General features: G+C 53.3%; 4 protein-coding genes and 1 pseudogene across 7 annotated transcripts; 2 read left to right on the plus strand and 3 right to left on the minus strand.

Moving 5' to 3' along the window:
- The first annotated feature begins 9,113 nt into the window (after window positions 1-9,113).
- On the plus strand, window positions 9,114-14,071 carry CTSF (cathepsin F). 2 transcript variants are annotated; one of them, XM_079708880.1, is made up of 14 exons: window positions 9,114-9,338; window positions 9,594-9,692; window positions 10,010-10,094; window positions 10,186-10,247; window positions 10,374-10,449; window positions 11,006-11,119; window positions 11,230-11,375; window positions 11,464-11,560; window positions 11,641-11,721; window positions 12,529-12,648; window positions 12,735-12,799; window positions 12,893-12,983; window positions 13,394-13,452; window positions 13,532-14,071. In XM_079708880.1, exons 1-14 carry the CDS (start codon window positions 9,126-9,128, stop codon window positions 13,604-13,606), a joined length of 1,383 nt encoding a protein of 460 aa, XP_079565006.1. In that variant the 5' UTR covers window positions 9,114-9,125; the 3' UTR covers window positions 13,607-14,071. The 2 variants fall into 2 exon arrangements, with proteins under 2 accessions (XP_079565006.1, XP_079565007.1); XM_079708881.1 differs by lacking the exon at window positions 11,641-11,721.
- Window positions 14,072-14,513: 442 nt separating this feature from the next.
- On the minus strand, window positions 14,514-27,338 carry ACTN3 (actinin alpha 3; the record flags this gene model as incomplete). Of its 2 annotated transcripts, XM_079707696.1 has the most annotated exons (21): window positions 14,514-14,699; window positions 14,782-14,940; window positions 15,418-15,483; window positions 15,579-15,725; window positions 16,150-16,329; window positions 16,425-16,559; window positions 17,239-17,421; window positions 17,680-17,820; window positions 17,917-18,025; window positions 18,559-18,709; window positions 19,748-19,895; window positions 20,021-20,251; window positions 20,693-20,785; window positions 21,092-21,177; window positions 21,923-22,004; window positions 22,102-22,180; window positions 22,658-22,745; window positions 22,824-22,910; window positions 23,214-23,333; window positions 23,512-23,626; window positions 27,189-27,338. In XM_079707696.1, 21 exons carry the CDS (start codon window positions 27,336-27,338, stop codon window positions 14,541-14,543), a joined length of 2,709 nt encoding a protein of 902 aa, XP_079563822.1. In that variant the 3' UTR covers window positions 14,514-14,540. The 2 variants fall into 2 exon arrangements, with proteins under 2 accessions (XP_079563822.1, XP_079563823.1); XM_079707697.1 differs by lacking the exon at window positions 15,418-15,483 and having other exon boundaries at window positions 27,189-27,281.
- A 934-nt stretch (window positions 27,339-28,272) lies between these two features.
- Window positions 28,273-33,865, plus strand: ZDHHC24 (zDHHC palmitoyltransferase 24; the record flags this gene model as incomplete). Its single annotated transcript, XM_079709159.1, has 3 exons — window positions 28,273-28,553; window positions 29,729-30,006; window positions 33,258-33,865. 3 exons carry the CDS (start codon window positions 28,273-28,275, stop codon window positions 33,551-33,553), a joined length of 855 nt encoding a protein of 284 aa, XP_079565285.1. The 3' UTR covers window positions 33,554-33,865.
- A 3,079-nt stretch (window positions 33,866-36,944) lies between these two features.
- LOC307056387 (cyclin-dependent kinase 4-like) lies at window positions 36,945-37,987 on the minus strand (annotated as a pseudogene). Its single transcript has one exon. The product of its transcript is annotated as a cyclin-dependent kinase 4-like (transcript).
- A 4,157-nt stretch (window positions 37,988-42,144) lies between these two features.
- Window positions 42,145-58,434, minus strand: BBS1 (Bardet-Biedl syndrome 1; the record flags this gene model as incomplete). Its single annotated transcript, XM_079709158.1, has 17 exons — window positions 58,352-58,434; window positions 57,929-58,002; window positions 57,779-57,813; window positions 54,857-55,129; window positions 54,696-54,742; window positions 54,516-54,554; window positions 54,321-54,393; window positions 52,001-52,132; window positions 51,049-51,155; window positions 49,377-49,497; window positions 49,044-49,202; window positions 47,879-47,948; window positions 47,121-47,279; window positions 44,518-44,651; window positions 43,357-43,491; window positions 42,465-42,551; window positions 42,145-42,231 (listed from the first exon to the last, which is right to left on the minus strand). Exons 1-17 carry the CDS (start codon window positions 58,396-58,398, stop codon window positions 42,145-42,147), a joined length of 1,779 nt encoding a protein of 592 aa, XP_079565284.1. The 5' UTR covers window positions 58,399-58,434.
- Window positions 58,435-59,210: the final 776 nt, after the last annotated feature.

The raw sequence follows: 59,210 nt of genomic DNA on the forward strand, positions 1-59,210 counted from the left end.
GCAAAGTAAGGACAGGGTATGATGGATGTTGAAAGATACAGTGTTCTGAGAGAGAGGGAGGGGGCTCCTTTAGACGAGGTGGTCCTTATTCTTTTTTTTTTTTTTTTTTTTTTTTGCTGTACGCGGGCCTCTCACTGCTGTGGCCTCTCCCGTTGCGGAGCACAGGCTCCGGACACACAGGCTCCGCGGCCATGGCTCGCGGGCCCAGCCGCTCCGCGGCATGTGGGATCTTCCGGGATCGGGGCACGAACCCGTGTCCCCTGCATCGGCAGGCGGACTCTCAACCACTGCGCCACCAGGGAAGCCCGGTCCTTATTCTTAAGAATAGCATTTAGGGCCTTCCCCTGTGGCGCAGTGGTTGAGGGTCCGCCTGCCGATGCAGGGGACATGGGTTCGTGCCCCGGTCCGGGAAGATCCCACATACCGCGGAGCGGCTGGGCCCGTGAGCCATGGCCGCTGAGCCTGCACGTCCGGAGCCTGTGCTCCGCAACGGGAGAGGCCGCCAACAGTGAGAGGCCAGCATATCGCAAAAAAAAAAAAAAAAAGAATAGCATTTAGGCTGAGACAGGACAGCTGGGAAGGAGTCTGCCCCCTACAGAGCAGGGGGAGTCTCTCCAGGCAGAGGGAACAGCCAGTGCAAAGGCCCTGAACCTGGAAAGCACTTAGCTTGTGGACAGGAAGAGGGTCATTGTGGCAGGGGCTGAGTGAGGGGCAGTGAGAGAGCACGAGATTAGTTCAGACAGGAGGGCAGGGGCCAGGTGATGCCCAGCCGTACAGGCCATGGTACGGAGTTGAGATTTTGTTCTAAGTGGAGAGTGCCATTTAGGTTTGGCTCCCTGGGGAGCAGATTCAGAGAGGGTGATTGGCGGGCAGGAGGTCCACTGAGGAGTGCTCTCAGGATCAGCACGGGGGGAAGAGAGGGGAGGGAGGCAAGACTGAGCAGAGGGAGAATTTGAGCTGCCGTGCAGTCTCAATGGACACCTCCCCTGATGCAGCAGGGAGTTCTGAAGCTGGGATGACCCTTCAGATTTGTCATTAGATGCAGCTGCCTGGGGGATTGGGCATGACTCTTCAGCCGAGGCCCCGAGGGGCTGACAGTGGAGGGCAGTGAGCCAGTAGCTGGACACTAAGTCCATCCCTGAAGGAGAATCTGGTCTGTGCGTCACAGCCCACAACCTGATCCAGTTTATGTTTAAGGAGGCCCCTCTAGCTGCTGCGTGGAGAGAATTATTGGAGGGAAGAGTGGGTCCAGCCAGGCCGGCAGTGATGGTGGTTTGGCCATGAGTGATGGCTGTGGGAATACAGATAAGTGGATGATTCTTGGAGACACTGGGAGGTGGAACCAGAGCACTTGAAGATGGATTAGATGTGAGGCATGCAGGGAAGGGAAGAATCAAGGACGCTTCAGGTCTGTGGACTGAACAACCGAGGGAACAGTGATGTCATATGCTGAGATGTGTGATTCCTGAGGGAAGTGGCTGGGTGGGAGGTGAGAGAGCAGAGAGAGAGGGCCCCTCAACTTCTTTACAGGCTCGAGACCCTGGGAGTGTCCAGGACCAAGCCTCAACGGCGCCATCGTGTGGTGGTAATAAGTCATAACAGCAGTGGACTCCAGACCTCAGTTGCCTGCAAGGTGGGGAAAGAGGTCAGACCACAGGAAATACCCTCAGAAACCAGCCCCACGGCGCCTCTTTCGGCCTAAGTAAATCACTGAAGATTTTGGACAACTCACAGAGTAGGAGGGAGATGAGGAGCCTCAAAAGAAAGAGATAGGGCTTCCCTGGTGGCGCAGTGGTTGAGTCTGCCTGCCGATGCAGGGGATGCGGGTTCGTGCCCCGGTCTGGGAAGATCCCACATGCCACGGAGCGGCTGGGCCCGTAAGCCATGGCCGCTGAGCCTGCGCGTCCGGAGCCTGTGCTCCGCAACGGGAGAGGCCACAACAGTGAGAGGCCCATGTACCGCCAAAAAAAAAAAAAAAAAGAAAGAGGTAGCTAGGCAACGGAGTTTGAGGAATTATTTGAGAAAGATAAAATGGTGTTATTGTACCCGTGCCATAAAGGAATCAATCAACATAATAATAATGTTGACAGCTACCATTCAGTGAGCAGATAGGAGGAGCTGCATGATCCCTTGTAATCTACACGCATCAATACAAGGAGGCTCAGAGAGGTGAAAAGATGTGTCCCAGGTTATATAATAGTAGATGGTGGTGGAGTTAGGATTAAAACCCAGGTCAGCCTACCAACGGATCTCAACTCTGTCAGATCCAACATGCCATTTTAACAGGAAATATTTTACAATGCCCTCTTTACATCCCAACATCTGGATTGTGCCTGATGCATTATTGTGCACTCGGTCAATATTTGTTAAATGAATGAAATAAAATTCATGGATAGTATCCTACCTAATGACATACTTTTTAAAATCAAGTAAAAAGAACATGAAAGCAATTTATGCTAAAGAAATCTGCATTTCCACATGCTCAGTCAGGATCGCATCGGAAGACGTAGCAAGGTGATTATTGTGAACTGGGATCACCCCAAATACTGATCTAGGCATGATCTTTTTCTTTTCTTTTTCTAAATTAATTAATTAATTAATTAATTAATTTTTAGCTGCGTTGGGTCTTCGTTGCTGCACGTGGGCTTTCTCTACTTGTGCTGAGCGGGGGCTACTCTTCCTTGCGGTGCGTGGGCTTCTTACTGCTGTGGCTTCTCTTGTTGCGGAGCACGGGCTCTAGGCGCGCGGGCTTCAGTAGTTGTGGCACGTGGGCTTAGTTGCTCCGCGGCACGTGAGATCTTCCCAGACCAGGGCTTAAACCCGTGTCCCCTGCCTTGGCAGGTGGATTCTTAACCACTGCGCCACCAGGGAAGTCTGAGACATGATCTTCTGAAATGGTGAATGCCCTTTGTAAAGATCTGAACTCATACAAGGAAAATTCTTCCCTGGATTTTCATTTTAGTAGACTTCCTGGAAAATTCAGTGTGTGCTATAACTGTGCACATAATATTACATGTTTACATATATAACAGAGTTAGGGTTCTTGGCGCAGATAATTATAAACAGGTTTTTCCTCGTACATAAATGACCAGTGGGACATTAGAAAGTTGTGCAGGACACGGAACAATTCTGCTATGTGGGACTGTCCTGAACACTGAAGGATGTGTAGCATCTCTGGCCCCTCTCTGTCTACTAAGGACCAGAAGAGCCCCTATCAATGTGAAAACAAAAATGCCCCTACATATTTCCACATTCAAATTTCCAGGGACAGTAGAGCTCCCTTGAAACCTCTGGTGTATGTGAAAGCCTAGCCACCTAAGCTTTGCTTACCTGGCCTTCTCCTCTTTCCGAGCCCACCCCTCCCCCCCACCCAACAAAGACCTGGGCTTTCACACTCTCACTTCTCATCCCACCCTTTAAGACTCTCTCTGCAAGTGTTTGTTTGTTTGTTGCTAGAAGACTAGAACTGAGGTAATGAATGAGGTACATTTCTATCTTATTTCTGCAAATGGGCTCAGAGAAGTAAAGTAACTTGCTCATAGCCACACAGCCAATTTGAAGTGGCTAAACCAGAATTAAAAGCTAGTCAGTCAGTCTGACTCTAAAGCCTGTGATTTTGCCCTCTTTTCTAATCCCTCCTCACTGTCTCCGACCTCTCAGTCTTGGGGAAACAAGTCTTAGGAAACTGAAGTATTTCACTTACTGGGTAAAATTTTTAGAAGTTGTCCACCATTTCCAAAGGTCAGGAGGTGAGCTGGAAGGATCTGGAATGGATTCAGACCATACAGCTGTTAACTACCATTTTCATAAATCAGGTGAAATTCCTGGAAGGAAACCCTGCTGTTTGCCCTACCTTGTCCTAGAAAGGGAAGTTCCATTTGGCCAGGTCCAGGGTGTTGGGCCATCCCCCAGACATTTTCATTTCTGGGTAGCGATTGCTTCAGTGTAAATGCAGACCTTCTCAAACCCTAGTGGCAGAAGAGGGCGAAATCAACCCCTTATCCTGGAACCTAGGGATGAGCTGCAAGTAACTACCATTTCATTGAAAAATCAGGTCTTTAAAGAAGTGCTGCTGGAATTCCCTGGCAGTCCGATGATCAGGATTCATTTGGCGCTTTCACTGCCATAGCCTGGGTTCAATCCCTGGTCAGGGAAATGAGATCCCTTAAGCCACTTGGCACAGCCGAAAAAAAACCCAAAAAACTAAATTTTGCACACCATCCCTAATATTTGGGGGACATTCCAATAGAAAATAAATTTAAAATAAACTTCATCTTCGTGTAGAAATTGACATATAAGGGCATACTTTTCAAACATAAACGTTTCTAAGATTCACCCACATATTCCAAGTTCCTTACCTAGACCTACTGAATCAGAAGCCAGGACCATGCGTTGTCAACTACTCCCCCATTCCTCACTCCACATCCCGTGGCCACTGGGTGACTGATCTATTTTTTTTTTCTTTTTTTTGACCGCGCGCGCGGCTTACAGGATCTTAGTTTCCAGACCAAGGATCGAACCCGTGCCCCCTGCTGTGGAAGCGCAGAGTCCTAACCACCGGAAGGCCAGGGAATTCCGGTGGCTGATCTATTTAGTTCATTGAGCTTACTTGGGAGAACAATGCTCTGTTTATCCTCTGGCTTTAAATGGCACCCCTCCTGTACCCCGGGGTCTGCCGAGGCCAGTTTGAGAAGCAGAATCTCTATCTGTATTAGAACTGGATTTAAACCCTGCTTCCATCTTCACCCTTTCTACAACTTGGGCAAGTAACTGAATCTCTTGTTGCCTTAGTTTCCTTATCTGCATCATAGCTGTTTTGTGGGGTTGTTGTGGGGTTCAGTGGGCTAATACATATGCATGTACTGAGAATGCTGAGTGCCTAGCATGTAGTTAGTGCTCATTAAGTGTTAGACATTATTTTTACTGTTGTTAATATTTTTGTGTACCGGGCTCTCTTCTGGGGAACACGCGTGCAGACAGACCTCTAAGGTGGGCCCCATGATCCCCACCTCCTGGTGTTCACATCTTTGTGTAATCCTCCCCCTTCCCCTTCAGTATGGCAGAGACCTGTGACTTGCTTCTAGCCAACAGAAAACAGCAGAAGTGTGAGACTTCCCTGGTGGTCCAGTGGTTAAGAATCTGCCTGCCAATGCAGGGGACATGGGTTCAATCCCTGGTCAAGGTACTAAGATCCCACATGCCATGGGGCAACTAAGCCTGTGCATCACTACTACTGAGCCCACATGGTCTGGTGCCTGAGCACTACAACTAGAGAGCCTGTGTGCCACAACTAGAGAGAAGCCCACACTCCACAACAAGAGATCCCGGGTGCCGCAACTAAGACCCAATGCAGCCAAAAATAAATAAATAAATAAATAGTAAAAAAAAAAAAGGAAAGGAAAACAGCAGAGGTGATTGATACAAGTGATTACATGTGTGATTATATTAGACAAGACTTTAATATCCTCGCTTTCCCTTACCTGCTTTGAGGAAGCAAGCAGCCGTGTTGGGAAGGTCCACATGGCAAGGAGGGTGGCAGACAGCCATCAGCCAGCAAACAACTGAGGCCCCAGTCTGAGGTCCCACAAGGAGCTGAGTGCTGCCAACAGCCCCGTGAGCTTGGAAGCAGATCCTTCCTCAGTCCAGCCTCCAATGAGACTGCAGCCCTAGCCATTTGTTTTGTGACAGTGTTCCACACAGTGATAGAGAACTGATGCACCACCCCTCTCTTTTCAAACTCTTGGTTCCTACAATTCTCCCCTCCCTCTCCTGAATCATCAATATCTCCCTTTCCATTCCATCAACTCATAAGCATACACTAGTGTCTCCCATCTTAAAAACATGCTTTTTGGCTGTGCCCCAAGGCATGCAGGACCTTGGTTCCCCCACCAGGGATCGAACCCCGGGCTCCTGGCAGTGGAAGCATGGAGTCCCAACCACTGGACCACGAGGGAATTCCCAACTCACCACTCTTAATGAGGTCCCCCATGACCTACATGTTGCCCAATCCCAAGGTCGCTTCTGTCTCCTCATCTTACTCGCCCTCTCTGTGGCATTTGACACAGCCAGCCACTTCCTCTTTCTTGAAATCCACTCTCTTCTTCTACTTTCTTGACCTCATCCTCTCAGACTTCCTTCTCTCTCAATGTCCATTTCTTCCCAGTCTCCTCTGCTGCCTCCCTCTTTTCAGCTCAGCGCCTGAATGTTGCCATGTCCCTGGCTCCACTTTCCTCATGTGTAATTGTACAATTTCTCTCTTGAAGGTCGTTGTGAGAATTGCCTGAGATAACATATGTGTGACTTAAAAAAAATTCCTCCCGTTCGTTTGTGAATTGCAAGTATGCGCTCTTCCCTCACTCTGATGAGAAAATGAGGCACCCTTTCCCCCCAGACACTTGTCAGGTGGCTCCAGTGTCCAAGGAACAGACTTTGGGGAAGATGACTGTTTCCCACGAAGGTGAAATATGACAACAATGTGGATCTCTGGAAACCCAGATCTAAGAAAAGTCTCACTGCTTCTGCTGGGCCTTAGAAACTGCTAGACCTTTCAGGAGGAGGAAGTTCACGGGGCTGAGTCTAGGAGTACAGAGGCAATAGCATTGAGCTCAGCCAGGGGCAGTGGGGGTGAAACCGTGCACCTCAGATTGGGATTTGAACCTACACAGCCAGGACTCGAACCCGACCAAAAGCCTTGGTCTTCCAACTGAGAGCACACACCTGCTTTCAGAACTTAATGCAGCTCAGGTTCTTGATGTCTCATTGCAGAAAGAATTCAGTGAGAGACAAAGTAATAGGTAAGAAGTGGATTTATTTAGAGAGAAACACACTCCACAGACAGAGTGTGGGCCACCTCAGAACGTGAGAAAAGGCACCAGGGTATGGGGTTGTCAGTTTTTATAAGGGTGGGTAATTTCTTAGGCTAATGAGTGGGTGGAGTATTCCAGCTATTTCGGGAAGGGGCGGGGATTTCCAGGAATTGGGTCACCGCCCACTTTTTGATCCCTGCGGGCTTGGAACTGTCATGGCGCCTGTAGGTATGTCATTTAGCTTGCTGACGTGTTACAGTGAGGTATGCTGAGGCTCAAGGTCTAGTGGAAGTCGACTTGTCCGCCATCTTGGACCCATTTGGTTCTAATCAGTTTATGTCATGTCCTCGGGCTGTGTCATTCTTTCAAAGTTGTGCCCTGCCCCCTTCCCTCCTGTTTCAGGGGTGGGTCAGGGACACCTTCCTGAGGAATCATCCTCTAAACCGAGAGCTGAAAGGTGTCTGGGAGTTTGGCCAAGGGAAGAGCAATGTGAAGCTTCCAGGGTGCGCAAGAGCTCGAACTTCTGCAAATAGAGTGAGACTGGAGTGTCAAGTGCACAGCACAAGGTGACGGCCAAGGTGCTTCTGGACCTGGAGGGGGCCTTAGGAGCCAGATTCAGGACCCGGGACTGTCTCCTGTAAGAGAGACAAAGGGAGCCCCGAAGAGCTGCAGCTGGGGAGGGCGCAAGCAGGGGGAGATCAGCCACTGCTGGGCTGCCTCAGGCCCTCCCCTCTCAGACATCAGCTGGGAGCGTGGAGCTGGCTCTGGTTTGGCTCCAGCGCTAAGTTTTGAGTAGCTGAAAGTCACTTCGCCTCGATAGCCCTCTGCTACCAAAAGAAGTCAGGTGTGGACCGGATGATCTTTAGGACCTGCTCTCCCCATTCTCCATGCCCAAACTAACCCTCTACCCACTTCTGGGGCTTCCCCAACTCCCTTAAAAACTCTCTTCCCTGTTTCCTGTCCCACAGCTGGTAACATCTTGGAGGAAAATTGCTTTTTCTCATCTCTCTCCACTAGACTGGGAGCTCCGAATAGGCAGCACTATGCCTAGTGTATCTGTTCATGCTTCCTCTTGCTAGGCCTTGAACACAGTGGTGAATGCTTGGTGGAACAAAAGAACGGTCCCAGCCCTGTGCGCTGTTCGCATGTTTGTGTTTGATCCCCATGACTGCCTGAGGCAGTATCAGTGCAGGGAATTTTAGCTGCCATTTTGCTGATGAGAAGAGGGGCTTCGAAGAGCTCGTGGAGCTGTGAACTCAAGCTCTGAAGCCAACTCTCTGGGTTCAAGTCCAGCTCTTTCACTTAGCAGCTGTTTGGCAAGCCACTTAATCTCCCTAAACCTGTATTTTCTCAATTATAAGTCGGGGATAATAACATCTACTTCACAGGATTGCTACAAAGATTAAAGGGAGATGGCATATAACATGTATAATAAGCATGCAATAAATGCTAGTTATTTTTATTCTCAGGCCAGCATCCTTTCTCCTCCCCAAATGTTACCGAGTCCAAGCTCGCCCTGCTCGCCGCACGACAGGCCAATAAATCAGGAGACAAGGTGTTGAGGCAAGGAATACTTTATTCAGAAAGCCGGCAGACTGAGAAGATGGTGGACTAGGGTCCCCCAAAAAACATCTTATCGGGGTCTGGATGCCAGTTTCTTTTATAGAACAGAGACGGGGAGGAGGTGAGGAAGTAAAGTAAAAATTCCATTTATCTTGCAAAATAGGAGCGGATGTGTTAATCTCTTCTTTTGTGCAGCCACTCACAGATGGACAGGGTCAGAATGTCTCTCTGTGAGATGAACAAAGGCACTTTAATTTAACAGGCAGAGGGGCAGGGTTCCCTGTGGCAGGATGCTCACAGCTAGAGACACTGATTATAATAACAAATACAACGATAAGCAAAGGTTAAAGTAAAAGAAACAGATCCAACAGGGAGTCAGAACTGGCTCTTCACTGCTACACAAACAGCAGCTCCAAGACGTAAGAAGATTACTTCAAGGCTGCGGCTGGGGCCACCCCTCCCCAGACCCGGCTGGTGCAAGGATGCGTTGGTCAGCACGGGACTGACGCCAGGATGCCTGCACAGCCAGCGCGCCCCATGAGCTTCACGTGAATAAGCGAGCGCGCAGGCGCCCCCAACCGGCGCCCATTGGCCAGCACCCCGCCGCCCTGGATCTGAGGGAGGGACGGAGGGAGGGCCCCCCAGGACTCCCCCCCACCCCCACCCCCACGCCCCTGGCCGCGGGCTGCTTAGCCCGGTCGGGTGGCCCGGGCGCCTGTCAGAGCGTGAGGACGGGACGCGGGCTTCGCTCTCGCCATGGCGCCTTGGCTGCAGCTGCTGTTGCTTTTGGGGCTGCTCCCGGGCGCCGCTCCGGCCCCCACCGAGCCCCGAGCGGCCGGCGCGCAGGCCTGGGAGCTGGCGTCCCCGGAGCTGCTGGAGCCCGCCCGCTTCGCCCTAGAGATGTACAACCGCGGCCGGGCTGCCAGGACGCGGGCCGCGCTGAGGGTCGTGCGCGGTCGCGTCCGCCGGGTGAGGACGCGCTGGGGGCGGCGGCGGCGGCGGGTGGGGGGCCGGTGCGAGGTGAGCGGGGCTCTCGTCCGAGGGCTGGGAGCTTTGGGGTAGACTTGGGGCGGGGGCGTTGGACGCCTGACTTGGGATGGGGGCGTTGGACCTCTACAGATTGGGAAGGGGAACGGCACAGTGGGGCTGTGAGCCCCACGAAGGCCGGACTGAGGAGGGAGTGGCTGTGCCCGCCTCACGGCGCCCCCCTCCACCCCTATCCAGGCGGGCCGGGGGTCGCTGTACTCCCTGAAGGCGACCCTGGTGGAGCCGCCCTGCAACGACCCCACGGTGTGCCAGCTCCCTGTGTCCAAGAAAACCCTGGTGAGTGATGGGGCTCCTGCGATACCCTGCCCCCAGACTGAGTCTGGCAGTAGTTGGGGTGATCCGTCAAGTCTACAGGGAGGGATCTGAGGCCGCAGTTACCCCACCGTGAGTCACTCCCCAGGCCTGGAAAGGCCAGAGACCAAGATGCTGTAAAAGGGAGGGTGTCTGGGTGCTCACTCCCGTACAGTGCCTCGCTCTCCCCTATGGGGTTGGTTGCCTTGGAGGTGGTCCTCACTGGGGGACCCTCCGGCTCCATCTTGCCAAGGCCATGCTCCTATCCCAGCCCCCCGACGGGCTTCCTCCTCTTCCTCCAGCTTTGCAGCTTTGAAGTGCTGGATGAGCTGGGGAAACGCATGCTGCTGAGGCGGGACTGTGGCCCAGTGGATACCAAGATGACAGGTGCTGGGATAGCCCAGGGATGCTGGGATAGCTCAGGTCAGACTTCTCTCAGGGGTCAGTCCTGATTCTTCTCTGTTCCAACCCTCTCCAGATGACAAAAATGAGACTTTCAGTTCATTCCTTCCACTGTTGAACAAGGATCCCCTGCCCCAGGTGAGGAGCCTGTTTGTCCGGGGAACTGGCTGCTGCCTTATATTTCCTCTCTTCCCCTGACCCTGACCTGGGGCTCCCGGGTCATTCTGAGAAGGACGCCTTGTAAAGACCCCTCTGCCTTTCCAGGACTTTTCTGTGAAGATGGCTTCAGTCTTCAAGGACTTTGTCACCACCTATAACCGGACGTATGATACGACAGAGGGTGAGGACCTAGCCTTGGCTGTACCTGTCCCGATCAGATCAGGACCTTCGCCCCAACTTGGCACCTTGGTGTGGGAGAGGGGGAGGGCACAAGGGGCAGTGCATCCCTTCAAGGGCCCCTAAATCCCCAGCTTCTTGCTCAGCCTCCCAGGACTTGGCAGCCCCTTCTCCCATCTGATTTTCCTAGCCAGAAACCACAGGTCTCCATCATCCTGGGTAGAGTGGGATGGGGCAAAGGCCAGATTTTCTCTGCTGGAGGACCCCGGGCATGGTGGCCTTTTCCCACAACCTCCTATCTCAGGATGTCCTCTGGAGCCCATTTTGGTTCTGCCTTCATACCTGGGAAGTCATCGGCCCGGTTTGGCCCCATTATTATCACTTGCAGGTCTGGCCCCCTACCCTCACCCACCCCAGGGTTCTGCCCTTCTTGAAATAAGCTTCAGGCCTGATCCAGAGCTTACCATTCCCCAGGGAAACCTCTGCCTCTTATCCCCAAGCACCTCTCCTTTTATGATCTGCCTGGGGCCCAAGCCTCTCTTCCACTCCTTGTTCCTCAGAAGCCAGGTGGCGCATGTCCGTCTTTGCCAATAACATGGTGCGAGCGCAGAAGATCCAGGCCCTGGACCGTGGCACAGCTCGGTATGGGGTCACCAAGTTCAGTGACCTTACAGGTAGGGGTGGTGGCCAGAGCTGTCATGGTACCTGGAAGAGACAGGGCCTGCTCCCAAGGCCCCTGGTCAGGACTGGCTTAGAATACTTTTTTCCCATCCCCTGCCCACAGAGGAGGAGTTCCGTACCATCTACCTGAATCCCCTCCTAAAAGAGGAGCCTGGCAAGAAGATGCGCCCAGCCCAGTCCATCCCTGACCTTCCTCCACCTGAGTGGGACTGGAGGAGTAAGGGGGCTGTCACCAAAGTCAAGGACCAGGTTGGACCCCCAAGAAGTGAGGGTGGGACATGAGGACTGCACTGGCGTTTGGAAGGGACCCAGCCCTGACTCTCCCTGTCTCTTGCAGGGCATGTGCGGTTCCTGCTGGGCCTTCTCAGTCACAGGCAACGTGGAGGGCCAGTGGTTCCTAAAACGGGGGGCCCTGCTCTCCCTCTCTGAGCAGGGTGAGCATCCCGCTCTGCCCACCCTGTCCCCAGCCCAGCCCCTCCGGAGGGCTCCTCGGGACCAGCCTTGTGTCTCCTAGAGCTCTTGGACTGTGACAAGGTGGACAAGGCCTGCCTGGGCGGCTTGCCCTCCAACGCCTACTCAGCCATAAGGACTCTGGGTATGCGTTCATGGGCTTCAGGGGGGCAGCGAGAGCCCCAGCTCCCTCCACAGGAAGGCACTTTGGGAGGGGCGAGACATGAGCGTGGCAGTCACGTGAAGTGGGTTCAAGTCTTAATGCTGACCCTTACCGGCTGAAGACCTTGGGCAGGTCAGCTCTTTCAGAGCCTCAGTTGTCTCACCTGGGAAATGGGGCTCCTCATGCCCACTTTGTAGGATCGTCTTAAGTGTCAAGTGAGGAAATATATGTAAAGTTCCTGGTGCACAGCAGGGGGTCTCGGTCTTTTCACTGCTTGGCGGTCTGTATTTCTATAATGCTGCTAAACCAGGGAGCAGCACACCTCACCCCTGAGAGGAGGCACTGTCCTAAACTGGCGATTCAGTTGAGCAGTGGGTCGCAGTGGCAGGAAAATGAGGACTGAGGGATTGAGGTGGCTGTACCAAGATTGGTGAGGGAGTCTGGCAGGGGTCTGGGCCAGATTGGGAGCAAACTGTCAGGGCCGGACAAGCAAGCCAAGGTCAGGAGTCCCAGGAATGCTGGGATGAGTGAGGAGTCAGAAGCTGGGAGCTGGATTCCATCTCTGCCACATTTCTCACTGGTGGCTCCCCCATCCCTCTGGGCCTCAGTTGTGTCACCTCTAGGATGAGGCCTCCCTCAGAGAGGATGGCCTGTAGCTGGGGGTGGATAGAGAACGTGAGGCCTTGTGTAGGAGGGGCTTAGCACAGCCCCTGGCTGGGAGCGGATGAGTATTATGAACTGGGGCCCATGTTTTCTCTAACCCCCGATCTGCCCCCCGCCATTCCCCAGGAGGGCTGGAGACAGAGGACGACTACAGCTACCGCGGCCACTTGCAGGCCTGCAGCTTCTCTGCAGAGAAGGCCAAGGTCTACATCAACGACTCAGTGGAGCTGAGCCGGAATGAGCAGAGTGAGTGTGGGAGGGGGGAGTGGGGGGGACAGGCCAGGTGGGGCTGGGGCCTGGGTGCCCCTGACACTGCCCCTCCTCTGTCTTAGAGCTGGCGGCCTGGCTGGCCCAGAAGGGCCCCATCTCCGTCGCCATCAACGCCTTTGGCATGCAGGTAGGACCCCAGCCTCGCTGCTGCCCCGGTTCTTGCTGACTCCCCTCCCCCCACTTCTCAGAGCTGGCCCCCTACTCGTCTTCTCCCCCTCAGTTCTACCGCCATGGGATCTCCCACCCACTGCGGCCCCTCTGCAGCCCCTGGCTCATCGACCACGCTGTGCTGCTCGTGGGCTACGGCAACCGTGAGTTCCGCCGACCCTGCTCTGCCATCCATCCACCCCAGGTCACAGGCAGAGGCTGGACCACAGCATCTCAGGACCTCTGGAGGGGGCATCAGGGGAACGCCAGGGAACCTTGTCCTTACCTCTGCCTCGGGCTATGGGCCAGGCAGGATCATCCATCCTCTCTATGAATGGGAAAGCCAAGGCGCTGGGAGGTTGAGGTGTTATGAATGGATACCCTGCTAGAGGCGGGTGGGGGGTGTCCTCCCCAAACCCCAGAGCCGCACCAGGTCTCCAGGAGCCTGGTAGGTGGGCCTGTCTTGCTTTCTGCTCTTTCCCTAGTACCGGTCACACAGTAGGCCCACAGCAGATGTTTGAAGAGTGTGAAGTGCTTGGAGCCCTGACTCCCTGCTCTCCGCACTGTTCCCCAGGCTCTGCCACTCCCTTCTGGGCCATCAAGAACAGCTGGGGCACTGACTGGGGCGAGGAGGTGAGTCTCGCCTGCTTGGCCTCAGCCCTCCAGCCCCCATCCTGCCCCACTGCCCTCACCAACGCCCCCTGTCTCCCAGGGTTACTACTACTTGCACCGTGGCTCCGGGGCCTGTGGTGTGAACATCATGGCCAGCTCAGCAGTGGTGGACTGAGGCGCACCAGCTCAGGGCCTGGTGCTGACCAGAGCAGCCCCTTCCCTTGCCTGACCTGCATGACCAGGCCCCTCCCCAGGAGGCAAAGCTGGCTGAGGGACGGGCACCAGGTACCTCAGGGTGAGCAAAGGCCACTGGGCTAGGGGCACAGCCCCTACTCCCACCCTGAAGTTCCCCAATTGCACCTTTGTTGAATTGTAGCTAGGAGGATCTTGGGGTGAAGGATGATGTCTTGGCAGCCAAAGCTGGGGCAAGAACCCTGGGCTCGGGTAAGGAGCAGGAGGAAGAAAATATTCTGGTCTTAAAGCCAGCTTTGTCCTCTGTAGGCTCAGGCTTCCTGCCCCGGCTTTCCTCTGATGCTATAAATTTTCTGGTCCCCCCTGGATCTGGGGACAGTATTGCCTTCCATGTCTAGAGAAACTGTTGTAACCAACCTTTTCTAACACAATAAAGAGGTGTCCTCGACCCCAGTGTGGTGTGAATGTTGGACCCTGAGGGCAAGGAGGGGTGGTGGGGACCCCTGGAGGAGGGTCAAGGTCAGGCAACTGGTCCTGCCCAGGAGATGGAGAGGGGCCCACTATGGCTTTTTTTTTTTTTTTTTTTTTTTTTTTTTGCGGTACGCAGGCCTCTCACTGTTGTGGCCTCTCCCATCGCGGAGCACAGGCTCCGGACGCGCAGGCTCAGCGGCCATGGCTCACGGGCCCAGCCTCTCCACGGCATGAGGGATCTTCCTGGACCGGGGCACGAACCCGTGTACCCTGCATCAGCAGGTGGACTCTCAACCACTGCGCCACCAGGGAAACCCCACTATGGCTTTTTATTGAGAAACACTTGGCCGGTCATTCTCAAGGGCCCTTGCTCCGAGGGATAGATGGGATCAGCCAGAGGAAGCACCCTCTCTTCGGACTTGCATAGAGAAGCTCAGGGGTCAAGGTCAGAGGTCGCTTTCCCCGTAGAGGGCACTGGAGAAGGCCACATAGTCCAGGGCTCCAGCTGGAGCCCCGGCCCCCTTGTAGAGCGCCATGCGGCGGATGCAGTACTCGGCCTGCTCCACTGGGAGTTCCTGCCGCAGCTCCTCAGGCGTGATGTAGTTCTGGGGAAGAAGAAGGATTGAGGGCCCACAGGTCCTGTTCCCTGCCCCTGCCCGCCAGCCCCCTGCACCGCCAGGGACTCACCTTGTCTCCCGCCAGGATCTTGAACGAGGCCACAACCTGCTCAGCCGTGTCGGTCTCGGCTGTCTCTCGGGTCATGAAGTCGATGAAGGCCTGGAAGGTCACGACCCCGGCTGCGTTGGGGTCCACCATGGTCATGATTCGAGCAAACTCCGCTTCCCCCTGCAGGGTTAGAGGCCGGGCACCGTGCCCGGGGGTGCTTAAGTCAGGAGGGCTCCTGGTGTCCCCCTGGCCTGGCAGCTCCAGCGACAAGGTGCCCCCTTTCTCCATAGACCATCCGCTGCAGCCTTAGCTCTAGGTCTGGGAAATCCTTTCTGCTAGGCTGTGCTCTGCTTCCTGCCCACGGCAGTGCCCCCTGCTGCCCGTCGGTCCTGACCTTTTCCTGGGCCTCTCTGTAGTGCTGTTGCTGTGATGTAGAAACGTTGCAAGCTCAGGCTTTGGAGTCACACAGAACAAGGTCCAAATCTAGTGTCTTTGGGCAAGTTAATTTACCTCTCTGAGCCTTTGGTAGCCCCTGTGTGAAATGGGGTAATTCTCCCCAGCCCCAGCGGGTGGGTGAGGAGGAAATGAGGTCGTGTGTGAGGTGGGAGGGACACAGGCACAGGTGGGACGGCTGGGACGCGGCTGGGGGACACTCACCAGGTCGTAGCCCATGGAGATGAGGCAGGCCCGGAAGTCGTCGGGCTCCATCATGCCATTCCGCTTCTGTAGTGAGGGAGCAGACGTCAGGCTCAGTCCCCAGCACCCGCCCCCACGCTGCCCCTAAGGCCACCACCGCACAGGGCTAAGCCCCTGCTGACCCGGTCAAAGTGGTTGAAGGATGCCCGGAACTCGTTGAGCTGCTCCTGGCTCAGGCCCTTGGCGTCTCGGGTCAGTATCTGGTTCTCCACCTCGTTGATGGTGCGGGCAATGGAGGTGAGCAGCTGCTCCCAGCCCACACGGATGTGCTGGGAAAGCAGAAGACAGGCTGGGTCAGTAGGTGGCCAGTGCCTGGCCACTAGGTCTGGCTCCACCCCCAATTCACTGTATTGACCCTGGGCAAGTCCTCCCCCTTGCTGGGCCTCTGTCCCCATCTGGAGGTTCCACAGAGTGACGTCCAGTGGCCCTTCCTGCCTTAAAGTTTGATGATTTATTACGTATTACGTATTGATCAACCGGCCATGGCCAATCCAGGCCTGGGTTTAGACTGCTCTGTGACTGGCCAGGTCACTTTCACTCGCTGGGTCTCAGTATCCCCACAAGTACATTGGGGGACCTGGCCACGCTGAACTGGGGAACCCCTGGGGCAGATGTGCTGTGTCCAGCTGTGGCCGCCCCAGGCTTCCCCAGCCAGTGCCGCCTCCCCTCTGTCCTGAGCGGGTGTGATCCCACCTCCATGCTGTAGACGGTGTGCTTATTGTCGAACACCAGGTTCTCCTGCAGCAGCTGATGGTCACCCTCCAGCTGGTCGATGTTGCTCTTGTAGTTGATGATGTTCTGCTCCTGCTGCCGCAGCCCTGCCATGTGCTCCTCCAGAGAGCCGGCCATTCCCGCTGCCAGGCGCCCCACTTCCTGCAGGGGGAGCCGGGCAGAATGAGGGCTCCCAGCTCCCGGTGGCCCAGCCCTGGCCCTGCTCTCCCGGGCTGGCTCCATGATCCCAGCCTTACCTCCACCTTCCCCTGGATCCAGGGCCCGACGGCATTGGCCTGGGCTGCAAACTGCCGCCGGAGCCTCTCGTTCACCTGTTGCCTTGTCAGCTCCTCCTGCAGCGTCTGGTCACGGCTGGGTACCAGCTTTCGGACCTGGGAGGGAGGCTGGTTGTGCCAGGGGCAGCTCTGGGAGTGGGAGATGGGCTCCAGCCCCTCACACTGCTCCCGCCACTCTGAGCCAAGGCCTCAGGGCTGTGGGGGGCAAGCTCTGAGCACTCAGCCTCTCTAGGCTCGTTTCCTCATCTGCAAAATGGGGCCCATGACATCATTCTTCATGAACTTAGATTGTCTTATAAAGGATGTCCACACACCAGATCTAATTCTGCTTCAATCAGGCCTGACAAGGGCTTCCCTGGTGGCGCAGTGGTTAAGAATCTGCCTGCCGATGCAAGGGACACAGGTTCGAGCCCTGGTCTGGGAAGATCACACATGCCACGGAGCAACTAAGCCCATGTGCACCACAGCTACTGAGTCTGCGCTCTAGAGCCCGCGAGCCACAACTACTAAAGCCCGCCTGCCTAGAGCCCGCGCTCCACAACAAGAGAAGCCACCTCAATGAGAAGCCTGTGCACCACAACGAAGAGCAGCCCCCGCTCGCTGCAACTAGAGAAAGCCTGTGTGCAGCAACGAAGACCCAACACAGCCAAAAAAAAAAGAAAGAAAAAATCACGCCTCACAGGAAAATGCTGCTGTTACGGCCATTTTACAGATCAGGGTGGTTAGAATGCATCTGAGCAGGGGGAGGCAGGGAAAGGCCACAGGCGGCACTGACCATTTCCCACTTGGTGTTGATGTCCTGTGGGCTGAGGGCGATGTAGGGGTTGGCGGAGCTGGGCCGCAGCCCGTATGTTTGGCAGATCTTCTGGATCTCACCCTGGATGCCCAGGATGGCTCCCCTCTCTCGGTCGGCCTCGGGCAATGTTGCCTTGAACTGTTCGTGTGCTGTCACCAGGCTCTGGGAGGGCAGGCAGGAAGCATCAACCAGCGCCCCTACTTCCCGCAGCAACAAAGGGCAGCAGCGTGCTCCGGGCCATCCAGTGGGGCCAGGGCAGCACTGGCAGGAGAACCCAGGCCTTCCGTCTCCCAGCACTCGGGAACTGGTGTTCTTCTCTGGTCCCCCATTCCCCAGGAGCCCCAAGGGGTGGCTGACAGAAACAGGCCGCTTCCCTGTCATCCCATCCAACCGCCCCACACCTGGAACCCCTGTGCCCACCTGGGTCTCCTCCACTGAGTGCACCAGCCACACGTCCTGCAGGTCCTCCACGGCGCCGTCCAGCCAGTTGTTGAAGGGTGCTACCCGCCGAGCAAACTCCAGCTGCAGCTGGTCGATGGTCTCTAGGAGCTTCTCCATCCGCTAGGGGCCACAGGGACGGCCAGTCAGCCGCCTGCCCAGCAGGCCCTCTCACCTCCTCCAGTGTCCAGCCTCCACCTCCCTGGCCCCCAGCCTCACCTCTAGCGCATCCCGCCTCTTCTGGGTCAACGTGCCCAGGTTGTCCCACTGGTCGCAGATGGCCTGGCAGCGGCTGTTCACCGAGGCCGCCTCGTGGTAGTCTAGCTCACTGGGGGCGGGAAGGGGGGCAACTTTGGCGCCAGACTCCAGCCCAGATTCCTTCCTGACTGCCCTCCGGGGGCTGGAACCTGGGCACAGTGGTGGTGAAGGCATAAGGGAGCCAGGGGAGGTGGGGGCGAAGCGGGGCTTTCCTAGCGCAGGGGCTTCCCAGCGCATTCCCGGGAGAAGGGGGTCCTCAGCTCCAGTCCCTGGAGGGGCAGGGCCTGGAGTTTCGGGGGCCGGTTTCCAAGAGGTGGCACAAGGCCCAGGCTGCTGGTGAGGATTGGGCCTGCCTGAAGCTGAAAGGAGCCGCCAGGTTTGGGGGCACGTCGAGCGCCAGTGTGGGAAGAACATGGATAGCAGAGCGGGGTCCGGAGATGGGGAGAGGGTTACAGGAGGGCAGAGTAAGTGGTGACGGGGAAGGACGTGGGTACCAAGGCAGGGAAAGCAAAAGGTCTGGAGGGCTATGGGAGCGGGGAGAGGGGGTGGGGGCCAGGTAGGGGCGTGGTCACCCCGGGCTGCCCGGCAGCAATCCGCGCCTACTTGAGCTCCTGGGCCAGCGCAGCGATGTGTTCCACGCGGTCCTGGTGCGCCGCCAGGTCACTCTCAAAGGCCTCGTGGCGCCGCAGCAGCGCCCGCACCTCCTGCAGCGAAGCCGACTCATAGTCCCGCTGGCTCAGCATCTCCTCCTTCCCTGCTCGGAGAGAGGCCCGGCTCAGGTCACCACAGCAGCAGCCGCGACAGGAGCAGGGGGTCCAAGCCGGGCTGTGTGACCATGGAGGGTCCTCATCTGTGAAATGTAGGTGATCACAACTGCCGAGCCTACCCTCGGGGTTTGCTCTGAGACACTAGTGTGATAAAGTTAAGTGAAGCTCCTGTTCCAGGGCATGGCCCGTGAGTGATGTCAGGGTCCCTTGACCCTGCACGATTTGGGGTGGCCCTTGGTACGCTTTTGGTATTATTCGATCGCAAAGTGCTTTCCAATGACTCTGTGAACCCAGTGGAGCCCTTGATCCATTTTCCTTTGCTTACCCAGTGCCTGGCACTTGGTAGACTCTCTATGAATATTTGTTGGATGAATGAATAATGAATGTAAAAGTGCTTTGAGAATGACAGTTACCATAATTATGCCAATAAGACCACAGTCACAGTAATTGCAGCAGCAACCATTTATTGAGTGCCTCTGCATTTTGCAGAGAAGGTAACTGAGGTTTAGAAGTTCAAAGACCTGTCAGGATCACATAAATGGCCGTATATTTAAGGAATTATTCTGTCAAACCACTGCTATTCAATATGTCCATAATCCATTATTAGTGTTCATTATTTTTTTAAGCAGGACTCATTCAGTTATAGGATTAAAATCCTTGATAGAATACAGAGCGAATGTTTTCACCCAGTGATATATTTGATTCATGCAATATTTTGGCATCAGTATACTTTGGGTATAATGTAAGTGATGTTGGGGGGGGACTCACCTTTGGATACGTGCCACATACACAAATAAAGTGCTAAATGACAAATTAATCAGAGCAGACCTACAGAAGACCAGAGCCAGGAGAAAGTTAGGGGCCTGAGTTTACAGATAAAGAAGCTGTGGCCCCAAAAGGGGCAGTGACTTGACTGCACAGCAAGTCAGGGTGGGACTAGAAAACAGATCTCCAGCTTCGTTGCAGAACACCTACCCCCGACCAGTCTCCACCCCAGGACAGAATCAGGCCCCGGAGGTACCTACCCCGGGTCCAGGCTTCGTGCAGGGAGGCCTTCTGCTGGAACTTCTCTGCCAGGTGCTGCAGCCGCTCCAGGCGCCGGATCTCCGAGAGCAGCCAGTCTTCGTAGCCCTTCTCCGCTTGCTCCAGCCCCCGCCATGCGTTGGCAATGTCCTGTGGGGCAGGCAGAGGTGCCCGCCATCACAGTTCACCCATTATACAGATGGAGACAGAGAGTCCAAGGTCACCCGGAGGATGTGGGCAGGGCCGGGGTCACCATCTCCCCTGGCCTGGCTCACCGAGACCATCTTGCCCTCAGATGGCATGAAGGCGGGCCGGTGGCTAAGCCGCAGCTTGGTTTGCAATGTGTTGAAGTTGATCTCCAGCTGGCACTTCTCCTGCACGCGGGGCGGCTTGTGCAGGCGCCGGTAGTCCCGGAAGTCTTCCAGCTTGCGCTGCATGGCGGTCATGCTGGGCTCGCCCAAGCGGTTCTCCAGCCACGGCACGGTGCGGCGGATCCATTCCAGCAGCTGCGGGGCCAGGCAGGGGCAGGGCAGAGAGCGCTGAGCGGGCCTGCCCACCTCGCCCACCCCTCTCCACCCACACCCAAGCTGTGGCCAGAAGCTCGGGCCTCAAGCAGAGTGGGGGTCCCCGCTCGTCAGGGCAGGAGCAGGATGGTTAACTTCTGAGTCCAGGGACCAGTGTAGGTCGGCAAAGCACAAAGGGCCAGGAGACTGCCTAAAGATGAGTGAATGGAGAAATGAACGAGTAACTGGATGGATGATGAGTGAATGACAGGAGCCTGGGTGGGCGGAAGGGGGCAGGGGGTGGGTAAAGATGGCAGGAGGAGGCTGGGAGAGGCCACGGCTACTCTGAGGAGAAGGAGGCTCTGCAGGTCCAGGCCAGGGCTCAGCTGGGTTGGGAGAGCACAGGTAGGGAAGAGGGGGAGGTCCTCTCAGCCCCAGCCTCACCTCACTGGCCAGCTTCTCGTACTCCTCCATCAGCTTCTCGTTCTCCTGGTTCACGGCCAGCACCTTGCAGATCCTGTTGGCGGCTGTCTCTGCCTGTGGTGAGAGTGGGCACAAGGGCTGGCGTTAGAACAAGCTGCCACAGACACCCCCGACCCAGCCTCCCTCTGTAAACCCTTCACACCTGGGCCCATGCAACAGAAGAGAGGATGAGGGGGCACATCTTGTAGGGTAAGGATGGGTTCCCAGGCCAGAGGCCTCTGCGCCTGAGCTCCCCCAAGGATCGAGTATGTGCAGCTGGGACAATGGCACTCCCACCCACATGGGGCCTGGCACCTCCAAACGTGGAGATGCCGCCAAGGCCCACACGCCCAGCCCAGGCAGCAGCAGCTGAGCTCCTACCTGCTCCGCCCCCGCGAAGGCGTGGTAGAAGCAGGAAACGTAGGTCATGACGGCCTTCTCATCGGGCTTCGGGGTGTTCACGATGTCTGTAGGACGGCAGCGAGGTGTCGACTGGCCGAAGCCAGGGGTGGGGAGTGGGCTCATGTCCCCACCCAGGCAGAGAGTTCCCTCGGGACGGTAGGGTGCAGAGACATCTAGTCATGGCCGCTAGCTGCCAGATGCCCCAAACCCAGCTCTTCCCTGGAGCCCTCTCGGATCACCCCAGGGCCTAGCAACCTCCCCCTCTGTGGGGTGAGGAGAGCATGAGGGCGTGGGTGAGTGAGCAGACACTGTAGCCCTGATGAGGCGCCGGTCCACACTGCCTGGTGTCTCTAACCATCCCATACCTTGGTCTGTCTCTTTGTCTGTCTTTCTCCTAAGTTCACATCCAGGGTACCAGGCACAGTAGGTGCCCAGAAAATGTTTGCTGGTTCAACTGACTAAAGCCTTTTGGGCACAGGGACAAGAGGCAGGACCCACCCGAGAGCAGCTCCCAGGATGGGTGCCCATCATGCCGCCAGGTGACCCAGGTTACTGGGATGGGGGTAGAAGTTGGAGCCATTACGTAAGGCAGAGGCGGCAGAGCCTGGTTCCACTGGGTGGAGAGGGACAGGGGACCGGATACGGGCTCCTGGAGAAGGGGGCCTATTGGCAGGGAGGATTCTGGCCAGGGAGCAGGGTGAGGGGCAGAGCATTCCAGGAGGAGGGAGAAGCAGGGGCAAAGGTGTGGAGGTAGGACCGTGCCGACTGGTGCGTAAGGGGAGTCCTCGCCTGGGCGAGGCTCACTCTCACCTTCTGCGTCCAACATCTTGGGGATGTCCAGGTACTTCTCTGCCACCTCGAAGGCAGTGTTCAGGTTGCCAATGGGGTCATCCTAGATGGTGTGCGGGGTGGGGGGTGGAGCGGGAGAGGTGAAAGGTCAGCTGAGGGCAGAGACTGGGGAGTCGGGGCTGGGGGTGGCAGAGGCTTACCTTGTGCAGTTTGGCGTAGTCAATGAGGTCGGGGCGGTGCCGGTGGATGAGAGCACAGAGGGCCAGGCCGTCCTTCCAGCTGCATGGAGAGAAGGGGGGGTGTGGGCGTCAGGCCTGGGTTCAAGCTGTGGCCCTGTCCTACCCTTGTCCCAGGAGCACCCCTATCAGGACGGCCTCATCTGTAAAATGGAGTAAAGTCCAAACTCCTTGGCTTGGCATTTAAGGCCCTTGATTGCCAACTTGGGACCATTTCCTCCAAGCTCATCATGGCTCCTTCACATCCTTGTGCTTAAGCTACACCAGTTTCTAGATGTTTTTGGTCTCCAGGTCTTTGCTCACACGGTTCCCTCTGGCTGGAACACCCTTCCCGGGATGTCTCCCGTGCTCCCTCCTCCAGGAATTTCCCCCTTGCCCTCCTGGATTCGATTCAACATTGACCGAGTCCTCCTATTTTCAGACACTGTTGCAGGAAGTTGGCTGTGACCTCTCCTGCTCTGTGGCTTATGCCAGGGCCCAGAGCCCGGCTGAGGCCCCACACGCTGATGGGCAGACGGACCTGGTGTGGAAGTTCTGCACGTTGACGTTGCGGTACGGCGCCGTCTTCCGCTGACACCACAGGAGCAAGCCCTCCTTGGCCGAGGTTTCTGGGCGGGGACGGGGGTGAGTGTTGGCTGGGGAGGGCTTTGGGCCAGCCCTCTCACCCTACCTACCTCGCCGCTCACCTTCCACGGAGATGTCCTGGATGGCGAAGCGAAGGATGATGGTCCAGATCATGCCCAGGGTCATCTTCAGGTTCCCGTCGACAATCTCTGCAGGGGGGGTGGGTGGAGACACACTCCACCTGGCACTCGAGGCCTTGGCTGCCCTTCCCCCTGCTCTGCCCTCTGGCCCTTGTCCCCAACCCAGGGCCAGCACCTAGTAGGCAGGTGCTCGATCATTTTCCTTCAAAATGATTCACTGAACACCTACTGGGCGCCAGGTCCTGCGCTGGCACTTTGGGTACCTTCGCTCCGGACAGTCCCTCCTGCGAGGCACGCACGGTTATCCCCATTGTTGAGATGAGGGACTGCACCCCCGGCCCCTGCCCAGGCCTCCTCCTGCCACCGCCTTACCTTCGGCACCGATGGACACCAGCTTCACCCCCTTGCTGGCAATGAAGTCCAGGGCCTTGTTGACATTGGCGATCTTGTGGAAACGCATCTTGCCTTTGTCTGGCCTGGGCAGCCTCTCTCCTGGGTGTGAGGGGAGAGGTCAAGGGTCAAAGGTCATGAGAGGAAGCTGAAGACATGGTCCTCAATCTTCCCCTTCCCTCAGCAATCCCCCTCCAGCACTCTGATGCCACCACTCCCCCAGCTCTCTGGGTTTTCCCCTGGGTCCTGGGGTCCCTGTGCACTGATTTGCACCCCTCACCTGAAATGACCTCCAGGAGCAACATGAGTTTGAGGCCATTGCGGAAATCCTCCTCGATGTTCTCGATCTGGGTGCCAGCCTTGCGCAGGTGCGAGTTGCACCAGGCAGTGAAGGTCTGGGGGCAGAGGACAGTGCTCAGACCCTAGTGCTGAGGACAGCGCCCTGGCTCCTCTGTCAGGGCAGATCTCAGAGCCCAAGGCACTGGATTCAAGTACTGGCTCAGCTACTGACTTGCTGTGCATCTGAGGCCAGCCCCTTTCCCTCTCTGAGATTTAATTCTCCTGGAAAAGGAGAAATGGGGTCTGGGGCCCATTCAGGTCCCAGTTTGGACTTGGGGTGCCTCACTGCTGGTACAACAGCTTGTGCCAGTCTCAAGCACTGAAGGGGGAATTAGAAACCTGTAAAGCAGACACTCCAAAGTATGGGGCTCTCTGAGGCACAAGGGTCAGTGCAGGGTGATACTGCCTCAAATCTGAAAAATTCTGGGTTGAAGCACAGATGGCTCTGAGGGACTGTGCACCTGTGTTTTTATTATCTCAGCCTCACCGACCTCTTAAGGCTGTCGTGAACTGGCCTTCAAGCAGACCATGAGGCTGCAAGAGCTTTCTGTAGGCTGTAGAGGATCAGCTGGACACTCAGGCCCAGCCTGACCTAGTTTCTGGAGGAGAATGCCCTCCCTCTCCGGCCAGAGTGTGCTTCCGCTTCAGCCTCTGTCTGAGATGGGAAGGGTGGTATATGACTGTGAGTCTTTGGGGGATGGCAGTGACCTAGAGCTTGTTGCACAAGTTTCTACCAACCTACCAAGCCTCGAGGACCTGGACTCTGCCATCAGCAGTCCTTGGTGGAATCCATACTTGGGCTCCAATCCCAGCTGAGCTACTCACTCTCTGTGACCTGGGATATGCCCCTTGACCTCTCTTGGGCTCAGTCTCTCCATTTGCACAATTAAGGGTTCAGACTCAGTGATGTCTCAGGTCCTTCTTCCCCTGACCTTGCAGGATTCTGGAATTGAGAGCATCTCCCCGCCACCGCAAAGCAGATACTCCAGGGAGGTGGCCCTGGAAATCATTTGGAATTCTTTCCCTCCGCTGTGTAAGTGGGTACTGAGCACTAAACTGACGGGGCCCTGAGCACAAGAGAGGGCAGTTGGATTCTCTGGACTTCCTTCCAGCCCTGGAGTCTCAGATGCTCTGGGTCGAGATAGGGCTGAAGGAAAGGCAGGACTGGGTGAGGCCTCCGTGGTGGAGGAAGGGGCATTCTTTCATTTGACAAACATGACTTTTAATGAGATTTGCTCCTTGCCCTAAAGGAACTCACAGTCAGTCAGAGTCCTGTTGGTCTGAGAAGTGCTGGGAGAGACTAGTATTGGGGAGACTAGGGGAGGAGTTCTTCATATCAAGTGGGGGACCTCTTGGGGAAGGTTAATAATTGATCAGAACTGTGATGGAAGAGCAGGAGTTACTCAGGCAGGGAAGGGCAGGCAAGGGCATCCCAGGCAGGCGCAGCCACAAGGTCAAGTGCTTGGCGATGAGAAACGGTTACTAGGTTTGCGGAGTTACAGCTATCTGGGCACCGCTCTGCGGGTGTTGGGGCATACGTGGTGAAAGGCAGGCCGGAGGGGCGGCAGAAGCCAGGTCATGCACGATCTTGAGTGCTAAGCCAGGGAGTCTGAACTTGATCTTGAGGGCAACAGGGGAAGCTTTCAGGCACAGGAGGGGGAGGGGCAGCACTGTGTTTTAGAAAGCTCGTTCTGGTTGCAGAGGGGAGACAAATGGCTTGGCAGAGCAGAAGGGAGAAGTGAGGAGGTGCCGACTGAGACCAGGGTGAGGGAGGAAGGGTGTCAGTGAGTGGGACAGGGCAGGATCAAGTGGATGAGATGGAAACATTTGTCCTTGCTAGAATATAAGCTCCCTGAGGCGATGTCTTTAATTTTGTCCCCTGCTGAATTGCTGGCACCTAAAACAGTGCCTGGCACATACTAGGACCTCCCTAAGAAACAACGAATGAATGTTTGCAATGAGGTTGAATAAAGAGCACTCGGTTATCAGGTGCGGGAGGCAGGAGTGCTTCAAGACATGGAGGAGAAGCAGGCATGGGGGTGAGACTAAAGCTGAGCACAGAGATGTTCATTACATTGTAATAAACAATGTTAGATGAGAAACAACCGGAATGTCCAACTGCAGGGGGTGATGATGAATTTACATAGCGTCTACTCTGTGCAATCACTGAATGAGTCAATGAGGTGGGTGGCTGTAAGTTGGGTCGGAAGGATTCTCCTGATATTTTAAGTGATGAAAGCAAGTTACAGACTAGCCTGTATCTTATGAGGGGCATGTGGACCTGGATCTGGGAGAGGCATGGGTGGGGGGTGGGGATAGGAGTTGTTGCAGAGCAGATGGCAGCTGGAGCCAGGGGCAGGGATGACATCACCGGGAGATTGCTGGACCCAAGGACCACAGCCCTGCTTGGAGACAGGTGCAGGAGGAACCTGGGGGGGAGGTGTGTCACCCCGGGCACCCTAGCCGAGTCAGCTGAGCCTCCCAGCCGCTGGGGTCGTCTCCTATCAACTAACCCAGCGGAAATGCTCTGATTCTAAATTCTGGGATTCTCAGATCCTGCAAATTCCACCAAACACCCCTGTTCCCCTGCCCTTTCCTGGACTCATACACTGTTGGCAAGTGCTGAGCAGGGTCTAATGACCTCGTGGTACACTCCTACCGCCGTTCTGACACACTCCCCAAAGTTTCCTCACTCCAGCCTGGATCATTTTCTCTTTTGGGTCCCCAGGTGTCCTGCCCCCTCCACTTGGGAAAGTCTGGGAGTGAAAATAGATCGGGGAGGGGAGGCCCGAGTGCCTTACAAGGCTGGGCCTGGGCAGCAGCTGCCCATGTGCCCCTCTCAGCTCTCCAAGGTGCTGCCTCAGCACGAAGTGTCTATCTGGCCAGAGAGTCAGGTTACCTACCACGAAAGGGAACCCAGGGCTCCCCTCCTCCCCGACCTTGTGGCCTTTTCAGCAGATTCAGGGCCCCTGGGGTGAGGAGGGGTATCTTGGGAAAGAATGGGGGTGGGGCAAGCAATGGGCAAAGACCCTCAGGTTGCGGGGCGCCCTGATTTCTGACAGCATATGATTTGGGTCCTATCTCAGCCCCCGTTTCCTCATTTGACAGTTGGGATAGAGTGACCACGGACACCACGCTGGAGAGAACACAGAGAGGGTGGGGAAGGGGTCTGGGACGGTTACCCCTTCCCCACACTCCCAAGTCCTCTAGCTGCCTGGCTGCAAGTCCGCAGGTGGGGTCTGGGAATATTTCACTAGAGAGTGGGGTTGTGGAGACAAAGACCATTCTTCCCGATCCCACTCACACCCCGAACTTGGATCTCCTGGGCTTTGCCCAAACCATATTCCTTAGCAGAAGTGGAGCAGTGGGCCCAGGGGAATGAACCCTGTGGGGTGGGGACCCCAGAAACTCTTCTTGTCCTCCTAAACCCCTCGTGAGGGTCTCCAGCCCTCTCTTCGGGCCCTGGGGGACAGCAGAGGACTGATGGTCAGAGCCTGGGCGAGGAAGTGGCACTGAGGGTTAAGACAGGCTCTGCCCCTGACCCGCTGAGATGCCAAGGACAAACCGCCTGGCTTCTCAGGCCTCAGTTTTGCCATCAGGAAATGGGCTAACACTCACTTTCCGCTGCTGCTTCTCCCAGGCCGGGTCCAGCAACAGGTCACGGTCCCAGTCCTCCTCCTGTTCCATGTACTCGCCGCCCCTGCCGCCGCCGCCCGCGAAGGGCCCCTCCCCGGTCCCCAGACCCTCGGGCTGCATAACCATCATCATCTCGCTCGGGTTCCCGGCTCCGCTCCGCTCGGCGCGCTCCAAAACATGGGGGCCGCGTTAAGTAGCGCCCGGCCCAGCCCCGGATCGGATTCCTGCTAAATATGGGGGAGGAAGGAGGGGCCGGATGGGGGCGAGGCCACTCGGGTCGGGACCAGGCAGCAGGTTGTCCTGAGGCTAGGAGACTGCAGAATTTGGGGGCACTGGGGTGTACCCCGTGGCGGAGATCCGGGGTTCGCGTTCCGGCTCCGCAGGTTGGGCGCTGTGTGACTCTTGGGAAAGCCACGGGCCCTCTCTGAGTCTGTTTCCTCACGTGTACAACGAAGATGACGATAATAATAGTGGCTGCAGACTGCTCTAGAAGCTACCTTTTGGGCCTCCTCATGACCCTTTTCCTGCGCCGCGCTGGTGGGAAACAGGAAGCACTATTCCCATTTCACAGTCAGAAACACCGAGGCGCCGAGCTGTTTTGAATGTTTTCTGGGGTGATGAAGGGAGACACTAGAGCATGGGGAGGGGCTCCAAGCCAGCTGGATGGGCCGAAGCAGGGCTATTAATATCGGGGCGACTAGGGGGAGAGGGGGAATGTGCTGAGCCGCGAAACACCCACGCCACCGAAGCTGCAACTCAATCCTCCCGGAGTGCTGGCCCGCGGGACCAGCGTGCGGGACTTCTGCGGGAGGGGCGGGGCCTGCGAGGGTGGGCTGTAACCGCGCTGCCCTACCGGCTCTAGCGCCAACGAGATTCCAAGCATCTCTTTGGCTCGTTCGGCCGTTCAATCACATCTCCGTATCTGCGGGCCCTCCCCGTGAACCTCAACGCTCGCTCACCGCTTCTGAGCTTCTATTGGTCGTAGCAGACGTCCGTTTGCCACTCTCCCCGCCCCAATACGGAAGCGGCGGGGTACCCGGGATCCGACCGCTAGTGGGTCCAGGCCATGGGGCAGCCCTGGGCTGTGGGGAACCCGGAGGCGGCGTCCGCGCGGCTTCCTCTTGTGCTCACCGCACTGTGGGCCGCGGCCGTGGGCCTGGAGCTGGCTTACGTGCTGGTACTGGGTCCCGGGCCGCCCCCACTGGGACCCTTGGCCCGGACCTTGCAGCTTGCGCTGGCAACCTTCCAGCTGCTCAACCTACTGGGCAACGTGGGGCTCTTCCTGCGCTCGGACCCCAGCATCCGGGGTGTGATGCTGGCCGGCCGTGGTCTGGGCCAGGGCTGGGCGTGAGTGGGGCACGGGATCTGGCGGGGGGAGAAGTGGGAGCTTTGGGCAGGGGGAGGGCCTCAGGACCTGAAGATGTTAGAACCAGTTTACAGTAAGATCCGCTTGAACCAGACGGCAGAAGGAGTATCATTCATCCACTTACAAATATTTGAGTACCTACTACGTGCAAGGTACTATTCCAGGCACTGGAGGTACAATAAAACATATTCCTGATTTCAGAGAGGGGGCAGATGATAAACTTCAGGCATAATAAATCAGAAAATAATGTAGAATGTTAGAAGGTGTTGGTGGTAAGGAAACAGAAAGAGCAGGATAAAGGAGACTCAAAGTGCGGTTTGAAATAGGGTGGTCAAGGTAGGCCTCATTGAGAAGGTGGCATTTGAGCAAAGACTTGAAGGAGAGGGGAGAGTTAGCCACAGTCATCTGGGGGAAGAATGTTCCAGGCAGAGGGAACAGATGATGCAAAGACTCTGAGACATTTGTGTGCCCAGCATGTTCCAGGAACAGCAAGTGTGGCTACAGTGGAGTGAGGGGGGAGAAGTCAGAGACGTAAAGACCTTGTAAGACCTCGAAGACTTTGCTTTTTACTAGAAGTGAAATGGAGAGCCATTGGAGGGTTGTGAGCAGAGGAGGGACATGACTTAGATTTTATTTGCTTGATTTATTTTTTTCTTGGCCGTGCCAGGGATCGAACCCGGGCCCTCGGCAGTGAAAGCGCGGAGTCCTAAGCACTGGACCTCCAGGGAGTTCCCCTGACTTAGATTTTCAAAGGATCAGTCTGGCTGCTGGGGTGAGACTACACCAGTTGGGACAAAGGTGGAGTCAGGGAAGCCAGGCAAGAGGCTGTTGCAATAATCCATGGGGGAGCTCATGGTGACTTGGATGGAGGTGGTAACAGTGGAGGACAGGAGAAGTTTGCTTCCAGATGTTAGAGACCAGAGAAAGGCCTCAGGACTGGGGCTCTCAGAGCTGGAAGAGCCCTCAGACCTGCTGTGCCAGGAATGGAAGGGCCTGGGAAGTGGTGTTTAGGCTGCATTTACCTGTGAAGAACCTGAAGCTTAGAGGGGGCAGGGGCTGTGCCTGCTTCCCCAGGATGGGCTCAGGGGCTGACCGAGCATGAAATGAGGCACTCAGAGCTGCTGGGGGAACTGACCCTGTGGTTCCTTCCTTGCAGTTACTGCTACCAGTGCCAAAGCCAGGTGCCACCGCGCAGTGGGCATTGCTCTGCCTGCCGCATCTGCATCCTTCGCCGGGACCACCACTGCCGCCTGCTGGGCCGCTGCGTGGGCTTCCACAACTACCGGCCCTTCCTGTGTCTGCTGCTTCACGCCGCAGGCGTCCTGCTGCACGTCTCTGTGCTGCTGGGCCCTGCCCTGTCAGCCCTGCTGCGAGCCCACACACCCCTCCACACCGCCGCCCTCCTCCTGCTGCCCTGGCTCATGCTGCTCACAGGTGGGGGGCCAGGGAGGCCTCCAAAGAGAGGCAGAGGCCCATTCTGGTAGGCGATGGGATTTCCGGCTGGTTCTCTAGGCAGCGCCCTGGGGACCTAGTCCCAATGTCAATTACGGGAGGTGAAGGGAGCCTGGTATTCACTTGGGTGTGCGGTCTGGTAAAATACAGGGCCTCAACCTAGGTACAGAGTTCTGGCTGAGAGAATCAGGGGAGGAAAGACTAGTGGGATTTCACCTAGAGGGGAATGGGACGGTGAGAGAGCATTCTGAGTGGGGGGCATTCGGAGCTAGGGGAGCAGTGTGAACAAAGGCTTGGAGGTTGGGCACGGAGTAGTGAAGGCATTTGATGGGAATTGTGAGAATTAAGGCTAGGGCAGTAAGTGAGGACTGGATGGTGGAGGGCCTTGAATGGTGTGTGAGGAGATGGTCCTTACTTGTCTGGGCAGTGGGGAGCCAGTGAAAGTTACAGGCAGGGGAAGGTCCAGTCTTCGGAAGTGGGGAGGGGATGTTTTGAATCAGGAGACTGATTGAGAGGCTGTGTTCTGGTTGACACTTTCCTCTGACACCACCCAAGGTAGAAACCCCACTGGTTTTTTATACTTTGTTCTCTGCCCCCCAAAATGCTTTGGGCTTTCTTTTCCCTGACTCCTTCCTCCTGACCTGTCCACGGTCCTCTCTGTAACCTTGTCGTGCAATTACTAAACTCCCTGACCACTCTGAGTAGTGGCTCTGTCTCCTCATCCTATCCAAGCCCAGCTCTGTCCCCAGGACCCCCTCCCTGCAGCCCAGGGGGGGTCTTGGGAGGCCCAGTGAGGCTGTCAGGGTCTTCCTGTGCCCACACTGGCTTCCTGAGCAGCCCTCCTCTGCCCTCCTCATGACCCCCCTGCCTCCACTGAGACTCAAGCCCTCCAGCTGCTCCTGTCTGCACGCCCCCAACCCCCGGTTATCCACGGTCTCCCACTCACTCCCCGCAGTCACTGAAGACTTGGGCTCCGGCCCCTTGTCTCCCTCTCAGTCCTGGGCCTTGCTGAAGGCATAGGTATCTGAAAGCGTGGGTGAATGGCCCCAGTTGCTCAGCTTCTTGACCTTTTCCTCCCCTCCTCCCTTCCCCTACGCCCACATCCCCACCCCAGTCGTGTCAGAATCCAAAATGTGTCACCTCCCAGAGCACCCCTCTCTCTGCCCCCACCGCGTCTCCTATCCATCTCTCACTCTGTGCTCCGCGACCCCCCTCCGGAGCTCCTGGCCCTCACCTTTCTGTCCATCAGCACCTTCCCCCTTCACCGCCCCAGGTCCAGCGTAGCGCCCGCATTTCCACCAGCCTTCTGCAGCATCTCATCTCAAGCCTTTTTGCTCCATCTTCCTTCCGCTGTGCCTTCCTGGCTTCTCTGTGTCTGCCCTTGGCTGCGGAGAGCTGCCAGAGATGCCTGGTACTATGTGGCAGTCGGTGTCATGTCAAGTTCATGGCTGCTGACCTCAACAGGCCCTCAGCGGTGCCTGGCTGCCCTGGTTTCTCATAAGCTTCCTCCACCTAATGGCTGCAGCTCAAACCTTCCCACTTTCCTGTCCTCCAAGCCCCAACCTCTCCTGAAAATACATCACAGAGGAAATTAGACATCAGATGGCACGTCCAGAATTGGCTGTCCCGTCCTGGAGGCAGAAGCTCTCTGCCCCAGCTTCTCCTGGTGCCCGACCCCTCCTCCCTGCCGGGAGCCCTCACACCGTGGGTCGCATCTCCTCCTCACTCCAGGCTCCCTCCACTGGCTTCCTTCGGGTTTTCCCACCTGGTACAAAGCCTCTCTTCACCCCACGTCGTCCTCTTCCAGCTCATGCCTTCTGGCTCTTCCATCAGCAGCCAAGTCAAAGGACTTGCCTGGGCTATAGGCTGCTTTTCCTTGCCTCCCACCCATTCCTCCACCTGCTCCAAACTGGCTTCTGCCCCCACCCGTCCTCTGAGACTGCCACAGTCCCCAGGCCTCTGTCTCCACAAAACCCAGAGGACCCTTCTGTGTTCTTTTCTTGCTTATGAGACCTTTCAGCCTCATAAAACTGCTGGCCTTCAGCCTCCTTAAAGGGCTCTACGCTTGACATCCCCGATGGCTTGTACTTTGGGGTTTCCTCCTTCCTTCCTGGTTTCCCTATATCTGATCCCTAAGGACCTGGTTTCCTGGCTGAGGTTGAGACGCCATTCTCATCTCCCTACCCACTCTGCCGGGTCTCGGAACCGCCCAGGTACCAACCGCTCACAAATCTGTGTATCCATCCTGGGCTTCTCTCCTGAGCTTCCAGAACTGTCCACTCACTTGTCTCGCACTTGTCTCACCTCTCCATCCTGCCTCAGGACCTTCACACAGAATGTGTTCTCCCCTCTTCACTTAGCAAATACCTCCTTAACCTTCAGGCATCACCCAAAATATCACTGTCAAAATAGATGAAGTTTATTTCCCTGAGCCTCTTAATAAGTTTCCATGTCATCTCCCCGCCAGTAGGCTCTCTTTTTTTATTGAAAAAACATTCACATAACATGAAACTCATAATTTTAACCATTTTCAAGTGCACAATTCAGTTGCATGTAATACATTGGCAGTGTTGTGCAGCCATCACCACTGTCTAATTCCAGACCATTTTCATCACCCCCAGTACCCATTAAGCAGTCACTCCCTCTTTCCCCCTAGTGCCCCCAGCCCCTGGCAACCACTAATCTTCTGTCTCTATGGATTTGTCTGTTTGGGACATTTCATATAAATGGCACCATACGATACATAACCTTTTGTTGTCTGCCTTCTCTCGCTTGACATAACATTTCACGGCATCTTGTAGTTCATTAGTTCACCTGATACTTACTACCTTCTGCGGGTCAAGATGATGCAACATGCTGTACTTTTCCATTGTCACACACATCACAGCTGTAATTAAGTAACTGAGACATGATCTCTTGAATGTCTGTCTGTGAGCTCCCTGAGGTCGGACATGCTACCTGCCATTCATCCTGGTATTCATGGGAGGTGCTCACAAGTTTGTGATGCATGAGTGAAAGTCGCATCTAGGGCAGGGGGCTGTGTCTGCCCGTCTCACCAGTGTGTTTCCATCAGCCGGCATGGGTTGACCAGGGAGCAACAACTCAGTGTTTGCTGAGCGGAGGAATGCGCCCTGCTTCGTGGTGGAGTGGGGGACTGGAGGAGGGCAGGAGCTGGGCTCTGGGACGGCTGGGCCTGCTGCTTCTCCTTGACCCTCTCTGCTCTCTCCTTGCAGGCAGAGTGTCTCTGGCGCAGTTCGCGCTGGCCTTCGTGACCGACACGTGTGTGGCGGGTGCACTGTTGTGCGGGGCTGGACTGCTGTTCCATGGGATGTTGCTGCTGAGGGGCCAGACCACGTGGGAGTGGGCTCGGGGCCAGCACTCTTACGACCTGGGCCTCTCCCACAACCTGCAGGCGGCCCTGGGGCCCCGCTGGGTCCTTGTCTGGCTCTGGCCCTTCCTGGCCTCCCCGTTGCCGGGGGACGGCATCACCTTCCAGACCACAGCTGATGTGGGACTCATGGCTTCCTGACTCCAGGAAGAGCCTGAGCTGTACAAGGAGTGGGGAACAGGAGACGGGACTCAAATAACTCATTTCAGGCCCACCCCCAGCCTCAGAAGGGGCAGGCTGGTACGCTGGTACTGGATGCCTGCTTCCGGCAACTCCAGCCCCGCCCTTAGCCTTGCCCTTGCCCAGCTTGGACTCCTAGTGTCCAGGGCTTGGGCCCTGCGGCTCTGCCTCTATCAGTGGCCCCTGAGTACAGCGAAGGGTCTGGCAGGGGGCTGCTAGGCCTGCCCAGCTGCCCCTTTGCCAGGTTAATAAAGTGCCCACTTGGTTCTTGGACTCCCTCCGTCTTTGTGGGTTTCTGGACCTTCACTGTTTCCAGGGCTGCTGTTTTTGGTTCCTCTGATTGGCAGGCCTGGGAACCACAGAATGCCTGAGGGTGTGAGCAGCCAGGGCTCTGCCTCCTGCGGCCTTGGGGCGGGGCGGTGGGGGCGGGCTGGCCAGCAGGTTAAGGCAGAATGTAGTGTCCCAGGGTATGAGAGTCCAGAGTTCTTTCCCAGGTTCAGTGCTTTATAATAAGTTAGGAACATTTCACAGCAACAATTTCAGTGAACTTCTCTCCAGCTAACCCAGTGCACTGGGCAGCAATTATGCAGGTGATAAAGCTCTGAGATTTGATGTGATAAGACCACGGGGTAGTAAATGGAGGAGTCCGGATTTGAACCCAGATCTTTGTGCTTTCTCCTTCACCCTTGAACAGCCGAAAAAATCAAGGCAGAGAAATCAGGTGGGGGTGTTCAAGCATCCGTGCTGGCTGGATGGTGCTGAGACTGCTAAGCTCCTCCTCTCTGGACTCTTCAGGAGCTACTTGTTAAACACTTTTATTTAAATATAGTAAATAGACATTTCCAGTTAAATGTGGCAGGTTTAAACATGTGAGTTTGTTTCCTCTTAAAATCTAAAATGATAGTAAAGAAATTAAAAATGATGTAAATTTACAAAGACAAAGAAAATAGGAGGGAGACAGCACTAGACCAAAGAGCCTGATAACATTCTGAAAGAGGGAAAGTGGGTAGAGGCTCATTTACTCTCTTAGAGAATTAGAAGTTGAAATTAAGCGTTCCCTTCTTGGAGGGGCCAAGAGGCAGCCCCATTGCCTCCAGGAGCCCTGGAGAGGTTCACCGTGGAAGGCAAGGTTTGGGGCTGACAGTAGGGACGGGACTGATTCAAGGTCTCTATGAGAAGCAGCTAGGTTGCCCCGCCCCCCAGGACCCACCTGACCCCTCGCTACCCGGCTGGGGTGGAGGCGGGGGCTTTTTGAAGAAGCTTTGCATCTCCGGGGGCCCTGGGGAGGGTGGGGCTGAGGGACTGGACCAAAAATGGAGTTAAGTGAAAACCTACAAGTGCTGCTGGGGGAGGGGGGTAGTCCTTCAGTGACATGGCAGGCTTGCCTTCCAAGAACCCGCAGAGAAGCCCACCCTTCTGACAGGCCCCGCCCATGCCCACAGAGGTTTGAGCTGCTAAGACTTCTTTGTTTTTCTAAACAGCATGCTCTATTACTATTTTTTAACTCTGTTAGGAACTTGGTGTACCTGTCACTTTGTGCCGTACATAAGCATTGGAAGACTTCTGTTTCCTCTACTGCTTTACCCCTCACCTTCCAGAATACCTTCTCTTGTTGTTTTTTTTTATAGTGAAAAGATACAAGGAAATATTTATAAAATAAAGAGAAACAACAACCTCCCCCCCCCCCATTTAAGAAATGGATACTATTTCCTTTGAGGTCCCTGCTGTGCCCCTCCCTGGTAGAGGAAACACTGTGCTGTCTTAATCATCCCCTCGCTTTGCTCTGTGATTTTATTACATATGTTTGTACTGGTTTTGCATGTTTTTGAATTTTATATGAACGGAGCCACACAATGTTTATTCTTCTGTGATTTGCTTTTTCCTTCAATATTATGTTTCTAAGATTTATCCAAATTAATGTGTGTGGCTGTAGAGCATTTCTTTTCCTTGCTGTATAGTGATCCATTGAATATACCACAATTTATTTTTCTTTCTTGTCCCACTGATCATTTTATCTACCCCTGTATACGATCTCCTAAGATCTACTTGGCCCTTGCTCTTCCATATAAATTTTAGAATCAGCCTGTCAAGTTCCACCAATAAAAACCCCCCTTGAAATTGTGAATGGAACCCAACTGAATCTATAGATCAGTTTGGGGAAAATCAACATCCACATGAAATTGAATTTTCCAGTTCGTGAACATGGTGTATCTCTCCATTTAATGTTTTCAATAAAGTTATGTATGTTTTCTCATAAAGATCATGCCTTTTTTGGTTAGATTTATTCTTATGTATTTGATATTGTGATGCTATCATGCATAGTTTATGAAAATAATTTTCTTATGTCCAGCAAATCTAAAACTTATTTACTTGAAAATTCTTCTGGGTTTTCTGTATTTATAATCATATCTATGAAAAGATAGTTTTGTTCTTCCTTTTTAATTTTTATATCTCTTATTTTTCTTATTTATTTATTTTTTTTGGCTGTGCCACGCAGCTTACAGGATCTTAGTTCCCCGACCAGGGATTGAACCCAGGCCATGGCAGTGAAAGCCCAGAATCCTAACCACTAGACCACCGGGGAACTATCTCTTATTTTTCTTGCCTCTCTGTCTGGGTGGAAGAAAGGGTGGCTACCCTTGACTTGTTTCTCACAATAGAGGGAATGATTTCAATATTTCACCATAAAATATGTTTGCTGTGTTTTTTTATTTAATAGATGACTTTTATTGGGCTGAGAAAGTTCCCTTCTATTCCAAGTGTGTTGAGTTTTGATTCTTTTACTTTCATTCTCTGCCTCTTAAGAATGGCCTGTAGATGGATTGTTTAAATCTTTGTCTTCTAATAACTGAAGTACAGTCAATTTTTTTTGGCCACGCCACACAGCATGTGGGATCTTAGTTCCCTGACCAGGGATCAAACCTGTGCTCCTTGCAGTGGAAGCACAGAGTCTTAACCGTTGGACTGCCAGTCAGGGAAGTTCCAGTATTTAGTCATTTTTATCTATTGTAATTAACGTTCTTGGATATATTTCTTTTGTTTTGTTGTTTTTCCTGTATAAAAAAGGATCCCAATATCAAGGTATAGGGAAGGGGAGGAACAAGGGACATACCCCTTGGTGTAAGGACACAGAGGGGGCAAGAGGAGGATAAGCCTCAAAAGGAGGGGTGGGAGGGGAATGTCATTAAGGCAGCAAAATATTCTCTATAAAAAGTTGGAGTTGTCTCCATAGCCTCAGAGATGAAGGCAGAGATCACCTACTTAGTGGGGGGCTCTCCACTCAAATGTTCAAAGGAAGGGAAGTGTTGGCTTCTCTTCTCTTGGTTCTGTTGCAACCATTCCATGCCATGGCTCACTCTGGGTTACCTTCTGCCTTATGTAGGTAAGAGTGCTGCAGGGCTTGGAAGGCAGAGATTCACTTGTGTGGGTTAAAAGCATCTCCAGCAGCAGCTGTGCTCCAGACTCTTCCATCTCAGGTACCACCGACTGCACGGGGCGGGGCCCTCTGGGGGAAAAGGCTCCTCGGGGTAGAGACACATCTCGGGGCCAGTCATCCTCTGGGGGCAGTCCGATCAGGTCAAAGACCTTGCCTAACTGGTCAGCTTCAGAGTTTCCACAGAAGAGAGGCTTTCGACGAAACATCTCTGCAAAGATACAGCCAACACTCCACATGTCCACAGGTGTTGCATATGTAGACTGCAAAAGAACTTCTGGAGCACGGTACCAGAGTGTAACAACCACAGGTGTAAGTGCATCTGGTAGCTGTAGATTCTGGCCAGGCCAAAGTTGGCCAGCTTGACTGTCCCACCACTTGTCACCAGAATGTTCTCTGGCTTCAGGTCTCGATGAACGATGCAGTTGACATGAAGGAAATCTAGGCCTCTTAGAAACTGGCGCATCAGATCCTTAATGGTCTCCACTGGCAAGCCTGGCGGGGGTGCCTTGTCCAGATATGTCCTTAGGTCTTGGTCCACATGCTCAAACACCAGGGTCACTTTGGTCTCCTGGTCAGTTTGGGCTGTGGCACAGACGGCCATCAGCCGCACAACACTGGGATGCTCAAAAGCCTCCAGCCGCCGCAGTAAAGCCACCTCACGGACTGTGCTGATGGGCAGGCCCCCTCCAGCACCTCCTCCATTGGGGACTCTTACGCTCTTGAGGGCCACAAAGTGGCCACTGTGGGGATCACGGGCCTTATACACCGTCCCATAGGCACCAACACCAATCTCAGCCACTGGCTCATATCGAGGGGTAGCCATTCTCAGACCAGAGGAGACCCTCACCCCGTGTCTGGAGCTGCGGGGGCGGCCCATTGTCGGGGCCCCGGAGCTGGTTCCTGTGGCACCATACACTCGAGCTCGGTCCAGGGCAGCTGGACGCTATGGGCCTGACCATAGACCTTGGATATATTTCTACTCCTTTATTTTGTGCTGTTGTCCTATCTTGGCTAGTTTTTTACCCTTTTAAGTTATTTTTTGCTGGGTGTAGAATTCTAGGCTAATAGTTATTTCCTGTCAATATACTGAAAATATTATTCTGTCTTCTGGTGTTTATTGTTGCTGTAAGTCAGCTGTCATCTATTTCATTGTTTTGTTGTTACTGTTCCTTTGAAGATACTTTCTGTCTCCAACTGCTTTTAAGATTTTTTTGTCTTTGGTATTCTACATTTTACTGATGTGTCCAAGTGTGGTTTTCTTTGTATTTATCTAAATGGGATTCCTTAGGTTTCTTGATTCTATGAATTGATGTCTTTTATCAGTTCTATAAAGTTCTGTCATCTCTTCAGATGTTTTGTCTCTACTGGAACTGATTAGACCTTCCTACTCCATCCTTCTTGTCTTTTTAAAAAAAATATTTATTTGGCTGTGTCGGGTCTTAGTTGCGGCACACAGGATCTTTAGTTGCAGCATGCAAACTCTCAGTTGTGGCATGTGGGATCCAGTTCCCTGACCAGGGATCAAACCTAGGCCACTGCATTGGGAGCACAGAGTCTTAGCCACTGGACCACCAGGGAAGTCCCCCTCCTTGTCTCTTAATAGCTCCTATTTTCTCTGTTTCTGGCGTTCTGAATAATTTCCACAAATCTATCTTCCAATTAAGTCTTTCATCAACTGCAAACCAATCTATTGAAGTTTTTTTGGTTTTTGTTTGTTTTTAGTGGTTGTACCAACTCGAGTTTTATGTGTCAAATGTTTTATTTTTCATTTCTAGAGGTTGTTTGGTTCTTTTTCAAGTTTGCCTGCTCATTTTATATACTCTTGCTGTCTTACATTTTAAGGTTTTTTTAAATTAATTAATTGATTGATTGATTATTTATTTTGGGCTGCGTTGGGTCTTTGTTGCTGCCCACGGGCTTTCTCTAGCTGTGGCGAGTGGGGGCTACTCTTTATTGCAGCATGTGGGCTTCTCATTGCGGTGGCTTCTCTTGTTGCAGAGCAGGGGCTCTAGGTGTGCAGGCTTCGGTAGTTGTGGCTCGCGGGTTCTAGAGTGCAGGCTCAGTAGTTGTGGCACACGGGCTTAGTTGCTCTGTGGCATGTGGGATCTTCCCAGATCAGGGCTCGAACCCATGTCCCCTGCATCGGCAGGCAGATTCCTAACCATTATGCCACCAGGGAAGCCCAAGTTTTTTTTTCAAATTAGTGTTATTTGGCCATGCCATGAAGCATGTGGGATCTTAGTTCCCTGACCAAAAATGGAAGAATTATGAAAAAAGACATGGGGTCCAGGAATTAGGGAATCTAGCCCAGAACATGGCAAACAGAATTCCCAGGAGAAGTGCTCGCTGCAGTTCTAGAGAGCCAACAGCATTCACTTAGGCAGGGGATGAACAGAAGTGTACAGAAAAAAGAGGAACCGTCAGACTGGGAGGAGGAAGAATTAGCAATCGGTATAATATAGAAAACTAAGCAAATGAAAAAAACAGGGCAATTATTAACTCCATGAAAAATAAGTACACAAAAAAGGTAATTTAATTATAGCCCAATTCTTGGCTCTGTAGTAAGTAGATAACTTGCACACAGTAATCCAAACAGTGAGTATGGATTTACCTAAAAACTGGGGAGAAAAGGAGAGGGCAGGGTGCTCCCACAAGAGAGCTATAAGCCTCACCTATTACGATAGGGAGCCAAGAAATAATGTCTAAGCATAAACATATTTAAAGAATAGCTAAGAGAACTGTAGCATGGGAGCAGTACTGGGGAATGGGGAGAGGCTTGCAGGATCTTAGTTCCCTGACCAGGGATTGAACACGGGTCGCTGCAGTGAAAGCACGAGTCCTAACTGCTAGACTGCCAGGAAATTCCTGAGAGGCTGTTTTCTTGTTATAAACTACCGAATTCCATAGTACTAAGTAGGTACATGTTTTTAGATACTTAAAAAAAAAAAAGAAGGCACCACTCTCCTCATCCTTAATGTACAGTTTCTTGGAGCTCTAACTGGTGAGGGCATTGGGTATCATGCACAGTTTCTTGCTTTGTATTGCTTTATTTACACTGTCCAGACCAGTACAATTCACATATTTTTTAATAATAGGTACATTGTATTACATCATATAAATTCACATTAGGTTGGGCTTAGGAATAGTTTCTCCACTTTCATCATCATGAATAACTTTGAGTTGAACCCAGATCAGACTTCTTTGTTCCGAGTTCACACAGTTCATCACTTCACTGGAGTGAAAGGGATTGTGAGGTCATCTGGCCCAGCCCCAGTGACACAGCTCCAGTGACAAAGGGCCCAATACCTGCTAGGGCAGGCCCTTATCAGAATAAGCTCTCTCAGGAGACTCTTCAGGTTAAGCTGAAATCTCTCTGACAGCGACACTCGCTCTACCTGTCTTTCCATTTCCAGACGAAACCTCCTGCTTATTCCAGCTGTGCCTCAGTCAGCTTGATCTAGAAAGTCTAGACCACCCTGATCCAGTTGGTTTGTTTGCGAGTGGCTGGACTGTGCAGAGAGGAGGGGGATGGGGCTCTTTCTCTGGTCCAGTCCCCTTGCTTCTCTTAACGTGGCCCCAGAATGCATTCATTCCCTGGGGAGGACAGGGGGTGACTGTGGGCTGTCCCTCACTGTCTCTGGCACAGAGGCTGTTGCCCAGCAGAATCAATCAGCTTGGGGCCCTTAGTCTCAAGAGCAAAAGCTCTGCACTTACTCCTGTCAAGTACCCCCTTTCTGGAGTTGACTCCTTGTTTCCTCTAGAGGGGCTGCCAACTGTAGGAATGTTACAGCTGAATCTGGTCAAACTGCCTCATTTTACACTTGGGGAAACTGAAACACACAGGGATTTGGGTACTTCCAACAAGCCTGAGCTGTCTGCCACATGCTAGGCTGTACCTGGTCAGACAGAAGATATAGGTCCTTCCTCAGGCAGTAGGGTTCCTGGCTCACAAATGGCTCAGGGCGGCCCTGGTAGCGCTAACTCAAAAGAAGGCTGTGAGGCGGGCCAGGCAGACTAGCCAGGGGGCTCCAGGAAGCACCAAGGGCCCGGACTGTGGGTCTCTGATGCTTAAGGTCTAAACATGTACCTTCATTCAATCTTCAACCTGACTCAACACCTATGGTCCATGCCTTTCCAGTGAGTCTCTCACACTATGGCCACTGCCCAGTGAACTTGCCACTCACCTGACCCATCTGGGCTCCGGGGCAGAGAAGAGCATCTTGACTGGCAGTTCTAGGCTTCTGCCTCCCAAACCCCCTCCCCAGGACCCCAGAGACGCCCCTCCTGTGTGCCACAGCCCCACCTCTGCTCTGTCTAGCTGAGCCTTCCTCTCCTGGGATGCTTTCTGGGCACGAGCATCCAAGTTAGGAGCAGCAGCTGTGTGGTCTTCAGAAGCCTGGTGGGGGGCTGGGGCCACTAGCTCCTGCACGGCACTCTCTGCCCCCCCACAGCAGCTTCTCCCTTGGTGATCTTCATGGAGCATCACAGGCCTGAGACCTTGGCTGAGCCCAAGACTTCCTGTGGGAAGGCAGCTATTCCTGGGGCCCCCTGACTAGAAAGAGGGGCCCCCTGCTGAGCTCACAAGGGGAGATCAGAGCATGTGTTTTGCCTGCAAGCTGAGCTGGGAGGAGCCAAGCCTCTGGAACCCCAGGGAGCAACAGGGGGCTCAGTCTCACCCAAGAAAAGCCTCTGATTGTCTCAGGCAAGGCCCCAGCCAATTCTGCAGCAGCAGCAGAGTGACATGCCTAAGGGAAGCGGCAGACGAGGAGGCTGGGCCTATGCCCTCATCTCACCTTGAGCACTTCAGAACTCTGCCTTCAGACCTGGGAGTGGTTTCTGGGGAAAAGTGGGGGGAAGAGAGAGCCCAAAGGGCCAACGCCTGGGTTTCCCTGAGGAGGACAGAGCCCAACCTCCTGGAGACTCACTGATCTGCTGCTACAGGTCACCCAGTGGTCAGGGTGGTGAGAAAGGGGCACTAGGAGAGGAGAGGGAGGCTGTCGCCCAGCACACTGCTGCACTGGAGTGGGCCTGGGGCTGTGGACTCTGCCCGGCTCAGTGGAAGGGGCTGGATCTCCCTGGTCCTGATTCCACAGGGGCTTTAACACGGGCTCAGGCGTCAGGCAGCTGCCAGTCCCTCACTCACAGGCATGTTGATATGGGCGCTGAGCAGGGGTGCGCTCTGGCCTTCTCGGAGCACCAGCACCTATGGAGAAGGTGCTCAAGGTAGTAGGGGGCATTCCCCCTTTACCCCTGCTCCTGCAAAGGCCAAGCACGGTCTGGTCTGCACTGGCCCTAGTGCAGGGCTCTGTCAAAGGGGAGGGGGAGGCTGGGAGGCCTCTACTGGGCAGACACCCACCCCGTCCTGGCAGCCACCCGGGGGCCTTGTCCGCACTCACTCACACTGACCTCCCCAACTAGTACCAACAGGCAACCTACCTTGATAATGTCTGAGATGCCCTTGTCACTAAGACTCTCCACAAAGGTCTCCAGGGGGTAGTTGAGCCCTGGCACCAGCAAGGGGACCTAAGTTTGGGGACAAAGAGGTAAGGAAGTCAGCCCTCACGCCTACACGGTGTTTGGTAGATTCCAAAGCACTCTCATACCTGTTGTCCCAGCTGAACTTCAGTGTGCCCTGGCAGGGTGGGCAGGGATGACAAGCCCGTTTGAGGAGGATGTGGGCTCAGTGGGGGGAGTGAATGCCGCAGGGCTGCATGCATGTCCCTAATTAAAGCTAAACCTTTTTTTTTCTTTTGGCCACACTGCACAGCAGGTGGGATCTTAGTTCCCCGACCAGGGATCGAACCCGTGCCCCCTGTAGGGGAAACATGGAGTCTTATCCACTGGGCCGCCAGAGAAGTCCCTAAACCTAAACCTCCAACCAAGTCCAGGGCTATTTCTTTCACATCCCGAAGTCTTTCTCAGTTTCTGGTCCTTCTAACTTAGGGTCAAACCTGGACCTGGGGGGAAACCAGGCTCTTTACTCTGGAAGAGTCTCCTTGGGGCTCCCATTCCTGCTGCAGGAGTGGCGGGAAAACAGGGTGGGCTCTGGGACCCCAGAGCACCAACAGACTTCTGAGGGCAGCACCGGTGAGACCTGAACTCTCACTGTTCTCCCAGAACCTTCGGTGTGCCTCCCTGAGACCTCTCACAGGCAGGGAGAAAAGCAGCTGAGGCAGGTCTCGGGGGCTCTCCCCAGGGCCCCTGCTGCACCCTAGTCTGGTCTGTGGCTGTAGCCACTTGCCAGCTCCCTCACCTCTGACCTGCGGACATCTAATCCGGCCCCGCCCACACTTTCTCACTCCAGGTCTCAGTAAGGTGGGTCCAGTACCTTGAAGAAGGCCCGGGGCAGAGCATAGAGCCCCTCATTGTACAGGAAGCAGACCAGCAGCCCCAGGATGGGTCGGGCTGTTGAGGTGTTCTGCAGGTGAAGGGTGAGCTTAAAGGTGGGGCCCAGGCCCTGAACCTGTGCAGAGGGTGGGGTGGGGAGAAAGCCTGTAGGACCTAGTGGCCTTGGGGGCCGAATACGGCCTACCCCGGCCCTGCCCGCCCACCCCCCCATCAGCGCCCTCAAGTCACCTTCCTTGAACCCCTCTAACGCACGGTCCATCCGCCCCTCAAAAGGCACGGAGCTCAGAAGCTTGGCTCCGCATGCAAGGGATGAGCAAAAGCCCAGAGCGGAGAAGGGGCTCAACTGAGACCACTCAGCAAGCTGGTCGGAGGCACAGCTGGCCTGGGGAAGCCGGCCCTGGCTCCCACGTGTGTCCGCGCCTGCCCACCCCACTCTTCGCAGGGCCTGGCCCACCTCCTCCCCTCGTCCTCTGGTGGCTGCAAGGATTTCACTTTCCTCCCTCTTACCCTCGACTGCTCTGCAGCCGCTTCCTCTCTGTATCTATCCACTTTCTTTAGGGAAAGAGATATCAGAAGCCCAACTGGATCAGACAGCACACCTCAGGGACCCATTCAGAGCCGGCTGGAGCCCTGACGACCTTGAGGTCACTTGTGTCTGAGTACAAGGGGCCCTCATCCTCCTCGTGCCGGTGTAAGTCTCAGGAGGGCCCCTTCCCAGTACCGGGCAGTCCGAACTCCTTGGGCTGCCGGCAGTTACCGAAATGAACAGGTTTCTTCCCTGTACCACAGCTGTAAGAGTCCCTCCAGGCTCCTGGGAAGAAACATCCCAAGGTGACTACCTGTGTGCCCTGCCCCAAGTCTGGGGGCTCGTCTGAGGCACCGCATGGAATAAGGGGGCTGGAAAGCGTGCCCCACTCTGCGGCCAGCCAAGGGGAAGAGGCGGCACAGGAAAGGGAAGGTGGGAGCGCTCTCACAGAGGACGACGTGAGACCTGGGCCCTGGGCCTGTGGGAGGGTGAGAAGGGGCACGGGGCCTAGTTGCCTTGGGATCCGCTCCGGGGCCGAGGGGTGCCCGCCCAGCCCTGACCTCTGCCCCTCTGGCCCTGAGGTGGCCTGATGCCCCCCTCCACGTGGGTGCTCACCACAGCGTGCAGCTTGAGCGGCTCCCGCGCCGTCGCAGACACAGGGCTCAGGCTGGACTCGAGGGCCTGCGCGTAGGCACGGGCGGCCCGGAGGCGCAGCAGGTAGAGGTCTGCCTGGAAGGTCCGGTGCATGGCTGAGGAGGCACACAAAGGGCCGATGCTGGACGTGAGGCGGGAGGAGGGGGCAGGGCCGGGGGAGAGGGCGCTCCTGCTCAGGCGGCCGTGGGGAGAGTGCAAGAGGAAGGCACAGTGGGCAGAAGCTGGGAACGTGGGCAACAGGAGGACTGAGGTCCCACAGCCAGCCTCTGGTGACACTGGACGCTGCGGACCACTCCCTGCTCCTCCTTCCCGGTTCTCCCACCACCTGGCTGCCCACACAGCCTCAGCCTCCTGTGCTGGCTCCTTCTAGTAAGGGCTGGGGTTCCCTTGAGTTTTGTCCTTGGTCTTCTTCTCATCCTCTGTCTTCCTTGCTGACCCATCCATGTCCTGTCCCGGCTGTGACCACCCCAAAGAGGAACAACCGCGAGCTCCTGAGGGCAGGGGCGCATCAGGGCCCGGCCCGCGTCTGCACCTGGTACTGTGCACTCATCTTGGGCGGCTTGGCGCCCGGCCTGCCTGCTGCTTCTAACTGCCTGATGGGCACCTCCACCTGGACGTCCCATCAACCCCTGGAGCTCAACGCTGCGGAACCAACCTCATTTCCCTAACTCCGTCACTGCATCCCCATCCATCAAGTCACCCAGGTTCACCCCTCACAGCTAACCATTTGCCAAGGTCGGATGAGTCTTCCTCAAGGCGTCTCCAGAGCCCGCTCCCTCCCCTCCATCCCACTGTCCCCCGTTTCCAGACTGAGCACCTCCCTCGGCCAGTCTGTCCTTGCTCCTTGTGCCTGCGAGGACCCTCCTGCCATTCGGAAGCTTTCATCTTTATGTTGCCCCATCCTTTCCTCTTTCCTTTTTCCTCGAATACTTTCACAGTTTATTTTTAATTTACCCAGAATTAACTTCTGTGTTTGGTATGAGAGTTCTAACTTTTTTTCTAGAAACAAGTTGTCCTAATTATGTTTTTTGGAGTCTCTCATTCCCCCACTAATGTGAAACGACACCTCTATCATATACTGACTTTCCACGTGTACGAGGGTCTGTTTCTGGACTTCCTAAACGTGCCACTGAGCTGTATCAATTCCCATACTGATGCCACAGCTGCTAATTCCTACAGCTTCCTAGTTCATTCTGCTATCTGATAGGCTGAGTCTCCTCATTCTTATTTTCCCCAAACTTCTTAGATTTACTCTTAGAATCAACTGGTCAAGTCCTCAAAATAAAACCCATTGGGATTTTAACTGTAACTTTTCTATGTTTCTAGATTAATTTCAGAAGCTGTTAACTAATCAACAGCTTTACAACTTTAGGTCTTACTACCCTGAGACTTGGTAAGTCTCGTCATTTAAATATTCAGGTGGTCTTTCCTGTTCTTTAAAGCAGTTTTATAATTTTCTTTATTAGACTTTGTATGTTTTCTTGTTAAGTTTACGTCTAAGGATTTCTTTGCTATTGTGAATGGAAACTTTCTCTTTTCTAACTGGATACTGTTGGTATATACAAACGCTATTGATTCTTGCTATTTTCATTATACCTTAGAGAACTTCCTAATTATTTCTCTAATATATCAATTGCTTCTCTTGGGTTCTCTAGGCTACAACTGCCTGCTAGCTATTTTTTTTATCCTGTAATTTATCCTTTAAACTGTAAGCCAGATTCCTTTCAAAGACAGAGGGGGTTGAGTTACTGTATTTTTCTGCTTAACATCTTTCCCATCTCTCCACTACATGGAATAAACCAACACATCTTAACTTTGCATTCCAGGCCCTTTCGGAGCCAGCTGACCTGCTTTTCCAGCCTCCCCACTGGCCACTGAGCCTTCCTGCACTGCACCCGCAGCTACATGGCAGATGCTGCTTAGATCCAGGTAGGGCCCTGTGCCTTTTCCCAAGCCTCTGCCTAAATCGCCCTCCCCTCTTCCTCTCTGGCAGGTAGGCTTATAATCATCTTTTAGGGTCAAATCCAATATCATCTCTCTCTGAAGCCTTTCCCAGGCTCCCAGGCAAACACACTCCCTTGTGTGTCTCAACAGCCCTCTTCAGAGACTTATTCTACACCTGTCATGCAACATGAAGTTAGCAAGGTCTACTGAGCTCTTTAGGTAGGGACTGGCCTGATTCTAGGCGCCTGGCACAAGGCCTGGCATAATCATAGGTATTAAGTGAATGAATGAACAAAGAGAGCAGGAAAATCAAATAGGATAAGGAAGAACCTCGATCAGATTCTACTTCTCTCATGAGAATTCCTCCATCTAGAAGTGGCTGCTCCCTCCTTGAATTCTAAGGGCTCTCGCCCTCACCCACAGCACCTTCCACCTTGAGCTGTAGCTCTTTGTTGGCAGGGTGTACCTCCTAGGCTGTCTCTGGGCTTCCAGAGGCATGAGACCCACCCGGTTCACCCAGGTCTCCTCCCACTGCTCAGGGCACCCAGGTGGCATTCACCCAGTTCCTGCTGCCTTGGCGCAAGGGAGGAGGAACAGGAAGGAGCCAGCCTGAATCTCACCGGTGCCGGCTTCCCGCTCTCGCAGTGTCTGATCCACATAAAGCCGGGTCTTTCGGGGCATGTTGAGTTTCATGGCCTGGGCTGGTGGGGGACCTGCTTCACCTCCCCCGTCCACAAACACTGCTGTGCGCTTCAGGATCTTGATAATCAGGCCACCACCTAGGGAGGAGGACAGACAGAAGCAGATTTGTCCTCCCCAGTTCTACCCTACATTCATTCCCATTCTTTCTTCCCAAACAATCTGTCTCATATTGACACATTTCAGTCTTCCTGCTGAGACTCTGAGTTTCTGGAAGGAAAGAAGTGTGTCCTACTATTAATTCATTCATTCATTTAGCAGCTGATTTACTTGTTTGTCTGTTTATTTTTGGCTGCGGCACTCTGCTTGCGGGATCTTACTTCCCTGACCAGGGATTGAACCCGGGTCCCCTGTAGTGGAAGCGCAGAGCCCTAACCACTGGACCGCCAGGGAATTCCCTAACAGTTATTTATTGACCACTGTGATGTTCCTGGCGTTGTGGCAGATACTGGGGTGAACTGGAGATACAGCCAGGGCCTGGCCCCCAGGTAGTGACATCGGACTGCTGGTGAGCTGTCCCCAGTGAAGGCCCAGCCCAGAAAGGACATGTGTCTGCAAGCCCTGCTTTCCAAACCCAGGCCCACCCATGTTCCACATCCGCCTCCTCTTCTTTCCCAGGATCTGGCCTATCTCACTGACTCCCAACTTTAAAACCCCTGCCAGGCCTGACTCGCCTCACCTCGTGTAGTCATGATGAGGGTGTGATCTTCCCGCCCGTAGCGGCCAAAGCAAAGGCTGGTCACTGCATCCTACGGTGGCAATGTCAGAGTTTAGCTGGGAAAATGACTCAGTGAGGAGAGCAAGACTGGGGGGAGGGGGATAAGGCTGGGAGACCCCAGACATGATGTAAGAGGTGAGATGTGAGTCGAGGCCTGGAGCCACGCTGCCTCTAATCCCAGCCCCCTCCTCACTGCTGCGGCCACAGTTCCAGACTGAACATCACTGGCTCTGGGGTCAGCTTTCTAAGAGGTCTCCCAGCCTAGTCTTCCTCCCCAGTGTCTTTCACACTGCTGCCTCTGCTGCCTTTCAAAAATACAAATATGACCACGCCTATTCCCCGCTGAAAAACCTCCACTGGCTTTTGCCCTCCTTGTCAGGACATTCAAGGCCTTCCGCATCTGATGCCAACCTGCCTTTTCTATCTGTTCTCTCCCTGCCCTTTCCCCAACCCACATACCACACCGCCTGCCCTCCCAGCAGCCTGGTCCAAACCAGCTGCTTTCCAATTTTACATTGTGACATACGACATTTTATACATACAGGTACACAAAGTTTCACATGTGATATATTCTGAACTTCTTTTTTCTGGTTCTGTTGCTGGCCTATTAAATTGATTTTGTTTGAAGAACTTTGGTCCAGATTCATCAAACTACCTGGATTCCTTTAAAGAACACTCATGCCTCTCAGCCTTTGTTCATGTTATTTCCAGTCTGGAATATTCTATCTCCATTTATCCACTCCATTTATCGAAGCAGACTGCTTCGAGGCCCAGCTAAATTGTGATTTGCCCTGTGAAATGGCTCCTGAGTTCCGTCCCCCTTCACCACCACCCCCAGTCACTAGGCTGCCTCTGTGCTTTTTCAGTGCTTTACTCTGCTTTAGTCTGCCTTGTATTTGAATCGGCTGTGTCTCTAGCTGGCTATCACTTCAGACTGTAAGTTCCCCGACAGTAAGGATTCAGTCACTGATTTATCCTTCTAATACAGTGAGTTGTGCATATGGGATGCTCAACGAATGTTTTCAAAATGCATCAGAAGTTAAGGGTGGCAGCTGGAGTGGGGTCAGGAGAGGCAGCTAAGGGGCCCCACAGAGGGGAGCGGGGCAAGGAGGAGGCAGCAGCTCACCGGCGTGTGGACGACGCTGAGCAGGGCCTTGTCGCGGTAGATGCGGACCTCCCCGTTGGCCAGTCCGGCCATGACGGCCTGCAGGCCCCGGGAGCGCTGCTCCAGGAGGTTCATGGTCAGGATGGCTGCGGGCATCTGCACCGTCCACAGCCTCTTACCCTGCGGGGGGGACGGGGGACGGCTAAGTGTCTGCAGGGGGCTCAGGGCTTAAGAGTGGAAAGAAGGGGTGGCTGGAGTTGCTGGGAAGGGAAGGTCGGAAGGGCTCGCCTGCTGAGGGGGACTAAGGAGGCACGGGTGGAGGGGCTGGGGCTGGGGCTTGCCCAGAGGCCACACCTTGTGGGTGAAGCCATGCAGGCTGTCTTGGTTGCTGCCCACCACCAGGACCTTGTGAACCCGGACAAGCCCCACAGGCTGGGCACTCAGCTCGATGCAGTACTTGGGGCGCTTGGAGTCTCTGTGGAATAAAGACACTCTCCCAGCCCCAGAGGAACCCTCTCTCCTTCCCCGGCTGACCCTCCTCTTTCCAAGCCCCACAGACTATCCTGGCAGGAACCTTGGCCCACAAGCAGATGACTGCGGTATTAGTTCCACCTCTATGACTTAGTAGCTGCATGACCTTGGATAACAGGAAGTGTGTCTTCCCTCCTAGTCTTCCTCTCAACTTTACCACAGTAATTTGTGTGATAACCTGGCATTTATCAGTTTACAGTTAGCGTACCGCAGGTTAGACAAAGTGATGGACCGACGTAGTTTAGTAATTTATCAGAAAAGCATGAGGAGTTTACTCTGTGTAAATGCACAGTTCTCAGTTTCCTGGCCTCTGAGTCTTAATTTCTCTTATCCAGAAAGTGGGGATAATTCCTGTCTGTCCATCACAGGCTCTAGCCCACCTTTCTTAAGTCTGAGCCAGAGTCATCTCCCACCTGATGACTTGTCTGAGAGCTTCCCCACTGGTCTCTGGGACTCCTTCCAATCTACCCTCCACCCAGCACGGTAATCTTTAAAAAATGTAAACGGGTCATGTCATTCTTCTGAGTAAAACCCCATGATAGTTTTCTACTGCACTTCGGATAAAATCCAAAATCTTTACCATGTCCCACCAGGTCCTGCATGAGCCGACCCTGGTCGCTACGTCATGTCTTGCCACCAAGCTTGAGTGGGACAAGACAAAGTCTTTCCCACCTAGAGTTCGCTTAAATTTCCTCTGCCTGTAACACTCTTGCTTCACTTTTGCAGAGCACAGGCTCCGGATGCACAGGCTCAGCGGCCATGGCTCACAGGCCCAGCCGCTCCGCGGCATGTGGGATCTTCCCGGACCGGGACACGAACCCGTGTCCCCTGCATTGGCAGGCAGACTCTCAACCACTGTGCCACCAGGGAAGCCCTTGCTTCACTTTTTGAACAACTGGCTCCTTCTTAACCTTCAAGTCATCTCCCCAGATAGGCATTCGCTGATCACCCTGACCCCATTATTTTTTCCCATTGAGCCTATATTTTTCCTCCATAGCATGCATCCAGTTTGCAATATTATCTTGGTTTGTTGACTTTAATATCTATCTTCCCACAAGGGCAGGGACTTTGTTAATGTTTTGTTCATCAATATATCCCCAATACATTATACAATGCTTAATACATAGTAGGTGCGCAAAAACATTTCTTGAATTAAAAAAAACGACTGTTGAGAAATATCAAACTAATGCATAAGGAAATTTCACATATCTATAAAAGCAACAGAACAAATATGAGAGACTATTTTTATTTCTTCTAATATCTGACTGCATCACTCGTGTTACGGCCACCCAGCCCAGTCTCTCACTTTGCCAGGCCCCATCGGACAAGCCTCCACATGTCCCCTGTGCTCAAGGGCTCTGCCTCCTATATGAAGTTCTCAGCTCTTTCCATTCCCACATTCCAGCCCCAAAGCCCCCTGCTCATCTTACAAGCCCTCAAGACCACCAGGTTTCTGAGATGTTCCTCTGGCCCCAGAGACCACGGATGTGGCTACCTTCTCAGCATATAGATGTTCCCGTTGCGGCAGGCAGCAGCAAGACGGAACTCCACATCGAACTGGCCAGAAACCTCCAGGAAGACGGGGACGCTGGGTAGGCTCATCTGCAAAGAAGAGACTCAAACATCCGGATTTCCCTGGAGCCCCAGCCCGTCCCAGACCTGAAGTAATTCCTCCAAGTCCCAATCTCCTCATTCACACCCTGCTGGTCACAGTTTAAACTTGTACAATTTTTCTGGAAGGAAACTCGGCAACATGTAGCCCTTTGACTAAACTAGGCCACTTCTAGGAATGCATCGTAAGGAAGCATTTAGATAAGCACGCAAAGATGTTTGGGCAAGGAAGCCCACTGAGGTGTGTTAATAATAACAAAAAACTGCAAACAAATGTACAATAGGTGACAGGGTACACCTATATAATCGATGTTGTGTGGCCTTTGCAAAGGCTGATGTGGTTTTATATAGATATGGAAAGATACTGATAAGCTTCTGCTACATGAAAACAGTAGCTTACATGATCCTATACCACGAGGCCATATTTGTAAAAAAAAAAAATTATGTAAAGTTATATATCTGTGTCTAAATATGAAAATGTCTGGAAAGACTTATGCCAAAGACTTATCTGCGGGTGGTGGGATTTGGGGATATATATCTTTTTCTTTTCTTCTTCTTCTTTTTTTTTTTTTTTTGCCCCATCACATGGCATGTGGGATCTTAGTTCCCTGACCAGGGCTTGAACCCGTGCCCCCTGCAGTGGAAGCACAGAGTCTTAACCACTGGACCGCCAGGCAGGTCCCTATATCTCTTTCTTTATGCTTATCTACATTTTATAATTTTCTACAATGAACACATATTACCAAGAACTAACTGGGGGGCAGGAGATATTGGGGAACAGGGGAGGGAATGGAGCCTGGGCCACGGGTGTGCCCACGGCCAGGCCCCACACTGACCTTGGCCAAAACAGTGAAGGCCTCTGGGTCCAGCACCAGGAGCTCCTTGTTCTCAGTGCCCAGCACCAGGCAGGACACAGCGTCCTCGTCAGCCAGGTTCTTCTTTAAGGTGGTCATGGTGGTGATGACCGTCTGCAGAGGGACTTCAGGGGTCACCCAGTAGCTCCCCTCACACCATCCCCCCCAGATACTCCCAGGACGCCCCAGGAAGAAAGAGGGCAAAGGAGGAGGAAGAGTATCAGAGATGTGACAGAAGATTTATGTACAAAGGTGTTTACTGCAACAAACCTAACTTTCTAACAAAAGAGGATTGTCTAAGTCAATCATAATCTATCTGTATAATAAAAAACCCATGCAGTCATTTACAAAAATCACATTTTACAAGAAGACTCAATGACAGGGAGGATGCTTCTAACGTATTAAGAGAAAACACAGGTAAAAAGTTATGTTAGTATTATCCCAGTTTTAAAAAAATATATGAATAAAAAAACATGCTGGAAGGCTAAACCCTTAAATACAAATACTGGTTATCTCTGGACAATGAGATCATAGGTGATGTTTAATTTCTTCATTGTGCTTTCCTACAGTTTCTACGGTGGGCATATGTTCTTTTTTTAATTGTGATTGGAGAGAAAACAAAAGAGAAGGGGACGATCCCTTTTTTTTTTTGGTGCTACACGGGCCTTTCACTGTTGTGGCCTCTCCCGTTGCGGAGCACAGGCTCCAGACGCGCAGGCTCAGCGGCCATGGCTCACGGGCCCAGCCGCTCCGCGGCATGTGGGGTCTTCCTGGACCGGGGCACGAACCCGTGTCCCCTGCATCGGCAGGCGGACTCTCAACCACTGCGCCACCATGGAAGCCCGGCACGATCCCTTTTTTAGGAATTTCTCCTGTGGAAATAATTTAGCAGGACTAAAAAGTTTCTTTGGATAAAGCTGTTCATTGTGTGACTATCTTTAAGATAAAAAAAAAAAAGGAATGATCCTCAATGCCTAGTGGAAGGAGAAAAGCTATAGAAACATGGATGTTAGTGGCTCCCAATCATGTAACCATGGCACATACTTGGAACGATGGCCTCCCCAAGACTGCATCTTTTAAGCAATACTTACTTAATTCACTTCCTGATTTTAAAAGTTCTCAGTGACAGTGACAACTGCGGACCTGAGCTGCTGCTCAGCAGGAGAGAACAATGTTTCTCACAGAATTGTCTAAGGCTAGCCAAATGCTGAGGTATGTGTTGGTCAGGGTGTTCGGCCCACATGGCCTCTACAGGAAGTAGCCGGTTCCCCTGCGGCTTTCTGAAATGCAGGGACAGCTGTGGGAGCCCATCCCTGGGCTAGGGTCAGGAACCCCTAGGTCAGGAACCACTGGAGTTCATCAACAAATAGGATCATCAATAAAGCCATTAAAAGCATAACTAAGAAAAATATGAAGTGCATAAAAAGGAGACATTTCTTCTCCAATGACCTGCATGTGAATAGTTACATAAACTATGAATGAAATAATGAATAATCAATGAAATAATCAAGGGGCCACTTGATTAAAAATGGAGTTCTTCAAGACTAATGCTCAAGATATAATGTTATGTACTCAAGGGAAGCAGGATATAAAAGCATATTTATAAAGGAAAGTTACCAAAATGGTAAGAGTACCTCTGAGTAGTGAGTGTATTCACTTATAATTTCTCCTTTATATTTCTCTTTATTTTCAAAGTTTTCTCTAATGAAAATATATTACCTTTACCCCCAAGATGATAAAAGTTATATAAAGCTACATAACTATATATCAATTCAAAGCTGTCACTGTGGGGCTTCCCTGGTGGTGCAGTGGTTAGGAATCTGCCTGCCAGTGCAGGGGACATAGGTTCAAGCCCTGGTCCGGGAAGATCCCACATGCTGTGGAGCAACTAAGCCCGTGCGCCACAACTACTGAGCCCATGTGCCACAACTACTGAGCCTGCGCGCCTAGAGCCCGTGCTCCGCAACAAGAGAAGCCACCGCAATGAGAAGCCTGCACACCGCAACGAAGAGTAGCCTCCGCTCACCGCAACTAGAGAAAGCCCGCGTGCAGCAACAAAAACCCAATGCAGCAAAAAATTTTAAAAATGAAAATAAATAAATAAATTTATTAAAAAAAAAAAAAAGCTGTCATTGTTAACTGGAAAGTAGAAGCCCTGCAGCTTTGTGACTATATATGTGGAAGGGTAACTGCAAAGTAAAACTAGTCACATTTGGCTGTAGAATTTACCACTAATGTTACATGGTCTTTTTAAAAAACTGTCCATATTTTTTCTAGGGAAATAAGAAGAGAGGGGCAGTACCTGCCGCCTGATGGACTTGGACTTGTGCTGGTTCACAAATGCCTCCATTTCACTCAGCTCCACCTGCAGAAACCTGGACACACAGAGCACTGACACCTGCATGCCTTGGGCCTGGCTGCCCTCCCCAGGCCACTCCACAGCTGCTCCCTCCCCGCTGGGAGCTTCTGGAGCTCTGGCCCTCCAGAGGGCCCTTACCTGAGTGACTGTACAGACAAAGGCACCTCTGCCTTCTCCCTGTAAGGAGAGGGACCATCATGGCAGGTTTAGTTAAGGAACAGGGCCTGGGGGTCAGACTGTGGGCTCTGGGATGAAGGCGTAGGGGTGGGGGAATGAGGGAGGGGTAGGAGGCATACAAAGGGGGAAGTGGGATCTCACCGGATGCCCTCCAGCATCTCCTTCAGGGTCAGGGGGTCGATCCGGTCCTGTGCCAGGTTGGAAGAAGGTACAGCCTGTGAGCACCAGAGCCAGGCAGGGAACGAGGACAACCCCAAGGCTGCCACCTTTGCCTTCTCGTTCTCATCCCGCACATCACTCACCTCTTTGGCCTGGTTCCAAAGGTCCTGTTCCAGGGGGTTTGGAGGCAGCTGGGGCAGGCTGAACTTGAAGTAGGGCCTGAGATTCTTATACACATACACACAAGGGCCTGACGCGAGTGCCAGCGCTGGTGTCCGGGGTTCGTGTTGCTCCATGAGGAAGGTGGCAGCAGCGGCTGGCAGGGCAGGTAGCGGGCTTTCGCTCAGCACTGTGGGTCCTTTAAGCACCTTCAGGCGGGGCTGCTGCCCACCTGGGCCAAGGTCCCCCACCACCAGCTGTAGAGAGAGGCTGGCTGATTCCAGGCTCAGGGTCTAAAGACCACCCCCACTACTGCCCCTCTTCTTGGGCTTAGCTTTTTGCTGGTGCACATTCATATACGCTCACAATGCACCATGGGTGGGTGGGGGAAGGGCAAAGGCTTTGCAAGAAGGCTTGCAAGCTGTGTGACCTTGGGAAAACTGATGCAACTTCCTGAGCCACAGTTTTCCCACGTGCAAAAGGGGAATACCTACCATATGACCCTTGTAGTGAAAATCAAATGAGATAATCAACTAGAGAACCTAGCGAGGAATAGGTGGCAGCTGATGTTTTCATTGTTTGTTCAGTAAACATTTCTTCAGGGCCTGCTCCATGCCAGGCACTGTTCTAGACACTGGAACAGTTGCTGAGGTCAGTGGGGGGCCTGAAACTCATATCTGGGCTCCGAGGCCTGGCTTCCAAACGGGAACAGAGCTAAAGATGCAGAACCAATCACGCAGAGCAGGATGTGCTCTATGGACCCAGAGAAGAGAACCAAGCTCCTCAGCCTGTCTTTTCCACCCTCCAAGCCACTGTAGCTGTCATGCAAACCCATTCTCCTGAGTGAGGCCTTCAAGGCCCCTCTGATCTGGTTCCCAGCTTGTTTTCTAACACCTCCCTATCCATGCTATGCTCCAGGCAGTATGGGGGCTGCCACAGAATGCCGGGATTCTGAGCATGTACAGTGTGCCAGGAGCCACACCAGTAACTTCATGCATCCTTTCATTTAATCCTAGCAACAACCTGTGAGGTAGGTACGACTATTAGCCTCATTTCACAAATGAGGAAGCTGTGGCTTAGAGATGTTAGGTAAAAGTCACACGGCTAGTGAGTGGTAGAGCTAGGACCTGAACCTAGGTCTGTCTGGATCCAAAGCCAGTGGTCTTAACTCTTATTTCATATTGGCCTCAACTTTCTAATTTCAAATTTACTCTTTCCAAATATGCTGTGAACTTCCAAGCCTCTCTGCCTCTGCTTGTGCTGTTTCCTCTGCCTGGAATGCCCTCCTCTCTTCCATGCCTTCTTGGGACACTTCATTCATCCTTCAGCACCAGTTCATGTTACTGCCCTCTAGTGCGTCCTGATAGATTCACTGTTCTTTCATTGGTGCTCCAGTAATACTTTCCATATATTCTATTTTAGCATCCACTCATCTACCCCAAAAATATTTATCAATTATCTAATTCGTGCCAGGCACTGGATTAGATGCTGGGAATCGACAGTAAGCAAACTAGCCATTGAAAAAGTTATTACACCCAAGCGTTACCATTTCACATTAGTTATTGGATCTGTGATTTCTCTACCCTTCACTGCTGTCAGCCCAGCGCCAAGCATACACTAGGTGTTCAGTCAACATCAGGGATGAATTAAGGACATTGTCTATATCTCCTTCTGACTATGAACTGACTCATTTCTGAGTTTAGTGTGTGCACAACACCTGACACGCAGAAGGGGTTCACTGTATGCTTGCCGAATTGTTGAATGATTTATGGATAGGAATTTGGGGGCCAAAGTCACCAAATCCTACTGCACAGTCCATGTAGGGTATGATTCCCTTCAAGCTGCCCACATAACACACTCATTGTGGGTTCACTGCCCTTGCTGAGGGCTGACAGACCCAGGTCTGCCACCTTTTACAAACTCGGTAAACTCAGCCTCTCAGAATCTATTTTCCCACTAATAAATAATATCTATGTATGTGAAACTGCCTCAAAGAGAGTTAACTTCCTTTATTTAGCCCAATATATATCTCAACCTTTTAAAAACCTGCGCCTTCAAATTTTTTAATCTATTTTTCTTCTTTTTTCAATATTTTCTTGACTGCCCCGTGCGGCATGTGGGATCTTAGTTCCCCAACCAGAGGTTGAACCCACTCCCCTTGCATTGGAAGTGTGGACTCTTAACCACTGGACTGCCAGGGAAGTCCCCCAATTTTTTATTTCTTTATTTACATTTTATTTACTTACCTTTATATTTTAAATTAAATTTAAAATTAAACCTTTTTATTATGGAAAATTTTCAGTCATATACAAAAGTAGAGAGACTCATATAATGAAACCCCAAATACCCATCATCCAGCTTCAACAATGATTAGCTCATGGCTAATCTTAAAATCTATGTCCTTTTTTAAAAAAAAAAATATTTATTTGGCTGCACTGGGGTCTTAGTTGTGGTACGTGGGATCTTTAGTTGGGGCATGCGGGATCTAGTTCCCTGACCAGGGATTGCACCCGGGCCCCCTGCATTGGGAGCGCGGAGTCTTAACCACTGGACCACCAGGGAAGTCCCTATGCCCTTTTGATAAACATAAAACTCTCACTCTCCTCCCTTCTACTTTCCCTCCAGAGTAACGTCCCACCCCCAACCAAGGGATGTGCCCTTCCAGCAAAGAATTACTTCAAGTTAACAAAATTAAGAGGCTTTATCTTAGTATAATTTCCAGCAGCATTTTGCTTTGCTTTACTTTCCGCAGTCTATACTGTGAAATCAACAGGTTCTCTTCACTTTCCACATTACAAATAAAAATTAACCCTAAATGTGCTTTTTCAAAGTACACATTAATTCCAGATTATGCTGAGCTTCTTTGGAGCCATCGGGAAGTCTCACCTCTGGGGTGATATGCTTACCTTGTACTCCCCGTCCCCATGCAAATCTGCCAGCTCTGGAAAACATAAAATAGCCATAAGCCAGGGTCTCAGAATTCTAGAGGCTTCCCTACAGAACCATCTGACTCCTCCGTCCCCCAAGAACCGGGATTCCTGGTCCCAGAGACTCACGCAGGCAGGCGGAAAAGGTGTGGATGTTGGCCATGGGGTCGTAGTGTGCATCCAGCCATTTCGAACTGGCTTCACTGTTGGGAGAAGAGGGAAAGAGTTGCGGGGGGCGCGGAAGATGAATCCCAAGGGAGGGGAAGAAAACTTGCCGGAGCTGATTTCTGAGAATGAGGTGTGTAGGGAGCTCTGAACTAGGGGTATAGAACATCTGGGTCCAAGTCCAGGCTCCACCACCGGCGCACAGAGTGACCTCGAGTCACCCACACGCACCCATTCACTCCTTGGGCCTCAGTTTCCCCACTTGATCTCTAAGAGCCCTTCAAGGACCGCCAGCGCTGCTGAGAACCGCAGGAGCCCAGATCCCGGGGACCAGGGCACCCTCTTTACATAGGTAGGAAAAGAGGCCTCAAGGACCCCAGCCTTCACCTCTCAGCTCTGCCGCTGTCGGAATCCGACGAAGACGCAGCAGCCATCTTCTCAGGCGTCACCCCGGCAACCAGCTCCGGCAAGCCGCCGCGCAGCGCCTAATAGAGCCCGGGTTCTGGAAAGCTCGCGTATAAAGGTTCCGGGCGCTCAGCTTTCCGACCCGGGACGCAGAGGCCAGCGAGCAGGATGCTCTGGCTTGTGCCGGGTTTCTAGCTACTGAGATGCAATCCCTCATTCCAGCTCATATCATTTATCATTGATCCTTCCAGTAGGAGCTTCTGGGCCCTGCAGCTCAGGGTCAGCGGCAGGGCCCTCTGGCTTTGAGCCCTGGAGAGAAGCCCTTCTAGTGTTTATGAACAGCAAAACGTAACTCCTCCCCTCTTCATCCTCATGGTTAACCGGGTGGAAAAGAGGCCACTCCTTTTCTCCCTCCTTACTCGAGAGGTCCAGGCTCAGAGAAAAAAACACAAAGGGTAAGAGATTAAATCCTAGGATTGTGACTGAAGTTGAGGCTTTCCAGTTTTTAGGTTCCTGGAATATTTTTAAATAGAAGAAAAGCCACGAAGGAGGACGACAAAAATTGTGCTACGTTCATCTCTTGACTCTCTGTATATCCACATTTAGAGGTGGTGTCAAAATCCCGTTGTGAATGGGAGCCTAAAAATGACCCTCCTTCTCCCTCCGCAGGCCTTGATCCCAGCACCCTGCTGGGAGCAAATGAGAAGTGAGGCAAAGGCAAGGAGGAACCACACAAACTGCAAAGATGGTGGTGGTTTCTAATATTTATTTTTCTGGTTATAAAAGTAATACATGAAGAGCACTGGATTGGGAGAGGTTTTGAGTCCTGCAGGATGACAGG

The sequence above is a fragment of the Hyperoodon ampullatus genome, assembly GCF_949752795.1.
Source record: "Hyperoodon ampullatus genome assembly, chromosome: 7".
NCBI lineage: Eukaryota > Metazoa > Chordata > Mammalia > Artiodactyla > Ziphiidae > Hyperoodon > Hyperoodon ampullatus.

What these genes read in the sequence shown, in the direction of transcription:
- CTSF (XM_079708880.1), top strand. Translation starts at nt 9,126, where the DNA reads ATGGCGCCTTGGCTGCAGCTGCTGTTGCTTTTGGGGCTGCTCCCGGGC. An exon ending in CTGTGTCCAAGAAAACCCTG is followed by an intron (nt 9,693 to 10,009) that starts GTGAGTGATGGG and finishes CTCTTCCTCCAG; the next exon opens with CTTTGCAGCTTTGAAGTGCT. An exon ending in CTCAGCCATAAGGACTCTGG is followed by an intron (nt 11,722 to 12,528) that starts GTATGCGTTCAT and finishes GCCATTCCCCAG; the next exon opens with GAGGGCTGGAGACAGAGGAC.